Source organism: Phocoena phocoena, chromosome 21 (assembly GCF_963924675.1).
Source record: "Phocoena phocoena chromosome 21, mPhoPho1.1, whole genome shotgun sequence".
NCBI lineage: Eukaryota > Metazoa > Chordata > Mammalia > Artiodactyla > Phocoenidae > Phocoena > Phocoena phocoena.
Genome location: NC_089239.1, coordinates 13,271,586 through 13,343,674, shown reverse-complemented (window position 1 = coordinate 13,343,674; position 72,089 = coordinate 13,271,586). Strand labels below are relative to the sequence as shown.

General features: G+C 41.8%; 2 protein-coding genes across 2 annotated transcripts; one reads left to right on the top strand and one right to left on the bottom strand.

The window, feature by feature from the left end:
• Window positions 1–39,117: 39,117 nt before the first annotated feature.
• On the bottom strand, window positions 39,118–57,349 carry SARAF (store-operated calcium entry associated regulatory factor). The gene is made up of 6 exons (XM_065899965.1): window positions 57,110–57,349; window positions 48,751–48,929; window positions 45,142–45,559; window positions 42,519–42,648; window positions 41,741–41,886; window positions 39,118–39,924 (listed from the first exon to the last, which is right to left on the bottom strand). Exons 1-6 carry the CDS (start codon window positions 57,210–57,212, stop codon window positions 39,899–39,901), a joined length of 1,002 nt encoding a protein of 333 aa, XP_065756037.1. The 5' UTR covers window positions 57,213–57,349; the 3' UTR covers window positions 39,118–39,898.
• Window positions 57,350–60,243: 2,894 nt separating this feature from the next.
• On the top strand, window positions 60,244–70,300 carry LEPROTL1 (leptin receptor overlapping transcript like 1). The gene is made up of 4 exons (XM_065899916.1): window positions 60,244–60,366; window positions 66,101–66,176; window positions 68,976–69,162; window positions 69,985–70,300. The coding sequence occupies exons 1-4, from the start codon at window positions 60,351–60,353 to the stop codon at window positions 70,099–70,101; spliced, it is 396 nt and encodes a 131-aa protein (XP_065755988.1). The 5' UTR covers window positions 60,244–60,350; the 3' UTR covers window positions 70,102–70,300.
• The last annotated feature ends 1,789 nt before the right edge of the window (window positions 70,301–72,089 follow it).

Genomic DNA, 72,089 nt, shown 5'->3' with positions numbered 1-72,089 from the left:
AGTCAGGCTTCTCCAAAGGGAAAAACCAGCCTCAGCAAGCAGCAAATACGGATATTGATGCGAAATGAGGGGGACAGGCTGGATATGCAGATTTTAGGCCCTGGGAACATGAAGATATGTAAGCTTAGCTTTGGAGCACCCCTCGTAGAGATAATAATCCTCCCTGATGAAGCCATATTGGTTTCTGTTTCCAAACCAACCCCTGACTCCTTGAGATATCAAAAAGTCATCTCAAAATTAACATGTCCAAAATCAAACTCACATTCACCACCCCCATCTCAACCGAAACCCTATCATTTCAGTTGCTCAGGTGAAAAATCTTGGAGTCTCTCCCTTGACCACTGTGTCTGTCTGTCTGCACACACACACACACACACACACACCCTACGTCCAACTCACCAGCACCTCCTGCTGGCTGACCTTCCTAGTTCCCTGACATTCCCAACACTTTCACCACCAACTGGTTTCCTTCCACACTCACCCCAGTACAGTCAATTCACTGCACAGCAGCCAGAATGATCCTTTGAAAACTTAAGTCAGATCATGTTATTTCTCTATCCAAAGACTCTCCAATGGCTTCTCATTTCATTCAGAGTAAAACCCAGAGTCTCTCCCAGGGCCTATAAGGGCCTGGCATCCTGGCCCCTCTGCTGCCTCTTCCATCTCCTCGTCCACTGAGCAAACCTTCCCCTTCCCATGGCTCCTGGCTGTTCCTACGCCTCCCAGGTATGCACCATCCCTCACGCCCTCCAGATCTCTGCTTACATGCTGGCTTATCAGAGAAGCCTTCCTTTAACACCCTACATAAAATAGTCATCACCCACCCACACTCCCCATCCCATTTGCCAGACTTTACTTTTTTTCTCCAAAGCATTTCACCACCGAGTGTATCTGACTGTGTTTCTTATCTGTAGCTCCCACTACAGAATGTGACAAGTGCTTTGTTTCACTGCGTAACCCCAGGACCCAGAACAATGATGAATGCATCACAGAAGCCCAACACGTCCTTGATGAGTGAATAATACCCCCCATTGCTCTATCTATATAGTTTCCTTGCTATTTCCTTGGTGTGATTTGTTTTTGTCCCTTAGAAAATCCTCCTGAAAATTTTCTACCTTATCCAGGCTGGTCTAATGGAACAAATGATCTGTCTACACGAGGCTTGAGGGCAGAGAAATTATCCCCTGAGAGGCCAGGCCTGGTGACAGCAGGGGCCATGCCAGGCTGTGGTCCTAGAAGGAGTGAATGGAACGGAGGCGGCGGGGCGGGGAGCAAGTCCAGAGAGAAAAACAGGAAAGGACTCAGGGCAGCTCAGAGCACCGATCTCTCCTCCCTGTGGTTTTCCTCATAAAGTTAAACCCAGAAAGAGTAAGTGACTCGCCCAAGGTCACAGACATATGTACTGGCAGAGCTGGAAACACAGACCAAACCCCTCACTGTGTCTTGGGCTTATTTCCCTCCAAAGTGCATTTGTGAAAGGAAAAAAATTATTTCTAAAAAAATTGTTAAGCTTATTTTATTTCTGGGTGTTAACTGATGAATCCATTTCAACACCAACCCTTTTATGTTCAACATGTTTTTCATCAATCTGCACAATGAAAAAGAAGGCAAGCTTCTCTCATTTGCATGTGACATAAACCTGGGGGAAAATAGCTAATATAGTGAATGACAGGACCATGATCAAAAAGATGATGAGCAAAAGCAATGAACCAAAACTGACAAGGTAAAAATTAGCAGGAGTCTCAAAATTTAACTACAAAAACAGAGGAAGGAAATGTGATGTAGCAGCAATGCTTATGAAAACTACGGGGGTGCTTCAGGCCACTGCAGAGGTTTAATCAGAGGAACCCAACGGAGTACACAAGCCTGGGCCCCAACCCCGATTCAGGAGATTACGATCCAACAGGCCCCCAGAAACACCAAGGTCGTCTTGGGTTACATTAATATAGATAGGAATATGGACTCTAAAACAAAGGTGATCCTACTTTCTTGTACATAGATAAAACCTTTTTGTTCATTCATTCATTCATTCATAAAATTTTGATGAAGTGCCCTTGAAGAGTCAGGCACCAGGTTTACAATTAAAAGACCTCGTCCTGTGCTCACAGAGCTTACAATCTAATGGAGAAAGGCCATGCCGCGTAGCTGGTGTCCCAGGCTTCGCCAGCCTGTGGGTGCACGAGGACAGTGCTACAAACATTACACTAGATTCGATGCACCTCGTCTCCATGTTTGCCTCACAAGAAGTCCGAAGTTTCCCTAGGATTCCTCGCTCTAGGCATTTCCAACCGTCTCCAGGAGGGTTTATGACTGTCCGCAATTCACTCCCCTTTTCTTCTCACTTCTTGGCAGGAGAACGGGGACTTAAACTTAGCCCAAAGAGCCAGACTCTACAACCAATGGCTTCAGTACTAATCGCAAAGGATATTTCCAGCACAGCCAGTCTTTAATCCTTATGGTGCTGTGCCCTGTCTTTTTTTTTTTTAATAAAATTTATTTATTTTTGGCTGCGTTGGGTCTTCGTTGCTGCGCGCGGGCTTTCTCTAGTTGCGGCGAGCGGGGGCTACTCTTTGTTGCGGTGCACAGGCTTCTCATTGTGATGGCTTCTCTTGTTGTGGAGCATGGGCCCTAGGCGCGCAGGCTTCAGTAGTTGTGGCACGTGGGCTCAGCAGTTGTGGCTTGCGGGCTCTAGGCGCACAGGCTTCAGTAGTTGTTGTGCCCTGTCTTTGCAGTGGAGCAGAACATGCTGCTTCCCTAAGCAGGGGGAGCATCGCAACACTTCCCATCGCAACACTGCCTGTGCCTCTAAATGTCACCCCTATCGTAAGCCACATCCAGAAACACCAGCTCCGCCCACCGTAGCCTGGGGAGGTCAGGAAGGGCTCCCTACCCAGTACTATCCACCCCTCCAGGCGTCTGGACCTGAGGGTCACTTGCAACTCAACTCTTCTTGTCCTTACAGCGAGTTCCTCCCAAGGGCCCCATTCTCCTCGTCTGAGCCGCCTCGGTCTGTTAGACATGTTTTTATACCTTTGGACCAAGGTGGGAGTCAGAGTCACGTACTCTCTCCCAGGGACCTCCCAGGGCCACATGTAAAGACGTGGCTGCAAACAGTCAGCCTCACTTTCCAGAATCAACTCCATCTCCCAGCCCCCTCCCAGCCAAAGGCCTGTTCAACTCCAAATACTGAAGTCAGTTCTGGGGGCCAAATTTTAAAGGGTGGTGAACAAGCTGGAGTTTTTGTGGGGTTTTTTTCAAAAGAGAATGGACAAGAAAACATGATAGGGGCTTCTCTGGTGGCACAGTGGTTAAGAATCCACCTGCCAAGGCAAGGGACACGGGTTCGCGCCCTGGACCCGGAAGATTCCACATGCTGCGGAGCAACTAAGCCCGTGCGCCACAACTACTGAGCCTGCGCTCTAGAGCCTGCGAGCCACAACTACTGAGCCCACGTGCCACAACTACTAAAGCCTGTGTGCCTAGAGCCTGTGCTCTGCAACAAGAGAAGCCACCGCAATGAGAAGCCCACGCACCACAACAAAGAGTAGACCCCACTCGCTGCAACTAGAGAAAGCCCGTGTGCAGCAATGAAGACCCAACACAGCCAAAAATAAATAAATTTATTAAAAAAATAAATAGGTAGAGGGACTTCCCTGGCGGTCCAGTGGTTAGGACTCCACGCTTCCACTGCCGGGGACTGAGTTCAATCCCTGGTGGGGGAACTAAGATCCCGCATGCCTCGTGGCACGGCCAAAAAAAAAAAAAAATCATTAAAAAAAAAAAAAGAAAGAATTAGATGTGTTAAGCCTGGTTGCTTCTGAATCTGGGTTTCTCTGAATAGCAGGAGGAAGCAAGCTTTCGGTGGATAGGTTTGGGTAAAGGTGTGTAGTCTGGATCAGCTGACTGAAGCACAGGCGGACAGCAGGAAACAAAACTGAAAGGGATAGTTAGGCCTCAGAAAGCCTAAGAAAGTCTTTTTGGGGTTTGAAAGACCATGCGGGACTCTTGGAGACTTGTGTGTGGAATCCAGACCCGCTCAGGCCTGGGCTGTGGTCCTCTGTCAGAGGACGGATTTATAAGTGCAGGGCAGAGACTACAGACAGAGCAATTGGTTAGGACACCATCAAAATGCCCGTGGTACCAGACAGGGAGCATCTGAACTAGACAAGGTGTGATGAGAACCCCCAAAAATAGGATTTGATGAAAGAGACATTACGAAAGTAGATTTCAGCCCCCGAGTGGATGGCAGAAAGGAACCCTGAAGAGGAAGGAGTCGGGACTCTTTCAAGTCCAAGTCTATGGGATCAAGTAACTTAAAAATGAGAAAGAGATTTAGGTTGGGGGAAGGGAATGGGGAGGGACTGAGGTCTGTAAGTAAAGAATATTTATTCCATTTTGGACATTTTGAGCTTGAGACCCTGGTAGGCACCCAGGTGGAAATGTCTAGAAGATCATGAGAAGGTAGAAATGATGCCTATTGGAGGAGGCTAAAGTTGAGGTAAAAAACACTCAATTAAATAAGCAGGTGATCTTTGTAACCCTGGAAAGAACAACTTCAGGAGAGACTGGGGAATGAAAGGTGGATGGCAAGGCTTAGCAAAGGAAATAGTCAGTTAGAGGAAGTGGAAAAAAACAAGACAAACAATAAGATGGCCTTTTTATGATTATTAAAATTAATACCAATTTTTGTATTTCAAGGACATATAAAGAAGAAAATTTTAATTTCCCACCCCAGAGATAAACACTATGAACATCCTGACATTTTTTTATATGCATATTTTAGGGAGGTTGGTATTTTTTTATTTGGAATCATAACTTAATGCAGGTTTATTCCTGATTGTTTCATTCAAATTCTATCTGGAGTATTTTCCTGTGTAATTAGGTAGTTTTCAAATGCTGTGTTTAATTTTTTGAGTAATAGTCCATCTTTTGCCTAAACCAAAATGTATGTCAACAGCTAGGACAGTCAGGGTTGTTTCAAATCTCTTCCTGTTATACATAAAGATCCATCTTTCTTGATGTTGGAAAGAAAGATAAAGACAGGAAGTTTTTGCTCCAGGGTATGGCAGGTTGGGGGGGAAGAGTGATTTTGAAGGATTTTGTTTTTAATGCAAAAGAAAACTGAATTTGTTTGAAGACAAAGCCAAGAGAAATTGAGACAGAACACTGAAAGAGGAAGGCTCTGGAAAAAGCGTGAGTTTCGGGGGAAGGTGATGTTTTTGAGCCCCAGCCTACAGACAACAGCCCCAGGAAGACCGTACACAATCAGGGTCAACTACTACGCCGCAACGCTTCTGTCCAGCCTCCCTGCCCTCCCCTTTGGGGGACTTGATTTCCTGCTCAGGAAACCAGGCGGTACTGGGGGAGTCATCCTCACACAGCTGCCCTCAGGGCTAGTGAGAGCACTTCCTCTGAGCCCCTCAGAGAAAAAGGCTACCTAGATTCAGGACCAAATATTGTTCTAATTATTTCAATCGGAGCAAAATAATTATGGGCCACGTTTCTTCCTCGCTTCCTGTAGGATGATCAATCCAGGCTCCAGGGGCTCAAAGCTATTTCCCTTTCCCTCATTTTCCATCCCTCCCGGGAGCCCGTGTATCTATTCCTTCCTTGCCTCTCAGCCTTCCTCTGGTCCCCTCCTGGTCCAGTCCCCATCCCAACCCAAAGGAACAATTAAGATCTCCGGATGCCACGGTCCAGGTTCAGCTCCCATGCACGTGAGCAATCCTTCCAGTTTGCTTTTGCGGCCCAGATCCCCCCACAGAGGTTTTGTTTGAGCGTCCTCATATGCTCCACTGCAAACTCTCAATACCTTTGTTCTTGAAAGCACCCAAATAGTGCATTGCCAGAAGAAAAGGAAAAGACACAAGCCTCCAAGGGGTGAACATCCCCTTTGCATTTCTGATCGTCTGAGACTATCATGCCAGGGAGTAAATGAAGCACCATTTATTAGGCTACGTGCATTGGTGTCATGGCCAGTTTCCCTGAGACGATGCTAGGGAAACAGGAATGGGAAGAAGCAGAGCTATTCTGTGGCCACGAGCGCCCTCTAGTGTTCAATCAGAGGCCTTAACTCCCCCACGACCTGACGAGGAATATACAATATGAGGATACACAATGGATATTCTCTCACAGTATCTTAATTTTTCATTGCATTACTGTTTCCAAGCTAGGTCACACAAAGAAAAGCTGTCTCTGAATAATTACCAAATTATTCAGAGTGAATAAAAAAATTTTAAAGGTACCTTGGGTCATTTAATTCACTAGCCATTAGCTGCAGTTACCATGTTTAAACACTGAGCAGAGTTATCTTTCTACATTAGTGAGCTAACCCCAGGAAACGTTTTCACGGTGACATCCAGTACTGTCAAAATTGTAGAAAAACGGATAAACTCATACTTTGCTGGCATCATTATATATTGGAAAAGCAACATGACAGTATGTTTAAGTATCATGAAATATAATACCTTTTGATCCTGATTCCAAGAAATAATGCAACGGAATTTTTTTAATTATATAGACAGGAACGTGGACCACAACTTTATGTGCAACAGCTTTTCACTATTATATTACTCATACACTTAAAATAATGACATTCAAACCTCTGTATGTGGTTTGATGTGAAATGAAAAGAGCAGATTATAAGTTGCATTACAGTATAATTACAAATTGTAAAATGTGTACATTGTACGGATATGTACTAATACCAGCTTGGAATATAAAATAATGAGAACAGTTGTGTTAGAGGATTGATAGTCTTTTGTTTTTTGTTTTGCTTTTAATTTTTAATTTCATTTTAACTGCTTATTAACAGATATTTAGCTTAGGATAAAATTTTTAAGTCTACAGGACCCTTCCCCAGTCAGGACTAAGCTGTTAACTCTCAGCTTGTAGCTTGGGGCCAAATGATCATTTCAAGGCTTTTGCTTCTAAAGGTCAAGGACCCTATTAATTGGAGAGAAAACACAATAAACACAGTAAAAGAAAAGAGTATATGTATAGCTGATTCAGTATATATATAGCTGATTCACTTTGTTATAAAGCAGAAACCAACACACCATTGTAAAGCAATTATACTCCAATAAAGATGTCTAAAAAAAAAAAAAAGAAAAGAAAAGAATTACTAAAAACAAAACAGCCTATCAATAAAATCACATTATATGAATTGCATGGCTGTCAGGGATGATTGTAATGCTGGTCATTATTGAATGTCTAGGTGAGTGTAATGTTGATACAAATAAATTGGAATAGAATCTTAAGAAAATTACTAGAACACAAAATTATATATTCATACCTATTCATGACAGTTTAGTCACTGGTATATGTACACACAGATCAGAGACAAATTTGAACTGCTTCATGTTAATGAAACTGTTAATGTTTACTCTTCTTTTACTCTAAAGTTCCTGTGGTTCAGAATTTTTGACGACAACTAACCCTAGAGATTAAGAACACTCGGGTCAAGCACACTTGTGCTTAGTTCTGCTCCCAGCTTGGAAGACCCCATGGTCCCAGCAATTTCTCCAGAGACCCAGAGTATTTTCAAAAGCAGGGAAGCAACAGGCAAAACAAGGTGATAGTCTGAAAGGCAGCCTTACAATGGCCTCTGGGAGAGCACCAGTAACATCCAGTTCAGGATTTGGGACAAAGGTAAAAATTCCAGGCAGGGTTTTGGTCTCTCCCTGAAGGTTTGATTTAAGCCCCTGGAGTGGTCATAGGACAGACTGGAAATCACAAGTCACGCTCATGCCCGTACAATCTAAACTAACGAGATACCATCCAAATAGCTCCAGATTCATGATGTGGGGATAGAGACCCAGTCCAGGGAATGTTTCAGAAACAGCCACACCATCCAAAGGCAGCACAAATAAATGTAAGGTATGTCCTCAACGCAGGCCAGACTAAAGTTCAGGGACAAATAAATCAATTTGGTAAATAACATTAGTGTCCTCATAGATGTCTTCCTGGCTGAAATACGTATGCAAATCAATAACAGTAGAAAGATAAGGGGGGAAATGGAGCTTATTCACAATCAAAGTGAATAAAAAGCCTTCACAAAGATGAACACATTATAATTAGAAATAAACCCCTGGGGAAATAGGACTAGTTCAGCATGTAAGAATATGCATTCCACTTGCCAGTGAAAAGATTACAGTCGTGGCAAATGTAATACGTGACTATCCCTGCCAAGTGGGTTGAGTATCTGAGCGGGAGTTCCCTTTAGCTTCATGGTGTAAAATTCCATGAGGGTTATACCCAGGGGAAAATAGGGCTTTCTTTTCTTTTGCTGAAATAAATTCCACTCTTCTACTTCAGAACCAGTGTTCAGAGTTCTAGGCTGCTTCTCTTTCCTTCCAGTTCCAGACTCCTCTCCTCTTTCCTTCTTGTGACATCCAAACCTATAAAAGTAGGGAATCCCAGACGGGAGTGTTTGGGACAGACTCCAGTCTTATGCAAGGGCCTGGATCTTTTCAAAGCTGTTTTCATTGCCCTTAAATACACCACTGAAAGCTCACTTTAAATGGCTTACCTGGAAAGCTGACAGCAATGGGTGAGGGTGAGGGACCCAGTGCCAAGTGGGTGGCCCCAAGACAGAGGGGAAGTTTAGAAGGGGATCTTTTATGTAGGAAGAGAAAAAGGCCTCAAGGTAGCCAGCAGAAATAAACTGGGTTAAATTACTAAATGTAGAAAAAACTGAGCAGAACTGAGCCAGACCATGTAGCAAGAGACAGGAGGTGGGGAAAAGGAAAAGATAAAAAGCAGAACTATGGAATGCTTTGCATCTGTGACTTCAAAAGTCAGAGGAATATCCAACCACGGCTGAACCGCATTTGCCCACTGTTAATGGACCTGGTGCCCATCCCCCTTCTTTTGGCAGTGGCTTTCTGGTCAGAATAAAACACATTCCAAAGAAGAAAACAGGGCTTCCCCGGTGGCGCAGTGGTTGAGAGTCCGCCTGCCGATGCAGGGGACTCTGGTTCGTGCCCCGGTCCGGGAGGATCCCACATGCCGTGGAGCGGCTGGACCCATGAGCCATGGCTGCTGAGCCTGAGTGTCCGGAGCCTGTGCTCTGCGGCGGGAGAGGCCACAACGGTGAGAGGCCCGCGTACCAAAAAAAAAAAAAAAAAAAAAAAAAGAAGAAAACAGTAATGTAAGTCTAGGTTCTGGGCAGACTACTTGGCTCCATCTTGGATGGAGAGGGAGTTGTTCCAGAGAGGAGTCTGGAAGAGTTTGTGCTTTGGGCAAAGAATGAACAGGAGGCTCTGATTTGTGTACTCAAGGGAGAAGTTGGACTTCTGAGGGCTACTAACTTGTTGCTCCTCCCACTGGTCAACCAGGGAATAAGTTGTGTGATTACACATCCATAACCTCTCCTAGTTCTACACGTGAGCATCAGCCTGGAAGGCACCACTGTCTGGGAAATGGTGAACAATCATTGTCCCAGGGTCCTGGGTAATTGGTCTGGGTTAGAAGCAATCTATACAGACTGCCGTTAGATTGTACTCTATTTGTTAGAAGTTAGCTTGGAGCAATCAACAGAGAAATAAACAATCAAAAAATGTTAACAGTGGCTTCAACAAATCCAGGTAAATAATCCAAATTTCAAAGTTTGCTCCACTGTGACAGGAACCCAGGTTCCTTCTATCTTGTTGCTCTACCACGTGGAGCCTTGACCTGGTGGTCCAAGATGACAGCACCTTCCTTCCAGGCAGCAAGATGAACAAAGGTTCTCAAAACCTGCTAAACAATATTTCCACTTGCATCTCCTGGGCTACAATTTAGTCACAACATCATACCCAGCTGTGAAGGAAGTTGGGAAATGCAGTGTTTATTCCAGACAGCTATATGCCAAGCTAAAAATTGGGAGTTCTGTTACCACAGAAGATGGGGAGAACAGATATTGGAAGAAAATTAGCGGTCGGTGCCTTCCTCTCCTTGACCTTACCATTATCCAGATGGAATGGGGAAGGGAGAACAGGGAATAAACGTACAGCAGCAGGTGTATTGATTTTAGAAACATGAGTGCCCAGACAGTGAGAGGTTTGGTCCAATGTCTATTTTAATTTTAATGGTTAATGTAGACCAAGAACTGACCTTTTAGAAGAAAGGTGTCTCTTGCCTGGTTACTGCCATAGCAGCTGGAGAGGAGTTAGAGGAGCTTAAAAAACAAGAGGACAGCAGGAGGGTGCTGGGGACCTAAGAAGATAGGTCTTGGGCTTCCAGGAGAAGAAGAGGAACAGAGATGGAGGAGAAAAGGTACCCAGATGTCAAAAGCAACCATCATCTCCACGTATGCACCACACTTCTCTGAGTGTCTTGGGTTGTGGATACCCAGTTAATTTTAAACTTCACTTCAGGCATCCTTACCTCCCAGAAGCCAGGCCTCATCTTTGAGAAACACCAACAAGGATTATCACTCTGAAAACAGAAGAGCAAGCCCAGCTTGACGGAGGCTGCCGTGGCAGGAGTCTGAGGGAGTGGCCCTGTGGCATCAAACAGCCATGGACCACACGCAATCTCTTGTTCCTTTTTCTACCAATAATGTGTTGTCATCTTCCAAGAAGTCTCCTGGATTCTCTATCCTACTTTTTCCTATTTATATAAGTAGAAACGATATTTCTGCCCCCTGGTCATCTCTTAGATTCACAGGAAGGGTAAAACAGTACAGAACTTGAAGTGCCTTGGAGATAAGATAATTTATTATATAGTTATAATCATATATAATAGATAATCTATAATAGCTATAATTACAAAATATAAAGATTTATATCTATATTAATTATATCATATACCACATATTATATAAATGTGTCTATTATTAATCACATCATATAATATATAATATAGTATGTTTATTATATAATCACATAATAATATATGTTATTATAACTACATAATATTATCATCACATAATTGTGTGATTATATAATAATATAATTACATGATATACTTTATTACTATATAACTATAATATATTATATATACTATATTATATAATATAGTATTTCTACTTAAAAATAGGAAAGTTTAGAAAATACATATTATTATTTATAATATATATAATATAAAATAGTCTCACACTATTTACATGGTTTCCACTAACCAGAGGTTTGAGAGAAAACCTGGAAGTGTAAGAGAAAATGGGCAGGCGCCAGGCGCCGACCTCCGCCCGCCCCAGACCGCGAGACGCAGGGCGCCGCCTTCTCAGCCGCCATCACGGCCCAAGCGCTCGGGCTGCAAGGCGGGCTTTCCTTAGCTCACGCTGGGCAACCCAGGAGCCCCCTCACGCGCATTCTTTTCGAAAGAAGTCCTAAGCCACTGACCTAAGTTGCCCTGCAAACGTTTATGGCCCAGACGGCGCGTTCTGTGGAGGACACCCAACCCGGAAGAAGCCACGAGGGCAGGTTCCACTCTGGCGGAAGGGCCTCTGCCCGTTGACCCCGCGGCCAGCTGGCGCGTCTCCCCTTCTGGTTTCTCTCACCCGGTCTCTGGGTCCGCGACGGTGCTGAGCGACCCAGTCCCCGCAGCCAGCTCTCATCCCGCCACGGCCACGGCCATGGGCCCCCGAAGACCCCCTTCCAGCTGCCTCCCCCCTCGCCCCCGCCGGCAAAGGCCGCTGCGCCCACCCTGCGCCTGTCGCCGACCCCCTTCCATCACTGCCCCCGAGTTCTCTTACCTGGTGCAGGTGGGCTCGCCGCCATCGCGGAGAAGTTCACCCAGCTTGCGTGCGGAGCGGAGAAACCACGGTATCACGTGACGTTCTTAAAGCGAGACTCTGCGGCCCGCAGCCGCTCAGCTCATTTTCCCAAGGGCTGAGGGTTCTCGCGCCTCCGCATTTCTTCCGCACTTCCTGCCTCCCTCACCTCGGGACCTCCTCGGGGTCTCCAGCTCGCCTTTCACCAGAGCACCTCACAGTAAGAGCCAAGGCCATTGCACAGAGGCCACCGTCCCAGGGACTTGGTGGAGGAGGTCATGCAGAGGACGTGACTGCCGGTTGACCTGTGAGCCCGAGCGCAATGGGAGGCTTCTCACGCCCTCCCCTGTCCAGAAGTTCTGAGATTCTACCGGGAGATGCCGAGATCTACTCGTCTCGCAGCAGCCCAAGGCAAACCTGTGTGTAAGTTCCCTTTCTTATTGAACCTGCCACCTAGCAATCTGCCTCTTTCTTGGTCTATCCTTGCCCTCCGTATTCAGGTCCAGTTTCAGATTCCACCCCGGAAGCTCCTGAGGCTTTGAGCCAACAGGACCACAAGGCCCTGTAGTCACCATTTCCACCCCTGCCCTCCTCCACCCTCACATAGTCCCCAAACTTGGTCCTAACAGACCCTGCCTCTGGTGCCAGAACACCTGAGACCCACACTTCCAGAGAGAGGAAGAATCCGTACACCAGATGCTTTCCGAGAAGGGAGGGGAAACCTGCAGTTGCATTTGGAACCATCAAGCCTGACCTCTCCTTCCCTCCCCACATCCTCCTTCCTAGGACCAGCAGCCACTCCTCAAAATCCCCAAGTGCGCCAAACGTTTGGATTACAAATTACAGATCCTTACTTAAACCTCATAGGTGAATAGCACAAGTACATCCCAAACACTACAGAAGAAGTTGGTTGTGTGTTTCTCTCCAAAAGCTTACAATCCAGTTAGAGAAGCAAGAGTGGCCCACATAAAATAGAGCCAGAATAAATAGCATAAGGGCATATAACAGTTAAGAATTGCATGTAAATCAGTGGGTTTTTTTTTAACATCTTTATTGGAGTATAATTGCTTTACAATGGTGTGTTAGTTTCTGCTTCATAACAAAATGAATCAGTTATATATATACATATGTTACCATATCTCTTCCCGCTTGCGTCTCCCTCCCTCCCTCCCACCCTCTCTATCCCACCCCTCCAGGCGGTCACAAAGCACAGAGCTGATCTCCCTGTGCTATGCGGCTGCTTCCCACTAGCTATCTACCTTACGTTTGGTAGTGTATATATGTCCATGCCTCTCTCTCGCTTTGTCACAGTTTACCCTTCCCCCTCCCCATATCCTCAAGTCCATTCTCTAGTGTGTGTCTTTATTCCAATCAGTGTTTCTTTAGCACCCATCAGACCACCTGAAAAACTTACTAAAAACAGATTAAAACTTCTGTTTATAAAAAAATAAAATAAAAAACAAATACAAACCATCACACACACAAAAAAATTTTTATAGTATGTCCAGGGTAGGCTTGTGATCTTTCTAAGAAAACCCCTGGGTGATTTTGATGCTTGAGGGCCAAGGATACAGCACAGAGATATGGCACAATAAGCATCAATCATTAGTTAGCAGTTCTGTTGCAACAACCAAATAACAACTAAAGCTATTAAAACTATGTTTTCTCTACCACCTGGTTCTGTTACTGTACCAGTCACCACTCAGCAAAACCAATTCCTCTATTTCAAAAAGTAGAATCAGAGACTACAGGAGAAATGCCGCTCTGTCTGGAAAATCTCAAACGCATTCCTTGACCTACAAAGCACATGAAAAGAAACAAAAAGCCCATTTTGTACCTCTGAGCATCAGGCAAAAAAATATATTCACGTTTTCTTTGGAGAAATTACTAAATTTTGTTGCTGTGGGTTGACTTAGGTATCTGGCGCAGCTGCTTTAGCTGGTACTATGAAACTCGAATATTTTTAATTTATTCAGGCCTTAGAACCCGAGAGCATTGGTAGCCACCCCACCTCCACCAAGTCTTCCTGCGACTTCAACACTTTATCAGCAGGACCCAGCTCAGCATCACTAGGGGGAGAAACATTCCGATAAAAGAAAACCATAATTTGGTTCCATCTGTATTTCCAGCTCAAACAAGTTCCTAATAAATGTTCTTTACTATAAGAATGACAAAATTTTACTCTAAGTTGCCCAAATTATTTTTCTCTAACTGAAAGACATCTGAAAAGAGAAGAAAAAGTGAGTTCAGATTAATTTTTTAGGGAGGGTCAGATTAATTTTTTTGGTTGACCCAGAGGTAGAGGAGACTTCTGGCTTCTGTGGTCTTGATCAATCTGCTCAGCCCTCAGGGCCATCAACCTTAGAGCCAGAAACGAGGCCACCCATGCTGCCCCATACCCACCCAGCAGACTCTCCTGCGAGCTCTTAACAATGCCAACTGCTAGGATAGAACCCTGCAATTCAAAGATGTAAGACATTGTGGTCATCCATCGTTTCACTTTTTACCAACCTCTTTATTTTACAAGTAAAGAAGCAGATGCCCAGAGATTCAAGGTCGCAGAGCTAAAGCCACCTCTCCTGGAAGTGGGAAGGGCCCTCATGCCCCCTGCAGCCCAAACTCGGTGACTCCAACTTTCTCTCTTTTGGAAAGAGGGTTACAGAGATGGGAGTGGGTTTCTCTTGCCACTTAGCCTTGTGTGTTTTGAAATCATCCATTAATCCACTTGGCAGCCTTGTGATGACAATATATTTAACCCTGCCAGGGGCCCAGTAAAACTTGCTCACTAGTGGGGATGGGGCTAAATGACTTGCAGTGAGTGAAATGACTCCCCAGGGAGACAGGACGCCAGGAAGGAAACGTGCACTCGTGGGGCCACCATCTCCCTACACAGAGCCCGGAGCTAAAGGAAACAGGGAAAGCACCCACACAAGCAAGGGATCAGGTTAAGCTTTGGTTGCAGGCTTCCTCTCTCCGGGTGTTAGGAGCCTGCAAGAAAGAGGGGGAAAAAAAGAAAGAGGGGGGTTGGAGAGAGCTCCATCTACACCCCAAAGGACTAGCAGGGCTGGGTTCGCCTAAGTGCACAGAAGAGTCTCAGCGTCCAGTGTAACCTAGAGCCAGTCTGGGGGTCTGGGCGGTCGAGGGCTGGCAGGGCCAGGAAGGGAGGCTGGGCTGGCCTCCGGGTTCCAGTGCCAGCGGGGTGGGCAGGCGAGGAAGGGGTAGGCTCTTTCCGGCTGACTCACCTCCCCCCCTGCAGCTGCTCTCTCTCCCCACCCTGCCCTCCTCCTCTCTCACCCTTTTCCTGGTCTGGGTTCAAACCTTAGCAACTAGCTCCGGCAGCTAACAACACCTGCTTACTCAAAAACCTGGCACGCCGTCAAGGGACCGGCACAGAATCTACTATTTTGACACCGCACCTTCCCGCGATGCCAAGATGCTGGAGAGAAAGAGCACAGCCCAGTGGACTGGCCCCCGGCCACGTGGCCGCCTCGGGCGCTCACATTTGCATCAGCTGCCTCGGCCCCCCTCCCCTCGGGCCCCGTCAGTGGGGCGCACAGAAACAGGTGGCAAGCGCGGCCCCTGGCGGATGCGCTGAGCGGCCACGGCAGATGCAGCGTCACTCTCCTTGCAGGTTTCTTGGCATATTCCGGCCCTTCCTGAGCCAGCGGCTCGCAGGAGCTTGCTTCCTGGGGCGAGATCCAGCCCCTTCAGCATAACTGTCCAGGATCTGGCACTCACCCCACAGGAACTGGGCACTGCGTTTTCTAGGTCATGGAAACCTCTGCCTACACCTCATTGCCTGCAGCTCCTGATGGGTCACAGAGACAGCCAGGTACAGGAGAGACCCAGATCATGGAGGCCTCGAGGAGGAAAATCATCATCCCTGGGCAGGGCAACGGCAATAGCAAAAGGAGAATGCTGGGACCCTCTGGAATACAGGTCTCCAAATCGAAACACTTACTTGTCCCACCCTGGACCAGCCAAATGATGCCCAATTTTCACAGAGCTCTCCCCACACTCACAACGGTTTTGATTTTTAAAAAAAAAAAAAGATTTTTTTTTTCTATTGAAATGGCTATTGCGTTTTAGCTTTTAAATTTCAACACTGGAAATTTCTGTGCATGAAATCCAGTACCTGACCTCAAGGCGCCTATATTCTCATAAGAAAACTCAGGTGGGCAACTATAGGTAATATATGTGTAGCTGGTTCACACAGCTCCATGACACAAGAGGCATAAAAAATGCCTATTTTTTAGTCAAATTAAATCTAATAAGACCCTCCTTTCCAAAAGTGATGAAAAGTCTAGCGTCCGTCATTTCAGAAGGTTCTTTTCCCTCCCATGAGCATAAGAAACCATGGAGCTTATGTGATTTAACAAAAAAGAGGATCCTGACCATCACCCCAGGATGATATATACAGCCTTGCTCCTCGTCCAGGCTGTATGCTAGGTGTATTCAGTGACAGGCAGTTTTAATCCCTCCTTTATGCCAAGTTCAACCAAGAGGGAGAGTCCGCACACAGCCCAGCAGCCGCTGCCTTTGTAGGTCTTTCCACCTCTGAGATGTTGAATTCAAGTGAGCTCAGCTCTTCCCTGTTTACGAAACTCACAAGCCTCTTTCCAGCCCTGGGGGACGTAGCCACTGCCTCCCTGTCCTTCCAGGCCTCAGCTCAAACAGCTCCTCCTGGCACTCTGTATCCGCAGCCCTGTGATAGCTTCTTCATAGCACAGATCAGTATCAGAAACCATTTGATTTATGGACTTTTTTTCCATAACCACTTTGTTATGGTTTTCTGGATTCTTCAGAAGAACATAAATTCCATGACAGCCGAATTTTTGCCAATCGTATTTGCTGATATATATCCAATGCCTAGAAAAGTGCCTGGCACACGCCAGTGATAAATATCTGTTCAATGAATAACTGAGTATGCCAGGTCTCCAATCTCCTCCTTTCCTTGTACTCTCCACCGTTCTTCTGCCAACAGACCCCCACCCCTAATGGACCTACGTCTTCAAAAACAGCATAACTCAGGGGTGGAAAATGGGAAAGTGTTTTTCATGCTTTCAAGCTGAGTCCACAGCAGAAGAAAAGTTAATTTTTCAGTTGCTTATCTCACACACACATATATACAGATACATCTTTCATGTCAGGATTATTTTAAGGGAATAGTGGATTAGGGTCTGAGCTGGACCACATCACAAAACTGATCTGATTTTCAGAATGGTGATTTGGACTTAGTTTAAGGTTATTTTTGCTTTTGTTTGCTACCTAGCTACCCAATGAGCAGTGAAGTGAATATGTACGAAAATAAGCTACAGTTGAGTAGAATACTCCTGTTGCCCCTAATTCCTCACAGGGAGCCCCCCAGAACTGAGTGGTTTCATCAGGTCCAGTAGAGTAAGGAATCCACCAAGATGGAAGAGCCCAGAATCTCAGTTTGTTGACTTTCATAGGAACTTCCTAAGCCATATTGGAAATTCCTGCCGCACAGAGGGATGTATGTCCTCTATTTCTAATAGCACCAGTGGGCCAGCTCCAGGTGTGGCAGACTAGGCTTGGTCATAACCCACCATAGAAATTATGGTAGAAAATAGCTTGGTATCATCAAAATAATAATAATAAATTATTGGATTATTACTTGAGTTGATGTATGGTTTAAGCAACGAGAGTAGTGTGCTATGGAAGACAGGAAGAAGAAGATGCCTTCAAACCTAACCTATGAAGTGGTTTTGTTTAAAGACTTGGAGAAGAGTAGAAATTGTGCAGAGGGGAATAACCCGCAAAAGCAAGCCTGGCTCAAAAGCCGGCTGTGGGCAGGGGTTTACATTGAGAGAATAGAGCCACCTGGTGGAGAATATTGAAAACAACCAAGAATAATAAGAATCGGTGGAAAATCTTCTAGTGAAATCAAATCCCAGAAGTGGTAACTATAAGAGAACATTTATTTTCATATGTGATGAAATTGAGACCCAGGGAATTTAAATGATTTGCCTAAGCTTAAAGAATCAAGTAATGGCATTATTAAATGGGTCACACTTTGATATGATTTAAATCCAATATGAACCAAAAAGTAGAGATACTGTTTTGTTTTTTATAAATTTATTTATTTTATTTATTTATTTTTGGCTGCATTAGGTCTTCCTTGCTGCGTGCAGGCTTTCTCTAGTTACAGCGAGCGGGAGCTACTCTTTGTTGCGGTGCACGGGCTTCTCATTGCAGTGGCTTCTCTTGTTGCGGAGCACGGGCTCTAGGTGCGTGGGCTTCAGTAGTTGCAGCACGCGGGCTCAGGAGTTGCGGCACGCAGGCCCTAGAGCACGTGGGCTTCAGTAGTTGTGACACGTGGGCTCAGTAGTTGTGGTTCGCGGACTCTAGAGCGCAGGCTTAGTAGTTGTGGCACACGGGCTTTGTTGCTCCTGTGGCATGTGGGATCTTTCCGGACCAGGGCTCGAACCCGTGTCCCCTGCGTTGGCAGGTGGATTCTTAACCATTGCGCTACCAGGGAAGCCCGAGACACTGGTTTTGAAGAACCTCAGTTATCAGGGGGGTTTTGTAATCCACCCTAATACATTTCAACTTTTGTCTCTCCCTTAAACCCAGGAATCTATAAAAGATCAATCATGATCTCTTAGTCAGTCTTGATTCTTTACCTGGTTGATCTCCGAGATCACATGCCGGATTCACAGCTATTTGTCACAACTTCACTGCCCAGCCTGAAGGACTCCCAACAGGGAGGGAAGCAGAGGCAGCAGCTCCCCTGCTGGAATGAAGATTGCCTTCTCCATACCACCTCTTATCATTTGTGGCAATAATAAGATTCCAAATAAACTCGATGATTAGATGAGCCTATCCTACCTCAACTGCAGAAGAATTATGAAAATGTACCTTGTTCGGATTTACAGAGCTGCCTTTGGACCTGAAACTTGCAGAATGGATCCACTGGAGACATGCTTTTGTACACATGTGAGCACAGGCTTGTTTTAACACAAGTAGAGCATGGAAGCTGCTATGCAGACAGGAATAAAACGCCATTACTTATTTCAGTAGAGATAGTCTCTGAGGCCCTATCTCAAGGATAAATACAAGTAACCAAAAGAAAAAGGAAAGCTATAACACTCAGAATTTTTAGCTACAACCTGTGAAGTCCACTCAGGCTACTTAAGCAGAAAAGGAACTTGCTGAAGTATATTAGACAGCCAAGAGAATTCCTGGGAGGGGTAGAAGGCCAGGCACTGAAACTATGCGGGCAGGAACAACACCCAACCACATTGCAGAGACTTCTAGTGAACCACCTTTGCCACACGGTTCATTCCTATGGCTCTCAAGGCTGAACGTTCAAAAGCTCACTATCACTTTCCCAAGAAACCAGCCATCTCTCACCACACTAGTCAAAAGAGCAATTCCACCATGTGGGAACTCCTATGCACTCACCAAACCCATGACTAGATTATATTTCTGTTGCTGTTAGGTGTGGTATGTACCTGAGTTCTGACCAATAGTATGTAGGAAGAAAAGAAGCATACCACTTCTGGGAAGAGCCTGTAAAAACCTCCTACAAATGGTTCTCTCTTGCTTCTTCAACTGCCGGAGTTTCTGAGAGCCCACGTGGAAGTCTGCTGCACCAAGAGCTCCGATATCAGACTTCGTTATGAGTGAGAAGCACATGTATATTGTGTTTCAGTCCTGAGGAAGAGATTTATCTGATACAGCAGCTACTGTTACCCTAAGGATACCACTCACATTGCTCACTTCTAAATTGTCTTCTATGGGAAAAATCTAGGTTAAACACTGCACCCTCACTGCAAGAAAGCCTGGGGATGTAGGTTTTCTGACATCGTTCTTGTGAAAGCAGGATTCTGCATGTGGACAGTTATCAAGATGTAGAGAAAATACTTAGAGCAGTGATAAATGAAGCATGATCCCTACAGAAGGGAACAAATGGTTCACAGAAAATGAAACCTCAATGGCCAGTAAATATGTGAAAGGATTGTCAGTTTTACTACTAATCATGGAAATACAGATTTATACCAAAAATAGAGTATTTCATAGCCAATAGATTGCAAAATGTTCTAAATTTTTCACAAATTGGGTGCTGATGTGGAGAAATGGCCCTTTCTCATCACCTTGGCCAAAATGTAAATTATCACAACCATTATGGAGAGCAAAACTGGACATTATATAATAATGTTGAAGTTGTACACGACAACACAACCCAGCAAGTCTGCTTCTAGACATATATCTTAGCAATGGAGTGCCTCACACCAACAGATAAATGCTGCAGCCCAGAAGTGACAAGTATTGCTTTTATTCACATACCATTAGCCAGAACTAGTCAGATGCAAGGGAAAAGGGAGAGTATTCCTCCCAAGTGTCCAGAAGGGGGAAGAAAACTGGAGATCACTTAGCACTAGAAATCTCTGCCACACTTTTTCAAAGAATGTCAATGTTGAAGCCTTTCTTGCATGAATCAGTAACAAAAGCCTGACTGCAAGAGCTTCTCACAAAGCAGAGACTTGTTGTCACTGAAGGATTGCAAGAACTTTTGATTGAAACAGAACCCATAGTGGGGTTCCATAGAGGAATGGTTAGCCCTCGAGACTCTGAAACAGAACCCATAGTGGGGTTCCACAGAGGAATGGTCAGCCCTCGAGACTCTGAAACAGAACCCGTAGTTGACCACTCTTCCTGCCTCCTGCTTCCGCTGGAACAGAAGACTCTCCACCCAGTAAGGGTGTGTGTGGAGAGTCCAGGAGCAGAGGGAGCAGGTGATCTCTCTGAAACTTAACAGAGAAACCCAAGAAACGGAGGGGAGTGTATTCATGGATAGCATTATAGAATCACATATTCACAGATAATATTATAGGATCACAGACTGACCCCTAGAGTTAGAAGGGGCTTTTATTTCACACCTTCATTTAACAAATGAGACCCAAGGTTGCCGAGATCACTGATGGAAACAATCACTCTTTTGTTCGTTTTTGCTCTTCCATTGCAGCTCTTTCTCCACAGAATTCAGTCATGAGACTATGAGGCTGGCGGGAGGCGGGAGCAAACCCAAGAACAGACCTCAAATTGTGCTCAGAATCCCTTCTTCTCTGTCACTTTGCCCATTGTTTTTGAAGGAAGCATGTACACATGACCTTTTCATCCCTAAGGATGAGTTCTTTGCCAAGACGTATGTCTGCCCTCACAAAATGAACTCTCAATGGGCTCATTCACTGTCCTCCACCATGTGCATATCTGTTTGACTTTCAGAGTAGATAAAAGTTGGACTTTCAGGCTAAGACCTTTATGACATGAGAAAAATCCAACTAGCCACCAGTGAACCAACCATTCACCTCTAACTGTACCCTAATGGGAAAGAAGTCTCACCTTTCAGCCAGTCATGTGTTCCTTGGGTGAAATTCTCTGGAATGCACTGTTTGGTAAAAATATTTCCCTAAATCTAAGGAATTAACCACACACACACAAAAAAATCAACCAAAAAGTTATCTTGCCTACTCCCTTCTTTCCTATAACAATAGAAGATGGATTTTTATAGCTGCTTTGAAAGCTACCAGCACACAGTTTCTTTTAAGTCAGAAAACATCATATTCTGAAAATTAAGCTAACAAACGTTAACATAAGATGGGTGATATTAGTTATTAACTGAAATACCCCAGTCTTATAGATTGCAATTCTATTTCTATCTCAGCCCATGGAAGGTCATCATATAAAGATAACTGAAGTAATCATCACATACTAATGATGTGCATTTATCATTGGTTGAGATGTAGTCTACAAAACATCTAGAAAAGGGGTGGAAGAAGAATGGGTCCATCTTACTTACAAGGAACAGAACTTCATCTTACTTACAAGGAACAGAACTTCCTTCCTAGACTGTGGGTCTGTATAAAATAGGAATGACCAAGCCTTCAGGGTTCCATGGCAGAATCCCCCAAATTATCCAAATCCACATTCTGACTCTGCAGATCAAGTAAACATCTGGTATTAATTTAGTTTCCTGAAAGAGGCAATATACCATAGGATTCCATTACTGAGTAACATCAGTGTAAATGGTAGAGTAGGGAAATCTAAAAGTCCATCTCTCCATAAAAGCAGTGAATAAACTGGCAAAATTTGTCAGAATCAAGTTTTTGAGAATGCCGCAATCTAATCAGCTTACAGTAACCATTAATCAAGAAAGAAACAGCTGACCCTTGGGAAAAAGAGCTCTGTGGCACTTTTAACTTACCCTGGCCCCATCCTTGAGTGGCCCAGCTTGGCAGTGGCCTTGAAGGCAACAGCCCACATTCCCAGTACTACCTAGTACTGGAGGGGGAAGAGCAGCTTTATTCTTAAAGATTGTGGTTGTTTGTTTCGAACTGTCGGGTAGTTCCCTGAAAGACTAGCTCAAAGGGCTTGCCTTTATTTCAAGAAATTCACAACTTTCCCAAGGCTGAGACTGCTACCTGGAGCCGGGAGAGTGAGTGAGGGACTCATTTGTTAAAAACGTTTAAAAGAAAATATATTAGCTGATGCCACCTGGGGCAAGGAATAAACACTGGAATAAACAATAGACAAACTGAAAAGCTTAGGAGGAAAGGCTGGGGTATGAAATGCTTTGTAGAATAAGGGCTTTGAAAAGCTCCCACGTATTCCTAGGAACCTAGGAGGCTACACACATGTCCAGGGCTGGACATGCATTCGGAAAAGACCTGAGAAAGTTCTGATCTCTCACTTCTGGCCAGTGTTTGGGCTCTGTACAAGCAGGAACTGAAGGATAAAGCAGGGCTGTAAATGCCCTGGCGGAGCGCTGAAGACATTACTCTACATACCCAGACCATCTCCAAAGAATAGGAGATGTTTGTTATGGTTCCAGACGTGAAAGACATCTCTGTAGAATCACTGGTTGATCATTAAACTAACAGAGCAGAGATTTCATTGGCTACAATGACAAAGAATATAGACTTTATAAAATTAGTCCATAAAAGTCACTAAACAAGCAACAGCTCCAACAAGCAGTAACAAAATACCCTAGGTAGTGGGGGAGAAAGATTAGCAGAGTTACCATGTGCTAATATCCAGAATGTTCAGTTTTCAATTAAAACTTACAAGGTGTGAAAAGAGAGAAGAAAGCCAATAAACAGGAAATAAGGAAATTAATAGAAATTTCCCCTGAGGAAGCCCGAGTTCTGGACTTACTAGACAAAAACATATTAACTATTTTAGATATGCTCAAGCGGCAAAAGAAATTATACACAAAGAAATAAAGGAAACAATGATATCTCGCCAGACAGAGAATACCAGTAAATGCCTAAAAATTATAGAAAGGAACCAAACAGATATTCTGGAGGTAAAAATAAAGTACAATAATGAAATTTAAAATTCAGTATTATCAGTCATTAAGGAACTGCAACTCAAAACCACAATGAGACGCCACTTCACACCCACTAGGATGGCTGTAATTTTTTGAAACTGGGGAATTCCCTGGTGGTCCAGTGGTTAGGACTCTGCGCTCTCACTGTTGAGAGCCTGGGTTCAGTCCATGGTCGGGGAACTAAGATCCCACAAGCCACGCAGTGCAGAATACAATAGGATAGAATAAAATAAAATAAAATAAAATAATTGGAACCCTTATACATTGTCAGTGGAAATGTAAGATGGTGCAGCCACTGTGGAAAACAGTTTGGTGGCTCTTCAGAAAGTTAAACAGAGCTACCATACAACCCAGCAATTCTACTCCTAGGTATTACCTAAGAGAACTGAAAAATGTATGTTGAAATAAAAACTGTACACAAGTGTTTAGAGCAGCACTGTTCATAATAACCAAAAGTTTCCACCAAAAGGTGGAAACAACTCAAATATCATTAACTAAAGAATGAATAAACAAAACGTTGCATATCCATATAACGGAATATTATTCTGCCATTAAAAGGCATGAAGTGCTGAGCTGTGCTGCATGGTGAGCTTTGTAAACTAATGAAAGAAGCCAGACACAAAAGGCCACATATTGACATTGATGTAAAACGTCCAGAATAGGGAAATCCACAGAGACAGAAAGCCGAGTGGATGCAGGAAGCTGGTGGGAAGGGAAGACAGCAAGTGACTCTAATGGGCATGGAGTGTGTTTTTGGAGGGATGCAAATGGCCAGTTAGATGGTGGTGATGGTCACAAAGCCTTGTGATGTACTAGAAGCCACTGAATAGTACACATTAAAATGGTGAATTTATGTTACGTGAATTTCATCTCAATTTTTTAAATGTGTGTGTGTGCGCGTGTGCACACACATAGCGTGGGATTAAGTTATTCAAACTGTGGTGAGTCCGTAGGCTGTATTTGACACCCAGCTCTACCAGGTAGGTGAGTGAAAGCAAAACACTTAACCTCTCTAAGTCTCAGTTTCCTGTGTAAAAAATGGGGATAATAATCATACCTTGCTCATAGCGTTGTTAGGAGGATTAAATGAGCTAATGAAAGTAAAGAACATACCATGGGACTAGAACATAGTAAGCACTCAATAAATAGTGCAAAACATAACTGAATGCACAGAAAATGGATACCTATACAGAGAGAGAGAGAGAAAGAGAAAAGAAAGAAACAGACTCCTACTGCAAAGGATGTGCTAATCAGCCCACAGGAACTTTCTTGTCTTGAAACTTTACTGGTAGGAATTTTGTAATTTATCATTCTCCTTTAGATTTGCCTAGAATGACTCAGCCCCCTTAAGGCAAAGTACTTGATAAAATGACAAACTGAAGTCATTGAATTAAAATGTCAAGATCCTGTTCATATGCACGCACGTGCGTGCACACACACACACACCCCCCGAGAGCCTGTCTGACATAGCATATTATTTCCTTTCTAAAACAGCGTCAGCAACAACTGAGGAAAGCTGTTCGTTGCAAGGGAAAGCAAATGTTGTGAATTTCCACTTTGTGCAATGCATTCACCAAAATTACAGCTCCACATAACGTGCAGCCTCTTTGCCCATACAAATCTTTCCAAGGCCAGCTCAAATCTCACCTCGATTGAGCCTTTCTAATCACCCCAGCAGAAGAGACTTCATCTTCCATTGAGCTTCTCAGAAAAAGGAAGGAAAGAAGGAAGGAAGGGAGGGAAAGAGGGACGGAAGGAGGGAGGGAGGAAAAATAAAGAAAAGGCACTAATTCAAAAATCCCAATCTTCCTACCATAACCTTGCTTTCACATCACTTTCTCAAGTTCCTCCAATCCCAAGACAAGAGTTCTTTGACCTCATCAATGTCCCCAACACACCACGACACTTCCAAACATTTTATCCAGCGTGTCCTTCCTCATCCAGCTGCAATTCCAGGATCTAACACTGCATTTGCAAATACCTGCAACTCCTTGATCTCCTGCTTCCAAATCAAAACCCTAACTATGCATGGATCCAATACCACCTAACTCCTCTGTGCCTCAACCTGAAACACTAGTTATTGCTGGAGAAAAACCCCAACTAGGCAGAATGGTAAAAGGTCAAATCATAGTGACCAACCTCCAACTTACACTCAACCATGCTGCAAATCTTCCTTTCTCTGCTGAGGACCTCTCCCATTTTTCATGATTTCATACCCCTCCCCTCCACTAAAATTCCGACTTCCTCCTTCCCTTATACAATCAGCTGATACTCATTCTTCACACTTCATGAAGAGTACAGAACCCTCCAAGCCAAGTCCCTCATATTTCAGCCACCAAACCTCCATTTGCAACTACTATCTTCTATCTCTTTCTGTTATGCGGAGGAAGTGCCTTTCCCTTCATGAAACTCATTTTTCTCCATATCTGCTCTGGACTGAATTTTCTCTCCACTCAGGGTCTGACTGTCCACCCAAGGTGTTTATAAGCCAGGTCTGAGTGATCATGGGACAACTGACTCTGGTTTTTCCTTTTGTTTATCTTTAACATGGAAGTTATCACAGATTACTTATATACTTTTTTAACAGAAGAATTTAAGAGAAGGGTATGATCCATTGTCTTCTAAAAGTTCTGACAGGCTTGGAGATATGGTAATACCTCCCCCCCCCCAGCCCCCGACCACTGTCATTTGAGTCAACATTCAGCCCCCATTCCCTTTGGGGGCAGGAATAGATACTAAATTCCACCAGCCACGGAACTAGATGGGCCCAAGTCTTGAGGAGATCATGTTAGGTGCTACTGAATATGGTAACTACATCTTGACAGGCTGTATACAGGCTCAAGCCTCTTCCATGGCAGATATAATTGTCACTAATTTTCTAATTTACCTTACTCATAAAAACTGAGTCAGAGAGGTTACCTAATCGCCAATCTCTGAAAGAGGAGTGAATTCAAAAGGCATCTGACAGCATTTGAGGGGCTTGGGTGTGGGAGGGTTTACCTCCGGGGAGCCACTTTTCTTGTCAGTGAATCACACAGTCAAATTACAGGAGCAAGTGACAAGAATTCGGCTAGATTCCAGCTCCCGGTGTCGGAAGGTTATTCATCAGCCCTACAGCAGGAGCTGTCTGTTTGGCAAGGATGTTGCCTCTAATTAGTACTGCTCCCCGTGGGCCACCCGGCAGGACCTTTATTTTCTCCACAGTTATTAATCAGCTCTCCGGTGTTAACAAGAAGATCAGATCTAGAAGTAGGTAAATTCACTCTCGATTCTTTGTCCAAGTCACTCAGCAGGCCACCTTACCAGCTCACTAACGAGGTGCTGGCCAACTAACTAGCAAGCTGGGCAGCTGCTGTTCCCAATGATGACTTCCAAAATGGGATTTTTTACATTTCAAATACATAGGCCAATCCAACCCACGGAAATGTATAACTTTTCGGCAACTTCCTGATAAAACTTTATCTAAACTAGGCCAAGTTAAAATTGAGTCACTAAATTACAATAAAATTGAAGAAATGCCCAGAATTGAAGGATTCAAATGGGCACAATTTCAACACCTGGGGACTTTACTGTCTGTCCCCAGAGAGGGAGCCTTCATCTGTATTCTGTTATCAAAATTTCATCCTTCTGATGTTTCTTCCTCTCATAACTTCAAAAATAGAATTTATACTCTGAAGCAAGCATTAGATCGAACCTTATGAAACTGCCAATTTTTGATGTCTTTTGACTTACGATCATGGCAGTGTCATACAGTTCAACCTAACGCACAGGCCTTTGGAGGGTTTTTGAAGGGGACTGAGTTTTTCAGGCATAAAAATAAATAAAATAAATAAATAATCATAGGAACAAAGTAGAGAGCCCAGCAATAAATCCATGCATATATGGTAAATTGATCTACAACAAAGGAAGCAAGAATATACAATGAGGAAAAGACCATCTCTTCAATAAGTAGTAATGGGAAAACTGGACAACTACATGTAAAAGAATGAAATTAGCACATTTTCTCACACCATATATTGATACAAAGGAAACTCAAAATAAATTAGACCTTAATGTAAGACCTGGGAAACCATAAAACTCCTAGAAGAAGACATAGGCAGTAAGTCTCTTTGACATCAGTCTTAGCAATATTTTTTTGGATCTGTCTCCTCAGGTAAGGGAAACAAAAACAAAGATAAATCATTGGACCTAATCAAATTTAAAAGCTTTCACACAGCAAAGAAAACCATCAACAACATAATATCTTATATAATAGTTTGTATATATAATAGATATTATATACATATAGATTGTATACATGTATAATAGATTATAATATTTATTAGGTGGATAGATTGATAGATCTGAAATAGATATAATTTTAAGATCTGATAAACCCGGGTAGTAGATACAAGAATATTTGATATACTTTTCTCCATACTTTTCTCATATTTGATAGTTTTGTAATATATTTTTAAATTAATAACTATTCACAAGAAAATGTAAAAGTGATCACTGAGGATGAATTCACTGGTTTAGTCTCTGCCGACATGTGACACAGGAGAGAAAGCTAGGCGTCTAGATGTTCCCCACCTGTTCTCCTCACAAAATTCCTATCATAAGTGATGTCACTAGTAAGAAAACAGCCTAGTACCTGGGATGGGGAGGAAATCAGACTTAAGATGTACCTAAGGAAGATGGATATAGTATATATTAGGGCAGAGATTCTCAATACTGTTTCCTCTACACCATATCTGAGGAAGAAAAGTCACATTTGAGAAGCACTTCCAAAAGAGTAACCCAGATATTTTTAAATAGCTAAGATTAGCTGTGGGTTGTGAGCAGCATCGTGATCTGTTGATTTGTCAGCCATAAGTCTACGTGTTTCTCTTCCTCATATCAGAGGGAACAAAACCTTGACCTAAGGTTTGAAAAAAATAAGGCATTGACTTTAGGCATCTGACCTCCTAACCAGACTAGACCAGAGAACCAGTCCTATACCTGACCTGGGGCGTGGTTTGGGAGGGCTGGTGACGTCTTCTGGACAGCCTCTGCAGCTTCCTGACTGCTTCCTCTCTCTTTCCCTCCCACCGCTGCTCTGAGAGCCAGTCATCACCCCAAAGGGAGGCCTGGGAGTGGGGCATATTAGGGACGCTGAGAAAAGACTGAGGGATTGAAAGAGGATGCCACTCCCAGTGCTGGAGCCAGTGGTTGACAATGGTGGTTGGAAGTGGGGTAGGGAGAGGTGCAGCCAGGAGAGCTGATGTTTCCATCTTTCCTCTCCCTCTCACTACCTCTTGTGCTATTCTACCAACCCTAGTCATCTACACTCCCCCAGAGCCTACCCTCTAATAGTGTGAAAAGAAAAGAAAAGAGGAGTGGCCGCAGGCAGAAAGAAGAGAAGTGAGGGGAACAGAATGGAAGGCAGTAGAGACAGGAGAGGAGGTCCCATGACTGGACCGTTGACCCAGTGAGCTGGGTCGGTGTAGGTAGGGGATTATCAGATGGGCCAAAACTAGTAGAGGATAGGGAATATACAGGGCAATTTTTCCAAAACACTAATGAAAGCTACTTTTAAAAAAGGAGATTAGATAAGCAACAAGGATTTACTGTATAACCCAGGGAACTATATTAAATATCTTGTAATAACCTACAGTGGAAAATAATCTGAAAAAGAACATATATCTATATATGTATATATATAACTGAATCAGTTTGCTGTACACCTGAAACTAACACAACATTATAAATCAACTATACTTCAATTTTTAAAAATGGAGATTGGGAGGAATTCCCTGGTGGTCCAGTGGTTAGGACACTCCCTGCTTGCACTGCAGGGGGCACGGGCTCAATCCCTGGTCGGGGAACTAGGATCCTGCATGCCCCATGATGCAGCCAAAAGAAAAAAAGTGGAGATTGGAATTCATACTTTACATGATGCTTAATTTTTTTTTTCTTTTTTTTAACATCTTTATTGGAGTATAATTGCTTTACAATGGTGTGTTAGTTTCTGCTTTATAACAAAGTGAATCAGCTATAGTATACGTATATCCCCATATCCTCTCCCTCTTGAGCCTCCCTCCCACCCTCCCTATGCCACCCCTCTAGGTTATCACAAAGCATCAAGTTGATCTCCCTGTGCTATGCGTTAGCTATCTATTTTACATTTGGTAGTGTATATATGTCCATGCCACTCTCTCACTTTGTCCCAGCTTACCTTTCCACCAACCCCGTGTCCTCAAGTCTGTTCTCTACGTCTGCATATTTATTCCTGACCTGCCAATAGGTTCCTCAGTACCATTTTTTTAGATTCCATCTGTATGCGTTATATGCTCACATATTTTTAAGTGAAGGCAAAAGAGTCTTATTTTTTTAAAGTTTGTCTTATTGGAACTCAAAATTTTAGTTAGTAGGTATTTCTGCTGTTCTTGAACAGGCGGTCAGTAATTTGAGGAAATCTGGCCGTTTAAGATCCTAATACTATGGGACTTCCCTGGTGGTCCAGTGGCTAAGACTCCATGCTTCCAATGCAGGGGGAGCAGGTTCGATCCCCGGTCAGGGAACTAATATCCCACATGCTGCGTGGTGCGGACAAAAAAAATAAAAGATCCTAACACTTGTTCCAGTGGGCCCTGGTCTTAATTCGATCCCACACATACCCCATATTCTGTCTGCCTAAAAAATTTTTTAAAAAAATGTTTTCTGTGACTTCTTTGAAATCAAGGTAACCATCAAACTTCTCCATTCCTTCACCATTTTCCCCTCCTATGTCCAAGCTTACAGGGTGAAGCAGGAGAGGAAAGCAAGGAGACAAAACAATTTCAAGTTTCACATTACTATTTCTAGAAGGTAGTATTGGAATGGAGGCTGACAAGTCCCAAGATCTACAGGGTGGGTTGGCAAGCTGGACACCCATGAGAACCAATGGTATGGCTCCAATCCAAAGACTGGTGGGCTCAAGACCCAGGAAGAAGCTGATGTTTTGGTTCAAAGGCAGTCAGGGAGAAGGAATTCTCTCTTATTTGGGGAAAGGTCAGCCCTCTTGTTCTAGTCAGACCTTCAACTGATTATGTGAGGCCCACCTGCACTAGGGAGAGCAATCTGCTTTACTAAGCCTACTGATTTAAATGTTAATCTCACCCCAAAACACCCTCACAGAATAACGTCTGTCCAAATATCTGGGTACCCATGGCCCAGTTGAGACATAAATCTAACCATCACAACACTTAAAGATGGAAGCCAGCCAAGAGTGTGTCTTTGTCTATTTCCCACCAGTGCTGCATTTGCCCTACAGAAAATGACAGTAGATCCTTTCATTTCCATGAAATCCATTAGCAAATTGCGAATCACTTTACAAATATGAAGTTAATCAATACTGAACTAATACTAAGAATGTCTATGTAATGAAGATTCTGACTCCATTTTTTTTTTTTTTTTTTTTGCGGTACGCGGGCCTCTCACTGCCGTGGCCTCTCCCGCTGCGGAGCACAGGCTCCGGACGCGCAGGCTCAGCAGCCGTGGTTCACGGGCCCAGCCGCTCCACGGCATGTGGGATCTTCCCGGACCGGGGCACGAACCCGTGTCCCCTGCATCGGCAGGCGGACTCTCAACCACTGCGCCACCAGGGAAGCCCTGACTCCATTTTTGATGTCTGACTGCTAACAGCTTTTAAGTCTCACCCCTCCCTCTCCCCCTTGTGTCCCTGGCCCTGCATAGGAGCTCTCACCCCAGCTTCACACCCTAATCATGATTAAAACTCATTTCAAACCTGCTTGAGAGGCCTGCCCTATTCTCCCATGACACCTCAATTATGTCAGTAATAAAATTTTTTATACCCTCTTGTGTATGTGAGACATCATCAGTCTCAAAATCCAATCCACACTTTGGGTGGACATCCATGTGCCTCTGCAGGGACCGTAACAGCAAGTGTTTAACAGAATTGATTATGTGTTTGCCACTATATGTGAATCCAGCTGTCAACATACCACAGTAAATAATATTATCAATCTGTTCATTGTCATGATGCTTTTGGAGCTCCCAAGTTCAAAAGAATTCGTTCTCCCAGTAAGATTTCCTACTTGCAAAGACTTTCCTGATTAATATGGTTTCGAGTAACTGTAGGAAGTAATTTCTCTAATTCGTGCCACTGTCCCTCTCTTGCTAGCCAGAGCGTATATAGTGGGCTATTGTATGAGAACAAAACTTGTATATGATCAGTTGTTTATTCATTCATCCAGTATGTGCTCTTTGAAGGCCTGCTGTAAGATAGACACTGTGCTGAGCAAGGCAAATATACTATAGAACAATATAGACAGAACCCCTGCCCTTGCGGGACTTCTACTCCAGTGAGAAGAGGTAGAAAAAAAAATAATAAAGCATATAATAAGTTATAAGATAATAAGTGCTATGGGGAAAACATGCAAGAGAGTAAGGAAGATGCAAAGTCCTAGGGCAGAAATGGGGAGTTAGAAATTATTTAAAATTGTAAAACAGAGTAGTTTGGTTTCGTTACTGTTGATTAGTAAACATATTTGGTTTTCCATTTCCAGGCCCATGTTAGGATTGTACTTCCCTACCATATTAAAGTTAGGCATGGCCATGTGACCTGGTTAGGCCAACGAAGAGCAGAAATGACATGTCATTTCTGGACAGAAGCTTTAAGAAGAGCGCATGATTCTCCACATGCCCTTCCCTCTGCTGCAGCCACAGCAGAACACGCTGAAAGGAAGCTCTTGTGCACCAGAATCCCCAAGTAACTCTGATGAGCAGAAGGCCCTAATTTGATTTAACCCAGTGGGAACAGGGGATTATTTGTTACTGGTCTATCCTAATGGATGCAAGTAGTCGGAGTAGACCTCACTGAGTGACAGATGATGGTGACGTGAACCGGAGTGGCAACAGTGAAAAAGATGAGGTGTCATCAGAATCTGAGTTTGTTTTTATGTATAGAAAAGAATTAAGACCTATGTGACAAAAAATGGGGAACCAGTGACACTGGTTCTACTAGTATGTCAGAAACATCTCATGTGAAAACTAATATAAGCAACCCTCATTTTCCAGTAGCAGTCTGGGGGGAAGACTATCTATCTAGTAGGTCTACAACAGCATCAACAAACCACAAAATAGTCAAAGTAGACACTTCACTGCCCACTAACTTTGTATACTGGAGCGTTACTGCCCTCTAGTGATGAAAGAAAAAAACGGTTTAGAAAAAGCTAGACCGTGGCCACCAATGTTGCTAAGAAACATACATTTTGAAATTTTGGGTTCTCCTTGTGCCATGACAGGTTACTTCATAAGAACTTTTGATTAGGAGATACCATGAGCAATTCCTTTTTTTTTCTTAACATCCTTATTGGAGTATAATTGCTTTACATTGTTGTGTTAGTTGCTGCTATGTAACAAAGTGAATCAGCTGCACGAATACATATATCACCATATCCCCTCCCTCTTGCGTCTCCCTCCCTCCCACCCTCCCTGTCCCACTCCTCTAGGTGGTCACAAAGCACCGAGCTGATCTCCCTATGTTCTGTGGCTGCTTCCCACTAGCTATCGATTTTATATTTGGTAGTGTATATACGTCCATGCCACTCTCTCACTTCATCTCAGGTTACCCTTCCCCCTCCCCGCATCCTCAAGTCCATTCTCCATATCTGCATCTTTATTCCTGTGCTGCCCCTAGGTTCTTCAGAGCCTTTTTTCTTTTTTTTTAGATTCCATATATATGTTAGCATACGGTATTTGTTTTTCTCTTTCTGACTTACTTCACTCTGTATGACAGTCTCTAAATCCATCCACCTCATTACAAATAACTCAATCTCGTTTGTTTCTATGGCTGAGTAATATTCCATTGTATATATGTGCCACATCTTCTTTATCCATTCATCTGTCGATGGACACTTAGGTTGCTCCCGTGTCCTGGCTATTGTAAATAGAGCTGAAATAAACATTGTGGTACATGACTCTTTTTGAATTATGGTTTTCTCATGGTATATGCCCAGTAGTGGGATTGCTGCATTGCATGACACTTCTATTTTTAGTTTTTTAAGGAACCTCCATACTGTTCTCCATAGTGGCTGTATCAATTTACATTCCCACCAACAATGCAAGAGGGTTCCCTTTTCTCCACACCCTCTCCAGCATTTATTGTTTGTAGATTTTTTGATGATGGCCATTCTGACTGGTGTGAGGTGATACCTCATTGTAGTTTTGATTTGCATTTCTCTAATGAATAGTGATGTTGAGCATCCTTTCATGTGTTTGTTGGCAATCTGTATATATATTCTTGGGAGAAATGTCTGTTTAGGTCTTCTGCCCATTTTTGGATTCAGTTGTTTGTTTTTTTGGTATTGTGTATATTTTGGAGATTAATCCTTTGTCAGTTGCTTTATTTGCAAACATTTTCTCCCATTCTGAGTGTTGTCTTTTTGTCTTCTTTATGGTTTCCTTTGCTGTGCAAAAGTTTTTAAGTTTAATTAGGTCCCATTTGTTTATTTTTGTTTTTATTTCCATTTCTCTAGGAGGTGGGTCAAAAAGGATCTTGCTGTGATTTATGCCATAGAGTGTTCTGCCTATGTCTTCCTCTAAGAGTTTTATAGTGTCTGGCCTTACATTTAGGTCTTTAATCCATTTTGAGTTTATTTTTGTGTATGGTGTTAGGAGTGTTCTAATATCATTCTTTTACATGCAGCTGTCCAGTTTTCTCAGCACCACTTATTGAAGAGGCTGTCTTTTCTCCATTGTATGTTCTTGCCTCCTTTATCAAAGATAAGGTGACCATATGTGCATGGGTTTATCTCTGGGCTTTCTATCCTGTTCCATTGATCTGTATTTCTGTTTTCATGCCAGTACCATACTGTCTTGATTACTGTAGCTTTGTAGTATGGTCTGAAGTCAGGGAGCCTGATTCCTCCAGTTCCGTTTTTCATTCTTAAGATTGCTTTGGCTACTCGGGGTCTTTTGTGTTTCCATACAAATTGTGAAATTTTTTGTTCTAGTTCTGTGAAAACTGCCATTGGTTGTTCAATAGGGATTGCACTGAACCTGTAGATTGCTTTGGGTAATACAGTCATTTTTCACAATGTTGATTCTTCCAATCCAAGAACATGGTATATCTCTCTATCTGTTTGTATCATCTTTAATTTCTTTCATCAGTGTCTTATAGTTTTCTGCCATACAGGTATTTCATCTCCTTAGTTAGGTTTATTCCTTGATATTTTATTCTTTTTGTTGCAGTGGTAAATGGGAGTGTTTCCTTAATTTCTCTTTCAGATTTTTCATCATTAGTGTATAGGAATGCAAGAGACTTCTGTGCATTAATTTTGTATCCTGCTACTTTACCAAATTCATTGATTAGCTCTAGCAGTTTTCTGGTAGCATCTTTAGGATTCTCTATGTATAGTGTCATGTCATCTGCAAAGTGTCAGTTTTACTTCTTCTTTTCCGATTTAGATTCCTTTTCTTTCTTTTTCTTCTCTGACTGCTGTGGCTAAAACCTCCAAAACTATGTTGAATAATAGTGGTGAGAGTGGGCAACCTTGCCTTGTTCCTGATCTTAGTGGAAATGGTTTCAATTTTTCACCATTGAGAATGATATTGGCTGTGGGTTTGTCATATATAGCCTTTATTATGTTGAGGTATGTTCCCTCTATGCCCACTTTCTGGAGAGTTTTTATCATAAATGGGTGTTGATTTCTGTCGAAAGCTTTTTCTGCATCTGTTGAGATGATCATATGGTTATTATCCTTCAATTTGTTAATATGGTGTATCACATTGATTGATTTACATATATTGAAGATAACTTGCATTCCTGGGATAAACCCCACTTGATCATGGTGTATGATTCTTTTAATGTGCTGCTGGATTCTGTTTGCTAGTATTCTGTTGAGGATTTTTGCATCTATGTTCATCAGTGATATTGGCCTGTAGTTTTCCTTTCTTGTAACATCTTTGTCTGGTTTTGGTATCAGGGTGATGGTGGCTTCATAGAATGAGTTTAGGAGTGTTCCTCCCTCTGCTATATTTTGGAAGAGTTTGAGAAGGATAGGTGTTAGCTCTTCTCCAAATTTTTGATACAATTCGCCTGTGAATCCATCTGGTCCTGGGCTTTTGTTTGTTGGAAGATTTTTAATCACAGTTTCAATTTCAGTGCTTGTGATTGGTCTATTTATATTTTCTATTTCTTCCTGGTTCAGTCTTGGAAGGTTGTGCTTTTCTAAGAATTTGTCCATTTCTTCCAGATTGTCCACTTTATTGGCATATAGTGGCTTGTAGTAATCTCTCATGATCCTCTGTATTTATGCAGTGTCAGTTGTTACTTCTCCTTTGCATTTCTAATTTTATTGATTTGAGTCTTCTCCGTTTTTTTGCTTGATGAGTCTGGCTAATGGTTTATCAATTTTGTTTATCTTCTCAAAAAACAGCTTTAATTTTATTGATCTTTGCTATCATTTCCTTCATTTCTTTTTCATTTATTTCTGATATGATCTTTATGATTTCTTTCCTTCTGCTAACTTTGGGGGTTTTTTTGTTCTTCTTTCTCTAATTGCTTTAGGTGTAAGGTTAGGTTGTTTATTTGAGATGTTTCTTGTTTCTTCAGGTAAGATTGTATTGCTATAAGCTTCCCTCTTAGAACTGATTTTTAGGCATCCCATAGGTTTTGGGTCATCGTGTTTTCATTGTCATTTGTTTCTAGGTATTTTTAGATTTCTTCAGTGATCTCTTGGTTACTAAGTAGTGTATTGTTTAGCCTCCATGTGTTTGTATTTTTTACAGATTTTTTTCCTGTAATGATATCTAGTCTCATAGCATTGTGGTCGAAAAAGATACTTGATACAATTTCAATTTTCTTAAATTTACCAAGGCTTGATTTGTGACCCAAGGTATGATCTATCTTGGAGAATGTTCCATGAGCACTTGAGAAGAAAGTGTATTGTTGTTTGGGGATGGAACGTCCTATAAATATCAATTAAGTCCATCTTGTTTAATGTATCCTTTAAAAGCTTGTGTTTCCTTACTTATTTTCATTTTGGATGATCTGTCTATTGGTGAAACTGGGGTGTTAATGTTCCCTACTATGATTGTGTTACTGTCGATTTCCCCTTTTATGGCTGTTAGCATTTGTCTTATGTATTGAGGTGCTCCTATGTTGGGTGCATAAATATTTACAATTGTTATATCTTCTTCCTGGATCGATCCCTTGATCATTATGTAGTGTCCTTCTTTGTCTCTTGTAATAGCCTTTATTTTAGTCTATTTCATCTGATACAAGAATTGTCACTCCAGCTTTCTTTTGATTTCCATTTGCATCGAATATCTTTTTCCATCCCCTCACTTTCAGTCTGTATGTGTCCCTAGGTCTGAAGTGGGTCTCTGGTAGGCAATATATATATGGGTCTTGTTTTGTATCCTTTCAGCCCATTTATGTCTTTTGGTGGGAGCATTTAACCCATTTACATTTAAGGTTATTATCGATATGTTCCTATTACCATTTTCTTAATTGTTTTGGGTTTGTTATTGTAGGTCTTTGCTTCTCTTGTGTTTCCTGCGTAGAGAAGTTCCTTTAGCATTTTTTGTAGAGCTGGTTTGGTGGCACTGAATTCTCTTAGCTTTTGCTTGTCTGTAAAGGTTTTAATTTCTCTGCTGAATCTGAATGAGATCCTTGCTGGTCATCTTGGTTGTTGGTTTTTCCCTTTCATCACTTTAAATATGTCCTGCCAAACCCTTCTGGCTTGCAGAGTTCCTGCTGAAAGATCAGCTGTTAACCTTATGGGGATTCCCTTGTATGTTATTTGTTGGTTTTCCCTTGCTTTTAATATTTTTTCTTTGTATTTAATTTTTGATAGTTTGATTAATATGTGTTGGTGTTCTTCTCCTTGGATTTATCCTGTATGGGACTCTCTGCGCTTCCTGGACTTGATTGACTATTTCCTTTCCCACATTAGGGAAGTTTTCAACTATAATCTCTTCAAATATTTTCTCAGTCCCTTTCTTTTTCTCTTCTTCTGGGACCCCTATAATTTGAACGTTGGTGCATTTAATGTTGTTCCAGAGGTCTCCGAGAGTGTCCTCAATTCTTTTCATTCTTTTTTATTCTGCTCTGCAGTAGTTATTTCCACTGTTTTATCTTCCAGGTCACTTATCTGTTTTTCTGCCTCAGTTACTCTGCTATTGATTCCTTCTAGAGAATTTTTAATTTCATTTATTGTGTTGTTCATCGTTTGTTTGCCCTTTAGTTCTTCTAGGTCTTTGTTAAACATTTCTTGTATTTTCTCCATTCTATTTCCAAGACTTTGGATCATCTTTATTATCATTACTCTGAATTTTTTTTCAGGTAGACTGCCTATTTCCTCTTCATTTGTTTGGTCTGGTGGGTTTTTACCTCATTCCTTCATCTGCTGCATATTTCTGTCTTCCCATTTTGCTTCACTTACTGTGTTTGGGGGTCTCCTTTTCTCTGGCTGCAGGTTTGTAGTTCCCATCGTTTTTGGTGTCTGCCCCCAGTGGGTAAGGTTGGTTCAGTGGGTTGTGTAGGCTTCCTGGTGGATGGGACTGGTGCCTGTGTTCTGGTGGGTAAGGCTGGATCTTGTCTTTCTGGTGGGCAGGACCGTGTCCGGTGGTGTGTTCTGGGGTGTCTGTGAACTCATTATCATTTTAGGCAGCCTCTCTGCTAATGGGCGGGGTTGTGTTCCTGTCTTGCCAGTTGTTTGGCATGGGGTGTCCAGCACTGGAGCCTGCTGGTTATTGAGTGGAGCTGGGTCTTAGCATTGAGACAGAGATCTCTGGGAGAGCTCTCGCCAATATTACATGGGGCCAGGAGGTCTCTGGTGGTCCAATATCCTGAACTCAGCTCTCACACCTCAGAGGCTCAGGCCTGACAACCGGCCAGAGCACCAAGACCCTGTCAGCCACACAGCATAGATAACTGTGGTAAAAATCTGACTGGTATCTTGGATTTTTCTTTGCTGGGCAATTTATCCCATTCTGCATAGGTGTAACTAAGCTGCAGGCCTCTAGTTTCAAAACTACAGGCACTTAACAGGATCTGAAGGTGGAGTTTTCAGCCCTCTGATGTCAAAAGGTCACCAAGCCAGATACTTGCGCATGCCACCATGAGCAATTCTATGTTGGGAAAATACAAGCTGGCATTGCTCTCCAAAATTACCCTTAATTTTCAAGAAAGCAAGAATCCTGGGGGAATTCCCTGGCGGTCCAGTGGGCAGTGCAGCCAAAACAAAAAGAAAAGCAAGCAAGAATCCTGAAACCCATTGGTTCAGATACAATGACTACTGTAGGTATAAGAATTAGTATCTATACAGATACAGAGAACAAAATAGTGGTTACTAGTGGAGAGAGGGGAGATAGAGGGGTAATGTAGGGGTAGGGAATTAAGAGGTACAAACTATTAGGTACAAAATAAGCTACAAGGATATACTGTACAACACAGGGAATAAAACCAATATTTTATAATACCTGTAAGTGGACTATAACCTTTAAAAATTGTGAATCATTGGGCTTCCCTGGTGGCGCAGTGGTTGAGAGTCCACCTGCCGATGCAGGGGACGCGGGTTCATGCCCCGGTCCGGGAGGATCCCACATGCCGCGGAGTGGCTGGGCCCGTGGGCCGTGGCCGCTGGGCCTGCGCATCCGGAGCCTGTGCTCCGCAATGGGAGAGGCCGCAGCTGTGAGAGGCCCGTGTACCACAAAAAAAAAAAAAAAAAAAAAAAATTGTGAATCACTATATTGTACATCTGTAACATATATTTACAGCAACTATACTTCAGTAAAAGAAAATAAATAAATAAATAAAAAGAATTAGTAGTATATGTAGTGATAATAACAACACAAATCTGTTCTTGTCTTTCGTAGCAAAATAATGAAGTTTAATGAGTATAACTGGGAATTCCTGAATTTAGGTTTTTTGTGTGACCAGTAGCTAAGGCAAGACTACCACAGCAAATTACTGTTTAGGGAGAGAGAACTTCTGCATGAACCCCCTTTCCTTTGGGGAAAAAAAAGGTAAAAAAGTAACACCAATTTGTGTCAAGGCTGGTAGAAAGAAAGAATAAAACCCTTTGTTTGTTTTTATTTTTTCTGTCATTTTAATGTAAGATTGACACAGACTGCTACAACATCTGAGATTCCACAGAGAACTACATGCTTCTGTTATTAGAAAACCTTTGCTGAAGCACTTGAACTTTACTTCTTAAAAAAATGAATATGGAGGCTTCAAGCATTTTTGTCAGCACACTGCCATTCACAACAACCTTCTAGATACTTATTTTCTACCTTTTCCTAAAAAGGTAGTTCTCACTTACCAGAACCCCACACACCACGGACAGGTTCAAAGCTCCTGAGCTCAGAAGTGATCAAAACACACAAGGAAGTATAATTAGTAGTCCAAAGTTTGGTTTAAATGTTTGAAGAACAGCAAACACCCAATAACACATACCAAATAGATTATTATCGCTTCTATGATGTAATGAATCAACAACTAAAACCACCTAAGACTGAAAATTTCTGGACTCAGTGTCTATTGGTATAAAGCCTTCATTCTTAATGCTTCTTATGGCATCACAGGTGTCAGAAATCACACAGTACATTCTCAGCATTCTACAGTAGTCATCAATTTCAAAAACTATAATATACATCTGCATGTTACACAAACATGATTCTCTAGATAAGCATTTTGTCATATGTCAACTCCTAGCCTCAAATAACAGAACACAAAAAGCTATACAGGACAAAACACCACAGAACTTTTGCATATTCCCTTTTCCCAGTTGTTAGCAAGGGGCACGTTTTATAAGAGAAAGTGATGAAAAATCAGAAGTTTTGCATCCAATGTTTGATCCCAACTTTTTACTTTCTTATCGTCTTCTGGTACCACCATATCCTAGAATAAGAGTAAATTTTATATTAGTTTTTTTAAATGCATTAGAATTGCTTATAAAATTACAACAGTAATACACGTTTATTGTTAGCAAATGATACAAAACACAAGGGAAGAAGGAGAGAATGAGCTTGCCAACCAAGGCTGCAGGACTCAGTGCATCAACTCCCCACAAGAGCCCTTCCAGACATCCAATCAGCATCAAGTCTGCTAAACACACACATGCTTGCTGGCAATAACTTTTAGTCAGGAAACCAAAGACGTGTTCTGTGCTGGGGCCAGCGTGGTACAGGCAAGACCCAAAGTCTGAGCCAAACAGCGGAGAGGCCAGTGGAGCCTAAGCCAGGCCCTGCTACCTCTCACGACTCCAGCGGTAAATAGAAGTAACATGGGGGAGGGTCACAGACTTTTGATGGTAAAGGTTACCTAGGCACCCCCAGCTCCCCCAAGATGCAAACATGCTAACAGACAGGTTACAAGACCACAATGTTCCCATCTGGAAACTCAATTTTTCTCAGATCTTCCTGTAGGTTATTTGGTAATGTCTTATGATTTTCTTCACCTAAGTCCCATACATTTCTAGTTGATATATACAGTTTCTTACAGTTCTTGTTTCCACTGGGAATGTGGTTCTTTTGTCACATTATGCCCTACGTAGTTACACCTTTATATATCTTCTCAATTATTACCACCTCTTTTTCTCCCCCAAAGCAACCACTGTCTTAACATCTAACACCACAGATTAGTTTTGCTTGTTTTTAAACATGTATATTTATAAAACATGAATGTTGCCATCATACTGTACATATTCTTGTGTGTCTGGCTTCTTTCTTTACATCTGATAAATTTATCCACATTATCGCCTACAACTATTTACTTATTCTTACTGCTGCACAGTATTCCACTGTATGAATATAACTCAACTTATTCATCCATTTTACTGCTGGAAGATACATGGATTTCTTCCAGTTGAAGGCTACTATGAGTAAGGATGCTACAAACATCCTCGTACTCATCTTTAAGTGTAAAAGTGTACGCACTTCTGTTACCATTATTTGTGAAACTGCTGGATCTTGAGTATGTTTATGTTCAATTTTAGTAGGTAATGCCTAACAGCTTTTCAAAGTGATCATATCAATTCATTCACACCAGCACTATGAGAATTCCACTCTGACATTTTTAAACATATTTAAATATATTTTCTGTCAATTTCAAGAATTATTCATTGTTCTATAACTTCTTGCCTCTGCTGAAGAAGACAAATCCAACCCCAGCAATCTATCAGCGCCTCATTATCCACTACCTCCGATTCTCTGCTAATTAACTAGATATTTAACTCCAAATAATTTGTTTTTTTATATTTTATCTCTGCTTCTTTACAAAATTTCCTCTTAGTCATTGCAATAAACATATTTTTGACAATGATTTAAATAATGGCTCAATACATTTTTATTGAGTTTTACCAAACTGAAAAGTTCAACCTTCTACCTAGAAAATTCCCATTTTAGAGCTTAAAGGACCCCTAGAGATTAACCAGAATTAAACATACATGGAAACCAACGTCCAGGAAGGTTTAAGTTAAAACCTTGGTTAGTGAAAGACATGAGTCTAAACCAAATTTCTGTTTGAGTTTTAAAGAACAGAAGTGGGAGGAAAGAATAGATCTGAATAATATTTTAATCTCAGTTAATTGTGCAACTAATATTTCTGGGGGGTATACCACATAAAACCATGACTGCTAAATCTATAGTTAATCATCTAAGTTCCAAATTGTTTCTGTACTTTACTGAATAGGAACTTCTTGATTTTCTGCTCTCACCTGACGCTGTTCTGGTTTTTGGCTCTGAGCTTGGACACGCTGAGTAGCTTCCTGGGTCTCCACGAAGTGGTGAATAAGCACGACTATTCCACGAGCTGGAGGATGAGGATGGGTAGTACCACGAGTCAGAAAAGGGTGTTGCTGCTCTATAAAGACAAAAGTGTGTCAGGCATTTTTCTTGTGACTATGATTTTTAAATACCCTCCTATTCCTAAACCATCAGAAAACAATTTTTATCAAGTGTTTTTTCCTCAGTGTTCTGGTATATTAGGATTAACATAAAATAAACACTGGTTTATATTTCTGCCATTCTTATGGTCATTGCTATGAGGAAAGAAAATGACAGGGAATAAAGGTTCTTTCTTTCTGAATTCGCATTCAAATACAATCTAAACTTAAACTACTATTTAAACTGAAGACATTCCAAAATCTGGTCACAAGCTCTTTCCACCCTTGCTTCTATCATTCTCCAACCAAACCAGAATGCCAACTGTGCCCCAAATGTTGTGTTCTTTCCTGCCTTCTCAGATGTCGAGTCAACAGTCTTGCTTCTAACTCATATCTATAAGCATGACATGTGAAAGAAAACAACACATATAATATTGATCAAAGCACAGATGGCATTCTTTCCCATCCCCAGAGAATCTGATTTAATAGGGTAATGTCACCATAATTTATTTTCCTTAACAAAACAAATCCAGTCAAATTGTAAGTAAAACAAAGAAGCCTCTAAAGCGAGGCTGAATTAAAGAGCAGGTGAGATAAATGCAAAGCTTACCTATTGCTGCCAAACAAATATCCTAATATTCCTCCAGTTCCCAAGCCAGTCCAGAACCCTGGTCCTGAATTTTCATGTCCTTGTTGTCCAGTGAAAGCACTGCCAAAACCAGAAGTTGCACCATGCGGTCCTAAAAATAAAAATGATTATGTATCCTCTCTTAAACCATAGTCTACAGAACTAAAGATAATATGACATTTCAATCGTTTCATCTGTATGCTTTAATAATAATACTCAGGGGACTTCCCTGGTGGCACAGTGGTTAAGAATCTGCCTGCCAATGCAGGGGACCAGGGTTGGAGCCCTGGTCCAGGAAGATCCCACGGGCCAAGGAGCAACTAAGCCTGTGCACCACAACTGCTGAGCCTGTGCTCTAGAGCCCGCAAGCCACAGCTACTGAGCCTGCATGCTGCAACTACTGAAGCCCACACGCCTAGAGCCTGTGCTCCGCAACAAGAGAAGCCACCACAATGAGAAGCCTGCGCACTGCAACGAAGAGTAGCCCCCGCTGCCTGCAACTAGAGAAAGCCTGCGCACTGCAACGAAGACCCAACGCAGCCAAAAATAAATAAATAAAATAAATTTATTTTTAAAAAGAATAAAAATAAAAAATAATAATGCTTCAACTTATAAACAAGTGTATTCAAAAGGTGTATTTATAAAATACTGGTTTAGGGCTTCCCTGGTGGCGCAGTGGTTGAGAGTCCGCCTGCCGATGCAGCGGACATGGGTTCATGCCCTGGTCCGGGAAGATCCCAACACCACGGAGCGGCTAGGCCCGTGAGCCATGGCTGCTGAGCCTGCGCGTCTGGAGCCTGTGCTCCGCAACAGGAGAGGCCACAACAGTGAGAGGCCCGCGTACCACAAAAAATAAATAAATAAATAAAATAAAATAAAGTACTGGTTTATAACCAAGGAGCACCTGCCTTTCCCAAACACAAGGAAAAGGAGGGATATGTTTTTAAGGCAGGGGAGGGTGGTTTCTTCCCATAAGGTCACATCTGCCCTGCTCCAGATCAGCTACTAGAAGATGACCCCACGTGTCAGAGCTACTTCCTTTCTACTGTGTGGACACGTCTAGAAGCTCCAGGTTGAGAGCTGTACCTGAGTGTCTAATGGAGGAATCCAAGTGGAGGATATTTGTTGGTTGGGAAGTCGGGTCTTACAAGGGACCAAAAAAAAAAATATCTTCTGCTCAGAGGAAGTTTTTCTTAAATTGCTGTATCATATACATAAAGGGAACTGTGCTAATCCCACATGTACAGCATAATAAATCTGTACGTATGTACCCAGGCATGTAATCACTACCCACATCAGTAAAACCTTTCTATCACCCAGAGACTCCCTCACGACAACTCCCAATAGATACCCACCCATGTCAGAGAGAAGCCAACTCTGACTTTTCTCACCACACTTTGGTTTTACCCATTCTTGAACTTTTTATAAATAGAATCATACGGAGGTACTCTTCTGGTGTATCATTATGTCCATGAGAGTCGACCTCCACCACTGCATATATCAGTTTTGTTTTTGTTTTTTTCTAAATTTATGTATAGTAAGTAGTCCAATGTGTGAAAAAAAACAATTTGTCTCATTCGAATGTTTACGGACATTCTATTTCCAGTTTTTGGCTGCTGTGAATACAGCTGCTGTGAACATTCTCGTGCAGACCTTTTTGCACACACATGCATGCATTTCTCTGAGGTATGCATCTAGGAATGAAATTGCAGGGTCACTGGATGGCGTATGTCTAGTTTCAGTAGATACTGACAGTTTTCCAAAGTGTTTTATCCTTTTAACTCCTTCCAGCAAGTTCCAGTTAACTACATCCTTGCCATAACTTGGTACTCTGTCTTTTTAATGTTAGCCATTAAGATGATTAAATGGTGGTTAATTAAGAACTCAGGTTTTAATCTGCATGTTCCTGAAGACTAATGATGCTGAGCACCTTTTCAAATTTTTATTGGACATCTAGATATCTTCTTTTACTATAAAATGGCTGTTCAAATCATCTGTCCATTTTTTTAATTAGGTTGTCTGTCTTTTCTCAGATTTGTGGGACTTCTTTATGTACTGTAGACACACGTGCTTTGTTGAAAATATGTTTTACAAATACCTTCTCCCAGTCTGTGGCTTGCCTTTTCACTCTCTTAATGTTGTATTTGATGACTAGACATTCTTAATTTAAATAAAGTCTAATTTATCCCTCTTTTCTCTTTGGCTGGTATTTTTTGCATTCTAAGAAAGTTTTGCCTACCCTGACAAATATTTTCCTATGTTTTCTTCTGGAAACTTAATTGTTTTACTTTTATGTTGAGCTCTGTAATACTCAGTGAATAGAATTTTGTGTGTGTTGTGAGACAGAGTTCAAGGTAAATGCTTATTACCAAATCTGACCAAGTTTGATGGAGATGATTTGCAATTTACTCATGCATCCTTAAAACAGTAATCACAATTAACCTTATAGAGAAACAGAACACAAGAGGTAAAAGAAGTTGAAGGTAAAAAAATAAGACAACTCTGCTTTGGTTTCCCAGTGCAACCATTTTCTATATCAGAAACCAGCACAGGATTCACTACCTGACTTCTATCCTACTTACTGCCATTGCCTAGGAAAACATACCTGTGAACTCAGGCTTAAAGCCTGCAGGAGAGGGTCCTTCAGAGTTGGTGAATCTCTGATAACGATGGGAATACGGAGGATACTCAGAATATGGTGGAGGAGAATCATGACCATTACTAAGGAAGAATTTATAAACTCCAAAGGCAATAGCAAGTAGCACCACGATGGTAAGCACTCCACTGATGCTACAAGATTCTCGGGAGTACAACTTATTATAATAATCAGAGAAAGAGTTAAAGCCATGGTTTCTTCCAGACTCTCTCGATTTTTTCAGGCCAAGTTCCGTGTAATCTAAGTGATACTCCAAGCCACAGGAACCTCTCAGTACATACTGGTCTTCAGAGGATTCATAGCCTTCACAGCTCACCACAGTTTTTCCAAATTTGTAAGCGATATCTAAATCGGTCTTACATTCCCACTGTGAAGAAAAGTAGAAACAGGTTATTAAAACCAAAAGATTTTTTTTTCATTTAATATACATTATTTGGGCTAAACAGCTGTCATAAAACAGCAAAATGAAGCAAGGGAATGATAATCAAAATTCAGGACGAGTATTTCTGTGTTGGGGGAGGGCAAACCAGGGGCTTCCAAGATACTGGTGATATTAACGTTCTACTTAAGCTAGGTGGTGGGTACATGAGTGCTCATTTTATTACTATTCCTTATTCCTTACATATAGATGTAAAGAATTCTTTTGTACATATTAAGCATTCCCTAATTTATTAATTTTAAGCAAATTTTTAAAATGTCAACTTTTTAACCACTGTTGAAGATGCTTTCTTTAAAAATAGGGGTTTTTTCAACATTAAGGCTCAAATATCAGCATCATATATGAATATCTGGTAGCTGTTGATATAACCTTCTGAGAAAAACTTCCTACACAAATTCTATAAAAACCATGGACTACCTTTCCCAAGGTCCAATCCATTAAGTAATTTTCTTAAGTTTTTTTAAAAAGACATTTAGAAAAACTGCAAAAAGAATCTATGCTAGCCTCAAAATTTTCCAGCTTAAAAAAAGAGCCCAGGTCTACTTTGAATTCTATAACTATTTTGAGCTGAGTAGGTAATATGCTTCTCTATCAACATTAAAAAAGATATAAGCCAAAAGAGATCTGATTGGTTCTATTGCTTTTCTCTTTTTTGGACAAATTAACTTCCTCTTTCAAACTTCAGGTACACTATATCAGCTTTATTCAGATGTAATTCACATACTAGACACTCACCCATTTCAATGGTTTTTAGTGTATTCACAGAGCTGTGCAACCATCATCACAATCAATTTTAGAATATTTTCATCGCCCCCCAAAGAAATCTCATCTCCTTTAGCAGTCACTTCCTGTTTCCCCCCAAGTCTCTTAGCTCTAAGCAACCACCAATCTGTCTGCAAGGATTCCCCTACTCTGGACATTTCATGTAAACGGAATCATACAATACGTGGTCCTACGTGACTGGCTTCTTTCACCTGGCAGAATGTTTTCAAGGTTCACACATGTTGTAGCATAAATCAGCACTTCATTCCTTTTTATGGCTAAATAACATTCCATCGTATGGATATACCACATTTTGTTTCTTCATTCATCAATGATGGACGCTTGGGTTGTTTCTACTTTTTGCCATTTATGAATAACGCTGCTACAACGTTTAGTATGTTTCTGTGTGGACACACATTTTCAAGTCTCTTGGGTACACACCTAGGAGTCGAATGACTAGGCATTCAGTAACTCTATGTTTAAATCTTTGAGAAACTGCCCGTTTTCCAAGGTGGCTGCGCCGTTTCACATCCCTAATGGCAGTGTATGAGGGTCTCTCCACATCCGCACCAACACCTGCTACTACGCCTTTCTGATCACAGGCATCCTGTTGTAGGAACTGGTGTCTTACTGTGGTTTCGATTTGTATTTCCCTGATGCTGCACACTTTTTCAGCTAATGATGCTGAACATTTTTTCACATGTTTACTGGCCATCTGCATATCTTCTTTGGAGAAATGTCTAGTCAGATGCCTTACCCACTGTTAAATTTGGTTATATGTCTTCTTACTGAGTTGTAATAGTTCTTCATATACTCTGGACACAAGTCCCCAATCAGATAATATGACTGCAAAAGCTTTCTCCTATTGTGTGTGTCCTTTTCGCTTTCTTGATGGTGTCTGTTGAAGCCTAAAAGTTTTTAATTTGGATAATATTCAATTTTTCTATTTTGTTGTTGTTGTTCTACACTATTCCATTTTTTTAAATAATTTTATTTGGAGGAAGATTTATAAGCTTGTTGATTTAGGTAAATAAACTCAATCTCTATCGGTATTTCATGTTAATTGTCATTTCCTTAATAGCATATACTAATAGAGGCTTCTAATTATTATATTTATACTCTTGGAATTAGAAGAGGCTCTCTCCTGCTACTAAACATAAGTCAACGTATGACATCCTCTATACTTTGCTCATGCCATTCACTCCCTTCTCTATCTCTTCAGCTCTAAAAATGTTATCCTTCCTTACTAACACAGTACATATAATACTTTCTTCTTCAAGTCTTTCCCAATCCCCCCAACTGGACGTGACTTTACAATACTTTGTTGGCACCTAGATGTAATGTGAGTGCTTGTCTTATCTATTCTCCTAGGAAGAGAGTTTCTTGAGGGTTGTGACTCCATCATTCATTTTTGTATAATACTGTTTAATATATGTTTAATGAATGACTTTGCCATTAGTATCTTTTTTCCATCAAGACTGGAAAGTAATATAAAAGTAAAAGTAATTTCAGCTTTAACCTGAAGATTCTGCAATCTGGTTAGCAAGACTAGGAAAAAATGTTGTGAGATACGTATCACCAAGCAAATATGAACTCTCTCCCCGAACTGCATACATGAGGCACAAAGGTTGTATCAAACAAGAATATCACTCTGATGGAAGGGAAAACTGTCAAAGCAAGCTTCTGGCCGAATGACCAACCATCTTAAATCCTTTCTGAAAGCAGGCAGAATACAAAGTAGAAATCTATTCGTATTGATTTAAACTGAATTCACTTAAAATCTATTCCATTTCTAAAGGATAACAAAGTTTGGAACTTCAAGGAGGTGGCCTGTCCTAAGTACAAAATGCCAAAGACCGGAAGACAATAAAGCCCACTGAAATGCTTTCACTCGTAAGTAACCACGCTCAGCTCTAAAACAACTTTTTAAAATCAAGCATTTGAAGCACAATAGGGACACAGGAACCCCACCCCCACTTACAATCTACAATTCCTTATCATCTTAACTTTATTTTTTAAGGATAGGTTGGTATTCTTTGAGGAATGACAGAGAAATGACAATCAAAAGAAATCCTCTACCCCCCACCCTCAAGTATATGAAAAGTTTTGAAAATTTACTAATGTCTTATGAGAAAGTTTTGGTATAAAGATTACAATGAATATTTCCAGGCTTTAAAATCAGTTCATTTCTTTCAGAGGATGTTCCTTTCAGAGACCGAATCACTGATTTATATTTATATATTTTAGGTAACCGGAGATTTTCTATATGTACTTCCCCAAAATACTGAATAATGTCTCAATAAACACTTCACTGAAAAGGATTCCATTTAGACTTCCATCAACATAAAGAGTATTACCTGTACATCATAACCATCCCAGCCTTTGTTCTGACACTGTATGACTTTGGGGGTATAAGAATCACATCCAGCTGTGCCTCCAACACATTTCAACTGTGGGATCGGATCCAACCTACGGGAAGTAGTATAGCGGTCATAGTGGAGGGTAAGAGCTTTTATATCCCGCAACAATACTCGGTCTGAAACAGTAAGAACACAGATAAACAGATGGTAAATATCTTGTCATATAGAAAGATTCATTCTAGCAAAACTCTTGTCATCGAAAATACTTTCAAAAGTAAGGCTCTTTCTTGCCTTTTGAGGATGACTAAGGAAGAGAAGATGGAACAGTTTCCCAAATCCCAAAGCCATCACAACAACCTTCACGCCTTTTGCACAAAAGTCAGAAAGTCACTCCTTTAAGGTCTCCCTTCATTTCAGGATTGATGTCCCCTAAACTGCTTCTATATCGTGAGTTCCACATAATTTTTGCAAAATCAGAACCAAAAGTTCATTAACCTGAAACGTTGTACTACTGTATGACAATTGACAATAATATCAATGGTTAATTAAAATAGCAAAACATATACATGAATGTTCCTGAAGCACACTTAATGACTTAAACGTCTGTCAACAGATGAATGGTTTAATAAAATTTTGGCCTATTCACAAAGTGGAATATTCTACAGCAGTTAAAATGAGTGAACTAGAATTCATGTATCAGAATAGAAATAGTAAAAACATTTTAAGCAAAATACAAGTTGTAGAATGTTTAGTAGGATGGCTTTACATAAACCGCGAAAACTGGCAAAACAGTACTACGTGTTGTTAAGGCCTATACGTGTATATACCAGTAGTATGAAAACATGCATAGGAATGATTAAACATCAAATTCAGAGCACCACTGAGGACAGAGGGAGAGCAGAGCCTTTCGCTCTCTATCCCTAATGTTTTATTACTTTGCAGGGGGGAGGTTTGCTTGCAAATATAGTACAATGTAAAGATTCAATAAAACTGGGTGGTGAGTACATGGGTTTTCATCGTGTACTTCTGTGGGTTTAACTATTTCACAATTTTAAAAATTAAAAAGTTAAACTATTTCACAAATTAAAAATCATATTGACAAAGCAGTTTAAAAAGAAGAAGTCAAAACAAGGTAATTATGGCCGGCACTGATGTATCAATACATAAGTGAATTTTGAAGTGTTATTGGAAAATGAATAGTCTTCCTACTTATCATCCTCAGATTATGATGGAAGATACTGCGGATTGGTTCACTCAACACCCATTTTGCCCTCAAACTGGTATGACTTCTTGCAAAGCTAAAAGACTCCTAAAACGTCTTGCAGCTACAAATCCCAAAAGTGATTTCGGTTCTGTCAACCGGAGGGACTTAAGCGAGATCCGGAGATCAGAGCTTAAACTCAGACTGTGCCCAGACTAGCAGGCAGTCATGGGGGCTCAGGGTTTTCCTGACACTGTCCAGTGCTCCGTAATTAGTGTCGTGGATGCGAAAAGGCCTGATGTGAGCCATCCAGTGTTCACTGCTGCAGATGTAGCAGACATCACTTTCCACCATTTTGTTAGCACCCAATTCCCTATATTTCAACCTGTCAAATTAGCAAAATTTGCTGCCTCTCAAATTCCACTGAAAGTACAATAAATGAATTGTTTTGCCGATGTGAACAAACAAGGTCAGGCAAAACAGAAAAGGAGATGGTAACAGAATTTTGGAAGGTGAAAGCAGATGGACCAATAGTTAGGTGACTAGTCCTAAATATAAGTGAAGTGCCAGACCAGCAAGTGGGAAAACTGAGAACCAACCTGACACACGTAATGGAATCCCTAAAAGCAACAGGAAATAGCAGCTCTTGAATTGGAGCTGACTAAAGTAAGCACTACAAGGTGAAAGCTGCTTGAGAAGAAGCTACATCCCTAGATGGTCTCCCAAGCTCTTTTCATTCATATACATATATATACACACATACATACACACACATACACACATACATATTTCACAATTTTTTAAAATCTAAAAGTAACACTTTTTCCTTTTAAAAAGAGAAATCCATTCCTCCTCCAATTTCACATTTCTGTGATAACCAGAACTAGCAGCCTGGTCGGTACCTTCTTGCTCACACAAACAGATACATATTCAGGGGTTGTTTTGACTTTTGTTAGTTTATTTTTATAAAATTGAATCATACAGTGCACATTACTCTTCACGTGCTTTTGCACTTAATCAGACATCAACGGTATTCCCTCACGTCAGCAAATACAGATCTTATTTATATTTATTTACCAAAAAAAGAGCTTAATAAATTTGACTAAGCTGAGACTTACTGGTCACGCGTCTCTCACCAAAATACAATAAAACTAGAAATATAATAATACAAAGTAATCTAATAACATATAAAATGGTAAAAAGACAGCTGAAAACCAGTAACAACAAAGAAAGGAAAATTGGGTTACAGCAATCAAAACATATCTGTAATTAAATCTATAATAATGTAAACAGTAACACAGGATTAGGAAACTGAGCATGTGCACAACGTATAAAAATTCATCCCTGATGGTTAAACACTTACCACAAAATAAACAACAAATTAAAAGTACTAGAAGAAAACACAAAAAGAAAGAGTATGTTTATGATCCTGGGATGGGAAAGATCTTAAGACACCAAAAGCAAGACTGACCAGCAAGATAGTGACTATACTTGGCAAATCATGTTCAATCTATGAAAACCCAAGAATCCATAATAATACTTAAAGGGAAAGCCAAAAACTCACTTGTCTATACTTAAAGTGGCTACCAATTACCTCACTTTGAAAACTAGCAATTAAAGATTTTAAATTAAATGTTTATCCTGACTTTCCAGCCAGAACCATAATCTGAAATAGCCTCAGTTGATAAGGAAAATCTCAACTTTACTGAAGAATATCAATCAATAAATGCAGAAGAAGTGATAGAATTAGAAAAATCACCATCTTACAACCCCTAAATAAACAGATTCAGAAAAGGATCAATTAGTTTTAAAATCATTAAGTGAATGGATATTGGTATGCTGCCAAGTAACATTACACGGAGTGCTCTCTAGTCACAAAAGGGGAAAAATGTAACTTCACGGGGGAGAAACAAGCCACTGTAATCCACTAGTCAAACTTAGCACTGCTAACGGTATAAAGATCAATATTACACCATCTCCTATGATGTAATCCTCAGAAGTATTTAATATGAATCTAATCAATCCTTTGGACCTAGCATTCAGCTTACTAGAAATACAAGGAAGAAAAAAAAATGCTAAAACAATGTCATGAGAAAACAGAATCCAGAACGTAGGATATTCTAAAGGATAACTGGCCCAATCCCTTCAGCAAAGCAGGAGCATGAAAAAAGAGACCATTCTACATTTTCAAAAGACTTAAGGGATAATTCAGTCAGATGCAATGACTGGTCCTGGACTGGGCCCTGGTTTGAACAAACTAGTTTAGACATTTTAGGGACAACTGTGATATCTGGCTATGGAATGAGTAATTAGTTGATATTAAGAAATTAGGGTCAATTTTGTTAGATGTAATGTTATTTTTACTAGGTGGGGAAAAGTTCATTAAAAAAAGGCTTATACTGAAGGATTTAGTTATGGCCTATCATGATGCCTGTAACTTTCATTAAAATATATCAACATTTAAGGGCTTCCCTGGTGGCGCAGTGGTTGAGACTCCGCCTGCCGATGCAGGGGACATGGGTTCGTGCCCCGGTCCGGGAGGATCCCACATGCCGCGGAGCGGCTGAGCCCATGAGCCGTGGCCACTGAGCCTGCGCGTCTGGAGCCTGCACATCCGGAGCCTGTGCTCCGCAACGAGAGAGGCCGTAACAGTGAGAGGCCCGCGTACCGAAAAAAAAAAAAAAGAATACATTGCTTAAATAAGCAAAAAGGATATATTATACAGCACAAGGAAATAGAGCCATTGTTTTGTAATAACTTTAAATGGAGTATAATCTATAAAAATATTAAACTAATATGTTGTAAACATGACACTAATATTATAAGTCAATAATATGTCAATTTTTAAAAAATGGGGCTTCCCTGGTGGCGTGGCGGTTGGGAGTCCGCCTGCCGATGCAGGGGGCGCGGGTTCGTGCCCCGGTCTGGGAGGATCCCGCGTGCCACGGAGCAGCTGGGCCCGTGGGCCATGGCCACTGGGCCTGCGCGTCCGGGGCCTGTGCTCCGCAACGGGAGAGGCCGCGGCAGTGAGAGGCCCGTGTAACGCAAAAAAAAAAAAAAAAAAAAAAATAGTTTTACCAAATAATAAAGCTTACTATAAAATTAAAATAATCAAAATAGTATGGGATAGTAACAGAAACAGACAAGTGAACTGTGAAACAAAAGAAAGTCTAGAAATAAATCCAGATACATGTGGAAATTCAATACAAGATAAAGTGGGTTTTTTGTGTTCTAGGTGTATTTTTTTTATCAAGCATCACCATATTTTATTTATAAAACAAAGCACAATGGCATCCTTTACCGTTGACAAAACTCAATATTCTGCACAACTCTTTCTGCCCTGCTTAGCCTGTGTGAGGAAAGACAAATGATGCATCTCAAACCCACAAGTAATTTAAGAAGTAGAGTAAATTGGGTCTGAGTTACAATGAGTTGCAGTAGCCTCAAGTGGGATCTCAGTAATACTGTACAGAATAGTGATTCTGAGACGACTCCTTAAATGAAAGGAAACTCTTCTCCAACCAGCAAAAGCAGGCTTTTCAATTTAGTGGAAAAAGGATGTCTTCTTCAATAAATGGTTTTGTCATAACTGACTACACAGCTAGAATAAAATCCACCTAAAGCTATATAAAAATTTAATTCCACACGATCCAAATATCTAAATTTCCAAGAAGTATACTAAAATAAAATATGCTATATTAAACTCAAACTACCTCCTAATAAATAAAAAATTGTAACAATGAAAATGTTCAATGGTTTAAAAAATCAGAATATTATTAAACTAAATAATGGGAATAATAACAACTTGAATTTGTTGTAGCAGGGCTGAGATAATGCAAAGAACACTGAACTAAATTCCCACCACCAACTTGCTATATGACTTTGGCCAAGTCAATTTATCTGTATAGAAATGACCTGTAAAGTTAAAACGATATCAACCTTAAAATTGACTGTGAAGTTTAGATATGATTTACTAAAATTATCTGGTAGAGTACTTGACACATAATAGGTGATCAAGTATGATAAATATTATTGAGAATGTTTAAGGAGCCATATACCTATGTGTTATCATTACCACGACTCTACAGCATCTTTCCTCCCTAGAGATCCTAAAGGTTACTATGTTTTGCAACCAGAATACATATGTTGAAGCCGTAATCCCCATTGTGGTGGCATTTGGAGGCAGGGCCTTCAGGAGGTGATTAGTTTTAGATGAGCTCATGAGGATGGAGCCCCAGTGATGGGATTAGTGCCCGTGTAGGAAAAGGAAGAGACCAAGGCCCCCATTCACCCACTCACCCCCACCTACCCCCACCCCGCCCCACCCCCACTCTTGTTATGTGAGAACATAACAAGAAGACAGTCATCTGCAGAGCAGGAAGGGGCCCTCTCCAGACACCAAACATGCTCGCACCTTGATCTCAGACTTCCCAGCCTCAGAATGCAAGGAATAAATGCTGCTTACCACCCAGTCTGTGGTATTTTGTGATAGCAGCTCGAACTAAGACAAGGTCTAAGAACAAAATGCTCACAACCTTACTCCACTAGTACATCAGTCAAGGGTGACACACAGTTCCCTGAAGTCCAGACTCACAAATCAAAATCCACTTGCAGGTCTCAAACTTAAGATGAACAAAACCAAACTCCCCCAAGCCTGATTCTCCCACAATCCCACATCTCAGGAAAGGGTAATTCCATCCTTCTAGTCACTCAAGATCCAAACCCTTGGAGTTATCTTTGTCTTCTCTCTTCCTCTACCCCCTATATCTAATCCCTCAGAGTATCATGTCATCTCCACCTTCAGAACAGCTGAGAAGCCCACCACTCTCACCAACTGCACTGCTTTCCCCCGCCCCCCGCCGCCAACCATCACCACTCTCGGGACTTACTGTACAAGCAGTCCCTTCACGGGCCTCCAGCTTCCCCCCACCCACTCTCGCTCCCACAGTCTGTTTTCCACAGAGCAGAGAGAATGTGCCTTTAAAATACAGATCATATTAGGGCTTCCCTGGTGGCACAGTGGTTGAGAGTCCGCCTGCCGATGCAGGGGACACGGGTTCGTGCCCCGGTCCGGGAAGATCCCACATGATGCAGAGCGGCTAGGCCCGTGAGCCATGGCCGCTTAGCCTGCGCGTCCGGAGCCTGTGCTCCACAACGGGAGAGGCCACAACAGTGAGGGGCCCATGTACCGCAAAAAAAAGAAAAAGAAAAAAAAAAAACAGATCGTATTAAAAAAATATAGAACAGAATAGAATGGGATAGAATACAGGTCATAGCAGACCCATCTCTTCGGGGTTCTCATCAAATGTCACCTTAACAGTGACTTCTTCCCTGACTAACGTATATTTTGAAAATCCCTGCTTCTGCCTGCACACCCTGTCCTCCTTACCCTGTTTTTATCAATGTCCAAACCACTATTCACAATATGACACGCTATTTACCTGATTTGTTCATTTTCTATTTCTCCTCAATAGGTGTAAACTCCAGGGCAAAACACTGTTTTGTTCACTGCAATATTCCCAACACCCAGAAGAGTGACAAATACAAAGTAGCTCAATAAATTGTGAAAATTTTTAGGTAATCTCTTTAGAACTGGTACAATTTTTTTTTTTCTGGACAGATTTTTGCTTTATGTTAGCTAAAGACAAAGTGAGTACAACCAAAGTCAAACAAAAGACAAACGAGGGACTGACTACTGCTTGATAAAACTACTTGAAAAAACTAACTCAATAAAATGCCTTCATAAAATAGTTCCTCAAAAGTAATTTAAGTCCAAGTAGTTTGATTGTGTTTACTCTGCAAAATATTTTGTGCCTTTTGTTCCAGAACAATAGTTTTATAGAGTAGGTAGACAAAGAGCTACCAGGAAAAGGTTCATTATTAGTTTAAATTTGGCTCCGTTTTTTTATTCCCCTGACTCTTCATCTGTAAACCATTTTTTTTTAAAACCTCCTCTTTTTATTCAAGAATTGATTGAGGGTTCAACTAATGTTTTAATCCAGTTTTTAAATTGTAATTCTGATCAAAGTCTTCTATCTATATAAAACTTTCTAGAAATACATAAGGAAAATGTACAGACATTTAAATCCAACTTGGCTTTTTATTAATTAGTAATAAAACATCCACATCAAAGGAGTACTCAAAATCAAGTACTTACAAATAGCACCTTCTCTCTCATTTTAGCATTTAAGAATAAAAAATAAGAAGCTACAGAAATAAATCTGTTGCTTAAGTTCAAAAACACAGGCATTTCCTATCACCAAATCACGACTGCAATATGGGTACACTTTCCATGCTTTTAACATCTTTACTCCCCAAAACAAAAATGATGTTTTCATTGTTTGAAAGTCATTTTTTACATCACTCCAACTTAACAGCATGCATCATTTATTAAATGGAAAACTGTATGTATGTATGTATACATATATATACACACATATGTATTAATTACATGGAATATTCTCGATCCCATAAAAATTCGTTAGACAATTCTAATAACATAGTGATATGAAAGAACTATTTTTCCTAGAAATCACTTATCGTGTACCATCACACACAAAAAAATTTTTTTAATTCAACAGGAAAAGCTGGTGTAACGCAATGAACGTCACTGTAATGGTCAGACTAAGCAGCGTGAGTTGTGATCACATAAATAGTACAGTCCATGATTCTGCTAACCTACCTCCAAGGTTTGCAGCCCTGTCCACGAAGTGTGACTCAAGGACTGCCGGTGCCATGGCAACTGCCAGGTACAGCAACAGGCAGCCATGACAAGAGTCAGCGACGATGACATCAGACAGTCTTGACAACAAAGCAAAATGCGCAGGTGAGGGTCGAGCTTTCCAGCCAGACCCAGGGGATGAGGGCTGTAGCCCGAGAAAGAAGAAGGTGGGCAAATTCTGGGAGTCCAAGCAAGGGAGAAGGGAACATTAACAACATAGAGTAGTCCCGCCCCGCCCACTCCCCAACAGTCCACACTCGTCCAGGAGGACGTCTGGGAAGAGCAAAGAGGCCAGGCAGGGCACAGATGAACAGCGAGGAGGATGGAAATGAGGAATTAGGGTAGAAGGGCTCAAGGGGCGGCGAACAGAAATGGTGGAGCCTCTTAGCGCTGCTTGAAGGCAGCAGGAAGGGGGGAGTGAAGGCAGCACTCACCAGGGTCTTCCCAGCCCCGGGCAGAGCCCGCGATCAACAGAAGCAAAAGGAGGCTGAACAGAGCGCAGCGCCCAGCCGCTTCCGGCCCGCTGGCCGCCACCATGGCGCTCGGTGAAGATGACGCGCGGCTGTCGGGAGCTCGCAGGTCGGAACCCTGGCTGCGGAAGGCCGCGTACCGTTAAGCACCGACGCCGGCAGCTTCCGCCGCGGAAAAAGGAAGGTCTACCGCAGGACCCCTGCTGCAGGGAAGGTCCGTGCTCCAGTCTGACGTCACTACAGCGGCGGCGCGTGGGGGAACTGGAGTGGTCGCTGCTGTCCCCGCCTCTGGAGCCCAGCGCGGCTGCGGGCGGAGTCGAGGGCGGGGTGCCGCCGTTGAGGGCGGAGCCAAGGGCGGGACGCAGAGGCTGTGGGCGGGGCCTAGGGCCGCCCTCCTAAAGGTTCAGCGCGAAGACTGAAACCATCACAACGCAAAATCTAAGTGTAGTCACGTTATTTACAAAACCTTAATAACCTTCCCGAGGGACGCTACTGTGCCTTACTCAACTTCACGTCTTCAGCAACTAGCATAGCGTCTGGCGCATGATTTGTGTTCCATTAGTTTGCTAAATACAGAGTGGATTTGAGAGGCAGCACGGAAATATATTGTCTGGTTTCAGAAGCTCAGAACCTTTACATATTTCCTTCCACGTGGAGACAGTGGGAATTTACAAGATATCAAGAGGAGAAACTACCACCTAAATAAAGAACCAGCCAGGGAAAACAGTTAAGAGTGCATAGGCATTATCTTTGAGGTCTGACAGTCCTGGATTTCTCTCCTTCATTCATTCATTCAACAAATATAGGTTGAACGCCTAGTATGTGTCTGGCGCTGTTTTCAGCTTGGAGTATGCAGACAAGGTCCCTGTACTCATGGAGCTTACACTGATGAGAACTAAGATAAACAAAATTAAATAATAAATTAATAAACAAAGATAATAGTGATAAGTGCATTGATGAAAATAAAACAGGGTGATACAGTAGAGACTAGGAGCCAACTTCAGGGAAGGCCTTGCTGAGGAAGTGATTTTGAAGCTTTGAGACCTGAATGATGAGAAAATACAAAGATCGGGGGAGAGCCTTCACTGCTTGGGGAACAGTGGATGCAAAAGCCCTAAGTTTCTGTTTTGAGGAACATCATTCACTAATTTGATTAACACCTTTATCTATTTAGCACCTAACAGTACCTGCCAGGCACTGTTCTAGGCACTTGGGATACAGCAATGAATAAAACAAAACTTAGGGGTTGGGAGAGGCAAACAAAGCCAGGGCAACTGAAGCAAAGTAAGTTTGGGGAAGAGTGGAACAAGAGGAGGCATAACAGTGGTGGCTTGGAGTGGGACCAAGTGGGACTGGAATAAAGATAATAGAGAATTCTGGTCTCCACATGTTAGGTTTGAGGTGACTTTTAGGAATCCAGGTAGACATGTCAAATAGACACTTGGATATACAAGTCTGAATTTCAAAGCCAAGGTAAACTTGGTAGTTATGCTATCAAAAAGAAGACAGTATTTAATGCCACAGGAAGAGATACAATTCATAGGGAGAGAATTTAGATATAGCAAAGACGGAGGCCCAGGACCAAATTAAGAGAACACTAACATTTGAACCTTGAGCAGAAGTTCCTAGAAAGAGTCTGAAAAGAAATCTCTGATGAGGTACAAGAAACAAACAGGAGAACAGTGGTATGGTAGTTGAGAGAAAGAATGGTCACCAGTGTCCATTGTTGTTGAAAGTTTGGATCAAAAAGTGACCTTTGGGGGGCTTCCCTGGTGGCGCAGTGGTTGAGAGTCCGCCTGCCAATGTATGGGACGCGGGTTCGTGCCCCGGTCCAGGAGGATCCCACATGCCGCAGAGCGGCTGGGCCCTTGGGCCATGGCCGCTGAGCCTGAAAGTGACCTTTGGATTTTGAAAGGTAGAGCTCACTAATTACCTTAAAAAGAGAATTTCTGTTATTTGAGATCCCATCAGTTGCCATGTACAGTTCTAGACAGTGGTGAACAAATATAAAACGTTGTACAAACTTACACTCTAGTGGGAGAGACAGCCAACAAATAATATAGTTCAGATAAATAATAAGTGCCTTCAACGAAGATGCAACACAGCCAAAAATAAATTAATTTAAAAAAAGAAAGGAAATTAGGGGACTAGCACTTCCCTCAGCCACCAGGGCTTGTGCCCCAAAAGGCTTCCTAAAAGTGATCTTCACCTCCCCCACCCCTGTAAACACTGTCCCTTCCCCATGATGGCTTTTCCCTTTTCTCTCCTAGTTACACACCTGTTCATCCTGCTGTTGTCCCTCCCTCAAGGAAATCTCACCTGCCTGATCTAAATCAAAGACTGTCACAGGACTATCTATCCACTTTCTTTGCAATTATCATTGTTGCAATGTTACGCTTTTTCGTGTCTGTCTCTCTCACTAAACAGTAAGTTCCTTGAGGACAGAAACCGTACCTGGTTTTGCTCACCTCAGTGTTCCCCACACATATCAGTAAATGTTCACTCAATTTGTAGGATTACTTAACTAAATGTATTTGTACCTCTGCTTACTTTTTTCCTAGCCCTGTTACTAAAAAAAAACAAAAAAAACTCACAGACTCCCAAGAGCTCGGATTTGTATTAAATCCACTTGTTACTGAGTCCCGCCGCTCCTCCCTCTGGAGGTGGGTCTCACCAGACCCTAGTTCTGTGTCGGAAAGCGAGAAGCCTAGTGCAGACCACCCAACTGGCCTTACTGCTCCTTTATTACAAGATAGGGAGGAGAAAGAAATGGGTGCGCTTTGAAGGACGCAAAAGGATCCCCCAAAGGCATCACACCAGGCCTCCCAAAGGACCGCGTTGACTCGCGCTCCCTTCCCGAAGGATGGGGAGGTTGCAGGATGCGCGTTGGGGTCTGCGGGATGGAGTTTCCCGGACACTGCAGGGAACACGGGAGCTGGAGTCTTCACGGCCCGGGAGCCGGGGCGGGGCCGGGAAGCCTCGCAGGTCGGCGATCCCACGAGAGCAGAGCCGGGGAGGAAGGGGTCAGCCCGAAGGCCCCCAGCCCGGCGCGCCCCCAGCGCCCCAGCGCGAGCGCGAGCCGCCGGCGGAAGTGCTGCGTAGCGCACTTCCGGGTGTTGTCTGGCCGCCGCCGCGCGTCTCCGGTCTCCCGGCCGCAGCCGCCGCCGTCGCCTAGGGTCCCGGAGGCAGGAGCGACGTCACCGCCATGGCCGGCATCAAAGGTGGGCCTGGGGCGCTGGGCGGCCAGAGGGCTGCGCGGCCGCCCCGAGAGAGGGGGAGGGGTTCCACGCAGGCCCCGCACGCCGCCTCCCGGGGCCGGGCGCGCGCCGCGGGGCCGCTGCGCTGGCGGCAGAGCCCTGACCCCCGACCCCAACCCCCGGCCTGCGCCCTCGGAGCCGAGGTGGGCGCGGCGGCCTCGGGGGAAGGACGGCGGGGTCGGCGGCTTGTCCACCAGCCCCCACTTTCTGCTGAGCTCGGCAGCCTCGCTCCCACTCGTCGCGCCCCGTACGGAGAACGAAGTGGCCCGCGGGGTGTTCGGAGTCCCGCAGCCGCTCGGGCCATCACATGTTTTGCAGGAGTTTGCGTCCGAGAGCGAGGCGGGCAGAGGGTGGTTTTGAGGGGGTCGCTAGAGATGCCAGTTACGGTAAATCAGTGTCATTTCCCATTTAAAGGCAAGAGTGCGGTCTTCGGGCGCTGAGCCCAACCGAGTCCCCCAGGAACGCCCTGGAAGGCCTTAGGGATGGTTCTTTCCCAAACCTCGGCGATCACATCCACGCTCAGGACCCGTACTCAGAGCTTTACGCTCCTAAAACGGATGCATTTTGATTTGCGGTGTTGGTCTGACAGAATAGACCCTGTGAGCGACCCCAAAGGGCTCCTTCCCCCTGCCCTCTCCACAGTTGCACGCTGAGGCTTTTTCACATTTCAAAGTTTTTATTTAGTTGGTTTTTTTTTTTTAAGGCAAAAGAGTTTTTCATTAAAACTCAATGGAAAAGTACTCGTTTATTAGTCAGTTTCCTTTAGAAATAAGGGATGTCGCATGCTTTCCAACTGTTTGGTAGTTTTGTTAGCGTGGTTAGAAGCAAATACCATTACGAACGTTTTCAACTTAATTCTTGACAACGAATTACATTGATTTCCTGACCTGAGGCTTTGTAGAAGGGGCAGGCAAGTAGGAAGTGAAGAACTTCAATAACAGTGTTTTTTATTTGCTTTAAGGACAGCTTTTGCTGAGCTGCTTCCCCAGAGTCACATTTTTACTGTTTCTTATTTGTTTGTAACGTCTGAAGACATTTCGTTTCCTATAGAAAACTTTGTCAATTGACCAGCTGAGTTACTTTCCAGTCTCCTTTTAAACTCTGGCAGACCTTTTAAAATCCCTGTGTGAAAGGCAGTTATGGTAGAATGCTGTTTTTTTTTAGGATGTTGCCAGTTCCTCAGTTCTTTGCCAGTTTCTCAGTTCTTCTCCATTTCTTTACTGTCAATAAATGCAGGAGTCTCTCTCTCAAGAAAATAACTTTGTGATTGTGGACTTAGGTGAATATTAATCAGCAGAAAGTGTCTCAGATGGGATTGTACTTAACTTTTGGTTTCAGTAAGATTTTCTGATTGCTATGATTGTTTCAGGATGTTTTCTTCCTGTTGGCCTATCTTTATGTTGCTATGATTTAATCCACGACTTATTTCTTAAGCCATTTGCCTATTACTTTGTTATATACTGGATTTTTCTGGTAACTCCCAGGTTAGGGAACTGGTCCCTTCTCCTACTGCAGTCTCTTCGTAATCACAAACTAGCACCCAGTCTTTTGAGAGTTTAGATAAATCGGGCTGTTCCATCCCCAGCCTGGAGGCTTTGGGAGTAGAAACCAGACTCATCTAAGTTTTGCCTTCTGGATGTCAAATCACTCAATTACAGCATAAAATTTTGCCTCATTGATGTGTCATCTAGGACAACCATTTATACACAAATGAGGAGTTTTGTATATAAATCAGCCTAATTGCTGATTTCATAAGACTGGAGAAACTTTATAACTTTTGAGAACACTTTTGAGCAGTTTATTTAACCCCATTGGCATTTATCTTATCCATCGTGACTGGGAGGTGAGATGTCACATAAAATTATTTTTTGATACCTGAATCTTGTTTCAGTTCCTTGGGTTTTTTTTTTTTTTTAAGAAATCATCTTCATTAACTTTTTAAGAATGTACCCAAAGACTTTAGACTCTTTTTTGAGGATAAGAACATAAGTAGGGACTTCCCTGGTGGCGCAGTGGTTAAGAATCTGCCTGCCAATGCACGGAACACGGGTTTGAGCCCTGGTCTGGGAAGATCCCACATGCCGCGGAGCAACTAAGCCCGTGAGCCACAACTACTGAGCCCACGTGCCACAACTGCTGAAGCCCACACGCCTAGAGCCTGTGCTCTGCAACAAGAGAAGCCACCGCAATGAGAAGCCCGCGCACTGCAATGAAGAGTAGCCCCCACTCGCCGCAACTAGAGAAAGCCTGCGCAGCAACGAAGACCCAACGCAGCAAAAAATAAATAAAATTAAAAAAAAAAAAAAGGAATAAGTAATTTTTCTCTGTCATAGAACAGAGTTAACTTCAGCAACCAAGTCCTAAGGCTACTTATCTCTTGGCCAAGATTATCTGTCGCAAATCTGGTATGCTCTTTGAGATTTTTATGCCTAATTTAACCTTTTTTTTTTTTTTAGTCTCTTCCCCCCAATCAGAGGGCAGTTCTTGCTTGTATGCAGCTCTCCCTCCTATTTCTCATCTCTTTAAATATAGGAAGCAAAATAAGCTTACAAAATTTTGTCTTCACAAGATACAGATAACAGTAATCCAGGAAAGAAAAGTTACTTTTCACTTAACTTTTTTCTGGGTACCTGAGTTGCCTATTGAAATATATATGTATAAGTGAGCATAGGTGATCCTTTAAAATAAAAAGGTTTTATTCCGCTGGAATTCACACACAGTTGTCACAAAAAATGAACAAATAACTTCTGAATAAGTGTCTAAGTGTCTCCTTATAAAGAATGTTAGCTTTGGGCTTCCCTGATGGCGCAGTGGTTGAGAGTCCGCCTGCCGATGCAGGGGACACGGGTTCGTGCCCTGGTCTAGGAAGATCCCACATGCCACGGAGCGGCTGGGCCCATGAGCCATGGCCGCTGAGCCTGTGCGTCCGGAGCCTGTGCTCCGCAACGGGAGAGGCCACAACAGTGAGAGGCCCGCGTACCGCAAAAAAAAAAAAAAAAAAAGAATTTTAGCTTTAGTGTATGGGCTTTGTGGTATCTATGTTATGTCTCTGTTTCCTTTAGGAGTCTAAGGTCTATGCTGCATAAATGGCTTTTGAATCAATAAGGTGTTATTATAGTGATGAACTTAGCTGTTTGGCAGTTATATTTCACAAAGCAGAGATGGTGTTTTACTTCTTCAGCATGTCTTATAACAAGTATCTTTAGTGTTCAGAGAAGTATTTGCATTTTAGATCTAGTCCAACCCTTATTTTATAGAAGAAAGTACTGATATTTAGAAGACTTAGTCAGCTAGTAAGTGGCTGGTAGGAGCTGGGACCCAGTGCCTCCTGACTCTCAGTTACGGCTGTTTCTGCTCTGCTGCATTGGGCTCTCTTCTCTTTTTTCATCTCCCTCTCTCTCTTCTCTTTGCTCCCTTTCGTTCATTCTACACGTTTATTATTGAGTGTTAAGAGCTGAGGCGTGAGCATCAGCAACAGAAGAACTCTTTCCCTGCTCTTGTGGTGTGAACAGCTTACAAGGGAAGACAAATACAAATCAGTATAACATTGCAGCTGTGATAAATGAGCACAGGGGAGGCATCCAGAGCAAAGAGGACCTCTGCACGTGCACGTCCCTCAGCCTGGAATGTTCCCCCCAGATAGCCACGAGATTGATTCACTTCTTCATTTCATATAGATCTCTGCTTAGATGTCTCCTCATCAGAGACGCCTTCCCAGCTGATGCATCTAGAATAGCACTCCCACCCCCTTACTTGATTTTTTTTCCCATAACATTTGACATTTATTTGCTTACTTTTTTTAAAAATTGCTTTATTCTCCCACCAGAATGTAAGCATGAAAGCAAGAGCTTCGATTTCTTTACATTGCGCTGTCTCCAGTGTCAAGAACAGTGTGTGACACACAGTAGGCACTCAGTAGATATTTGTGGAATAAGTGAATAAATAAACATAATGGGAAAAAAAAAAAACATAATGGGAATCGGTCTAGTCAGGGGCTTTGCAAAAACTTCACTGAGGAAGAGATAACTGGGCTGTGACCTGAAGGAAAAGTAGGAGTTCGCTTGGCAGAAAGAGGCAAGGACTGGGACAAGAATTCAAGCTCCGTGAGTGACATGGCCTTAACATGTCCCCAGCACCTGTTAGGTATTTGGTTCTATGTAGACATTTCTTGAATGAAATAAGTGAATGAAAAAGCGTCTGAGGTAGAAGGGATAGCATGTGCAAAGGCCCTGTGGGTGAGGGAGCCGGCTGATTTCCAGGAGAGGAAAGGGGGCCGGTACAGCTGCAGTGCCAAGACCAAGGGGTGCTAGCCTGGGGTGATGTGTGTCCGAGCAAGGAAGTGGGGTCAGCTTATGAGGACCTGTCTGGAACTGAACAAAACAAACAGTGAACTTGGTGTTTTCCTCACTGCTTACATGGCATCCCTTATAAATGTGAAGCTCCTCTTTTGCTGCAGATTAAAGTGCAAATGTGTCTTTTTCTTTGTGCAACTGAAAATCTAATGGCATTAAGGACTAAGTAAATGTGTTCATGGTTGACATGACCTACATCACTGATCTGAATGAAAACTAAATCTGCCCGGCTCCCATGTCATTGGGTGTCCTTGATTATGACCATCTTAATTCAGAGAAGTATATCAGTGGTTCTTAGCAGCATTTAACCCCTTGTGTTAATTTTGGTTTGTATATGTTGGATTTTTGTCTTGGTAATTTGTAGACTTTCGACAGCTCTTTTGAATTTTAATGTTTCTGTTAAGGTTAGTGGACTGCATCATTAAAAAAAAAAGTAAGTTATTCTCTTAGCCACTGTAGTTGCAGAAATATAGGTTGTATAGAATTCAAAATAAATTGATCGTTTGTTTCTTTGCTTAATTCTAGGCCATTGGTTAACTATGTATATTCAAGGAAGTTGTTTCTACTCACTTATCTATGTGAAAACACTTTATAAAACATAATGCTTTGTATAAGTGTGTGTGTGTGACTTCAGAAACTATATTTCAGCTATAGAATGCATCTGTTGCTTGTGGTAATGTCTTAAAACAGTGATACCACCGAAGGATTGTACCTGTTATCCTGCAGATTTTCTAATGTGTAGGAACTTAGGGAAAGAAACCCAGCTATTGTTTTGCAAACGATTTAAATTTCTGTAGCAGAATTAATTGACTGAGATTACTGACTACAGATATCCACGGACACTTTTCACCTGTGCCTGTTGGGTGTGTGTGTGCAGGTAGTAGGAACTGCTCAGGAGAGGGTTTCCCATAGATGAGGCTTCTGAAGTCCAGTCAAGTTGACTGCGGAGTTTCTCCACATACCACTTTTCAAAACTGTAATGATCTGAGGAGTGAGTATCATACTAATGCCTGGAGGAGCGTTGATCTCGCAGACTGGGATGCTCATTTGACATGGAACCAGTAATTTGGGAATGTGGTGACGTGCTGGCGATAGGTCAGGGCTTTGAATATCAGTATCACTGTATTTTGCTTTGAAGATGCCACAAAAGACTTATTCTGAAACCAGATAACTTCAGCTTTTGAAGATGATTCACTAATACATTTGCTTTTTTTGGTGTGTTTTCTTTGCTTTTTGCCTCTGGGATCACAGGTAATGTTCAGACTGCTAATAGTAATATTAATACAAATAGTGTTAATTTAATTTAATTACTATTTCTATTTGTCTTTTTATTATTTACTTTGCAGCTTTGATTAGTTTGTCCTTTGGAGGAGCAATTGGGCTGATGTTTTTGATGCTTGGATGTGCCCTTCCAATATACAAGTATGTAAGATTTTTGTCTTTTTGAGTGTTTAAGTGTAAAATTTTTCTACTTTTAAAATTAAAAAAAATTTTTTTTACTACAATAGAAGTAATCCTGAGAAATGGTCGTTTACCAAGGACAAAGTTTAAGTCTTCACTTAAAAGGTGTTTGAAAAGATTTTAGGACAGCAGTGTGCAAAAAAGACTTTGGCTGTCCTTGACTACTGCTGAGTCTTTAATGGCAGAATAGCAACACAGTAGCCCAGCACTACTGCTTAATTTTGAGAACCAATTGATTAAATTAAATGCAAGAAAATGTAAAATGTCTTTTGAGCAAAAACAAACAAAAACCTGTAAGCAGAGTCAAGAGCAGCTGACAAAAGAAGTCATGTAAATGACTTTTGACGATTACTTTCCTTAGGACAGAGAGAATTTTTTTTAATTAATAGGATAAATTAGTAAGAAAAATACAGGGCTTCCCTGGTGGTGCAGTGGTTAAAAATCCGCCTGCCAATGCCAGGGACACAGATTCGAGCCCTGGTCCAGGAAGATACCACATGCCGCAGCCCAACTAAGCCCATGCACCACAACTACTGAGCCTGCACTCTAGAGCCTGCAAGCCACAAATGCTGAACCTGCATACCACAACTACTGAAGCCTGCACATCTAGAGCCCGTGCTCCGCAGCAAGAGAAGGCACCGCAGTGAGAAGCCTGCGCACCTCAATGAAGAGTAGCCCCCGCTCACCATAACTACAGAAAGCCCACACGCAGCAACGAAGACCCAACACAGCCAAAAATAAATAAACAAGAGCTTCCCTGGTGGCGCAGTGGTTGAGAGTCCGCCTTCCGATGCAGAGGACGTGGGTTTGTGCCCCGGTCCAGGAAGATCCCACATGCCGCAGAGCGGCTGGGCCCATGAGCCATGGCCGCTGAGCCTGTGCTCCACAACGGGAGAGGCCACAGCAGTGAGAGGCTCGTGTATCGCAAAAAAAAAAAAAAAAAGGGAAAAAAATAAATAAACAAAATAAATAAAATTTTTTTAATCAAAAAAAAAGATAAATACAGACAATGCAATAGAAAAATGAACTACAAATATGAAAAAAGAACTGCAGATTGCTACCAAGAACATGAAAATATACTCACCCTCACTCAAAATTAAATGAAATCCATTGGCAAAGATAAAAGATATGGCAAACAAGCACTGTTATGTACTCTGGGTGGAAGTTTAAGTAGGTGCAAGTCCTCTGGGAGGCCAGCTTGCCAGTAGCTCTCAAAATGTATATATTCTCTGAACTAGCCTTTCCACTTCTTAGAATTACTCATAGAAATCCACTTACAGATGTTTGCAAAGATACGTGTAGTCGGGGGAGAGTATGGATGTTCATGGCAGCCTTGTTTATAATAACAACAGCAACAAAAAAAAAACTGGAAGCATCCTAAAGGTCTGTCAAAAGAAAAATGATAAATTATAGTACATCCATCAATGAAAATACTAGGCAGTCTTAAAAAGAATAAGAGCTGGATTGCTAATATGTAAAATAAGATATATTGTTAAGGGCTTCCCTGGTGGCGCAGTGGTTGAGAGTCCGCCTGCCGATGCAGGGGACATGGGTTCGTGCCCCGGTCCAGGAAGATCCCACATGCTGCGGAGCAGCTGGGCCCGTGAGCCATGGCCACTGAGCCTGCGCGTCCGGAGCCTGTGCTCCGCAACGGGAGAGGCCACAGCAGTGAGAGGCCCGCATACCGCAAAAAAAAAAAAAAAAAAAGCAAACAAACAAAAAAGATATATTGTTAAATTTAAAAGTGCAGTGATTCATTCATATCTTTAAAGTTTATCTATATGAGGATATGGAAGGACCCAGATCAGTAGGAGTGGGGAAGACACAGACAGCCTTGGTTTTTCACTTTCTGTGCTTTTATAATTTTTGCATCTTTTTTCCCTTAACTTATATCCATTTGTAATTTTTTTTCTCAGAATATTTAGGAAAAGATCTTTTAGGAAAAACATATAGATAAATCTTTGCTTATCATGAGTGTCTGAGTACAAGCAAATCTCCATTATGATGTGTGTTTTATTTTATGGCAGTTTTAAAAGCCATCTGTTTCTTTTTAACTTTTTATTTTGAAATGACGATGGGCTCTCAAGAAGTTGCAAAAGTAGTACAGAGAAGTCCCTTATACCCTTCACACATCTTCTCCCAGTGTTAATATCTTACACAACTGTTTTATATGATCACAGACAGGAAATGACATTGGCACAATACAATAGCTAGACTGTAGACTAAAAGCCATCTATTTTTATTGTGATAAAGTTCATATTCTGACTGAAAGTTTTCAATATTACTGTCAGTTCATTTTCTGTATTTTGATTTCAGTATTTTGGGAGTTCCTAGTGACCTGTGGAAAGTTTGGGAGTGTTTCAGCTTCATGCTAAGGCAGGATGTTAGAAGTCAAGGGCATGAATCTTGAATTTTAAAAATTACTGTTAATAATTCCATTTTTCAATAATCCCTTTTTATTTATAACCTAAAATGAAAAAAATATATATTTTTAATTTTGGGCTTTGATTCCAACTGTTAAAATTCATAAAGTGTTTTCTTTTAATTTGAGAAATATTTAATCATTGTATCATAACTTTAGGAATACTGTGACTCTAAATGTCCCTCTTTTCAGTGTTCAGGTTATAGCTTATTTTTAAACTGTGTTGTATTTTGTACCTTGCAATATGCTTCAGTCCTTATTTTTAAAAAGAGTGGATCTTGTGTGAGGAAAATGACAAAGATAGCAAAAACTACATTAACTTATTTTTCTTTTTCTAGCCAATACTGGCCTCTCTTTGTTCTGTTTTTTTACATCCTTTCACCTATTCCATACTGCATAGCAAGAAGATTAGTGGATGATACGGACGCTATGAGTAACGCCTGTAAGGAACTGGCCATATTTCTTACAACAGGCATCGTGGTCTCAGCTTTTGGACTCCCTATTGTATTTGCCAGAGCACACCTGGTAAGTGAAAGCATTCTTCTACTAATGGTTTTACATTAGATTATGTTCAGTTTTTCTCAGGAAAAAAGTTTTTGTTAAATGACATGAAAAAGAGACAAGAGACGTAGGAGCCTAGAGGATAAGAGATAAAAATCTTACTTTTGTTGTTGTTAACTGGTGGAGAGCATTGGCAGCGACAGTTGGCTTGCCAGTACTTCACTGTCAGAATTGGGCACATGGACTCGGCCAGTGCTGAACAACCACTGGCCTGCCCTGTATAGCTTAAACATGGAAGACCTGAGGAGATCCGTGTTCTCTGCAGGTGGGAAAGCACCAAAGAGTAGAAGAGGCTTCCCAGACTCACCAGTCAGATTCACTCCTGCATCTCTGGGCGGGTGGAGCTGGCAGAGAAGACGGCCTGGCCGCCCTTCCACATGGAGAGGGCGATGACTCCCCACCTCTTGAAAAGAATGTGCACGAGTGTGTTTGCATCTCTGATATTTTAAATTTAATCTGCTCTCTAGATAAAATTTTTAGGTTCACTAATGAAGAGTTGGTGCAAACTTCTTTGTAAACAGAAAATTGTAGAATTCTGTGCTACCTCCTCATGGCCTGGAAGTTAGGCTTGCTTTTGAATAATTACCATCTTCCATGACTTTCTGTCTCTTTAAAGGAACCAGCGATACATAAGAACAGCATTACATGTTCAGCAGCGTCAGAGTTATTATTACAAGTTGTATTTGTTTTGGATCGTGATTGGCTGCAACTAGAGCCTTGATTCACTTTTCGTTTCATTATTGTTTTTCATGTCTGTTAACTGAGCGTTTCTGTCTTCTTCTGTAGATCGAGTGGGGAGCTTGTGCACTTGTCCTCACCGGAAACACTGTCATCTTTGCAACTATCCTGGGCTTTTTCTTGGTCTTTGGCAGCAATGATGACTTCAGCTGGCAGCAGTGGTGAAAGGGATTACTGAACTCTTGTCAGATGGACTTCTTGTCATTTCTCAGCCGTCCGTGCACACAGGAGGTGGGGCAGTGATGCCGAGCAGTGGAGCGAGCCTCTTGGGGGTGTTCTAGGCGCTCCTTCTCTCTTGTATTGTAAGCATACTATTTTCACAGAGACTTGCTGAAGGATTAAAAGGATTTTCTCCTTTGGAAAAGCTTGACTGATTTCACACTTATCTCTAGTATGCTTTTTGTGGTGTCCTGCTGAATTTAAATATTTATGTGTTTTCCCTGTTCAGTGTTTTTTTTTAACCAGTATGCAACGTTAAATATTTTTTAAATCTAATAACCATTTGCATTGGTTAGGAACTAGAGTTCTGCTGGCTATTACTGGGCTAAAGTACTTTTTTTTCCTTAAAATTATTTAACCTCCATTACTACACAAAGTTATAAAGATAAGTTTTTCAATCAGTCAGGATGACATCACTCCCAATTTTATGCAAACATGCAGAGTATTAGCATACCTAATAGATGATATACTCAGTGCAAATATAGCTGCATTTATACCTCAGAGGGGCCAAGTATTAATGCCACGCCCTCCATCAGGATTGCTGGTTTTGCTGGAAAGCAGGTGTTTTGTGAACTGAAAATTATTTTATGGAATTGCTACAAAGGAGTGCTTTTATTCTCAATTGTTAGAAGAACTTATTGTTAAAGGTAAGAGTGTAAAAGCAGATTTTTGAGATATGCTTTTTATTTATGTTACAATTAGAGTGAGTTGCATTGTGGGAAGAAACGATGTTGAAATTCCATTTTTTTGAATCCTGTTTCTATTTATAAGTGAAATTTTTAATCTTCTTTCAGACTTTCATGTTTTACATGGGTAAAGGGACACACACAGAACTACTACTGATACGGGAAAGTGTATGTTTGCATCCTACATACTAGAAAACCTTTTCCTGCCTCCTCCTTATAACTTATTTTATACATTGTATATATTAAGTAAAATAACTTTTCCAATATGGTTTAATAACACGTTAAACTAGAGGTTTTAACACATCTGGAGAGTGATTGCTCCACCATACATTCAGAGTGCCCCAGCCCCGCAAGGCCTTGACGTGATTAACAAGTGACTTGTTCGTTATGCTGATAATTCATGTATTAACAACTCGAGATTTAGACCACGGTAATTGTAGTTCTTATCCCCAAGGTTATATCATATGTAATTTTTAAATATTTAAGGCAGGTTTCCTGTATACCTCTCAACTGCTTTGATTTTTATTTCACCGTCATAGATTTGCTGTTACCTTTTAAAAATGGCCTTGATTGTGTGAATTAATGCGAAGTAGCCAAATCCAGCTGTATAGCAGCTTCAGACACAAAGCTGACCAAAACATCCCCAGTAACCAGGCGTGATCACATTGTAGTGGTCATTCCATCTCACGATTATCAGTACTTGTTTTCAGGAGCTAGTTTTGAAAATGTTCAAGTTGGTCTGACAGTATTTTGTTAAGGACATTTGTTTATATGTTTATTCAGTATACTTACATAAAATCTGTTCTGCCTTCAGACGAAAATGGAGTAATCATGACAACTGTCTTGTTTTATAAAGTTGATTTCTCTAAAAAATGGGAACAAATTGTGGGTTTGTTCAGCTTTTTACTAAAGATGCCTCAAGGCCACGGGCTTTATCGCCCAACTCAAGTTGTTACTTTGAGCCGTGAGATGGGAAGCAGAATAAAAATGCGTGCGTGTGGCTGTCGCATTTACACACAGGCTGAAAGCAGCTTGCAGTGTTAGGGTGTGGTAGGCGTAAAGACGGAGGAGGGGCAGCCACACGTGGATTAGGCAGCTGGTGATACAGTTGGGAACTCAGTGCCTGTGATCTACTCAATTTTTTTTCTTTTTTCTTTTTTTTTTTTTTTTTTTTTGCCAAAAGTACATTCTCTGGTCTTCCCCCATGCATTTTCTGTTCTAGAATGTCAGTGGCACTGCTACTGTTTC

Excerpts from the sequence above, each read along its gene's own strand:
- SARAF (XM_065899965.1), bottom strand. The coding sequence starts at position 57,212 with ATGGTGGCGGCCAGCGGGCCGGAAGCGGCTGGGCGCTGCGCTCTGTTC. Across the intron at positions 41,887-42,518 it reads TATTTGTTTGGCAGCAATAG|AGCAGCAACACCCTTTTCTG; the intron begins GTAAGCTTTGCA and ends TTGTCTTTATAG. Across the intron at positions 39,925-41,740 it reads AAAAACCAGAACAGCGTCAG|GATATGGTGGTACCAGAAGA; the intron begins GTGAGAGCAGAA and ends CTCTTATTCTAG.
- LEPROTL1 (XM_065899916.1), top strand. Across the intron at positions 66,177-68,975 it reads TGTGCCCTTCCAATATACAA|CCAATACTGGCCTCTCTTTG; the intron begins GTATGTAAGATT and ends TTCTTTTTCTAG. Across the intron at positions 69,163-69,984 it reads TATTTGCCAGAGCACACCTG|ATCGAGTGGGGAGCTTGTGC; the intron begins GTAAGTGAAAGC and ends CTTCTTCTGTAG.